General features: G+C 38.1%; 1 protein-coding gene across 1 annotated transcript; it reads right to left on the bottom strand.

Annotated features, from left to right (window-relative positions):
* Positions 1–31,600: 31,600 nt before the first annotated feature.
* Positions 31,601–62,164, bottom strand: LOC135968497 (uncharacterized). The gene is given in 6 exon segments (XM_074026609.1): positions 31,601–32,114; positions 32,117–33,580; positions 57,055–57,228; positions 58,716–58,811; positions 60,029–60,155; positions 62,026–62,164. Coding segments are annotated over 6 exon segments (2,214 nt in total). The 5' UTR covers positions 62,032–62,164; the 3' UTR covers positions 31,601–31,767.
* Positions 62,165–72,089: the final 9,925 nt, after the last annotated feature.

Here is a 72,089-nt window from a genome sequence, read left to right as displayed (position 1 = left end):
CCAGGTCAATCAGGAAAGAGAAAGAAATAAAGTGTATTCAGTTAAGAAAAGAGGAAGTCATATTGTCCCTGTTCACAGATGACACGATTGTATATTTAGAAAACCCCATCGTCCCAGCCCAAAATCTCCTTAAGCCGATAAGCAACTTCAGCAAAGTCTCAGGATACAAAATCAATGTGCAAAATCACAAGCATTCCTATACACCAATAACAAACAAACAGGAACCCAAATCATCAGTAAACTCCCATTCACAATTGCTACAAATAGAATAAAATACCCAGGAATACAACTGCCAAGGAATGTGAAGGACCTCTTCAAGGATAACTACAAACCACTGCTCAACAAAACAAAAGAGGACACAAACAAATGGAAGAACATTCCATGCTCATGGATAGGAAGAATCAATATTGTGAAAATGGCCATACTGCTCAAGGTAATTTATAGATTCAATGCCATCCCAATCAACCTACCATTGACTTTCTTCAGAGAATTGAAAAAAACTACTTTAAAGTTCATATGGAACCAAAAAAAGAGCCCATATTGCCAAGACAATCCTAACTATTGGGGTCCGTGCTGGGGGTGGTGGAGAATGAACAGACACAAAAGACAAAGACAAACAGAGAACATGGCGGCCGCACTCAGAGCCTCTGCCTCACTTTATTTATATTCCATAAACCTCACGTCAGCAGAAAGAACACAATGCAAAACAAACTTTCTTTACCCAGATGTAACCTTTTACTCAGTTCCTTGTCTTTATGCTCTTCTTTATCTGCCCGCCTTCTTGGCACCTACGGGAGTTCATTAAAAGTTCAATTGGAGAGACTGTCCTTGAGCCCTATCTATTCTTAGCATACTGTTTTCAAAGGCCCCTGCATTTCCCCCTTTTTGTTTTGCCTCAATCCTAAAAAGGTAGCCCATATTTGTTTCTGTGTTTTTTTTGTTTTTGGAGGCGACAGAGGGAGCATCGAATCACCAAGAGAAGTAGACCCAATCCGAGTGTCCAAAGCAATATACTTTCAGAGATTGTAGAAATCCATGTTTTAACTCATTTTATGAGGCCAGTATCATCCTGGTACTGGGTTCCATGGGTTAAAGGCAGCAAGGCGTTGACCCAGCTCCTGTAGGGTTGTGGTTCCGGACAACACATGTAATTGTTGTTGAAATGCTTCGGAAATGTTCTGAGTGAGCTCTTGGATGTCTAAACTAATATTTTTATGGCCTATTAATAATTTTCGGATTTTGGTCCAATTCTGAGAGATATTAAAAGGCACAGGCGTTATACAAAATTGAGTGGAGTTCCAATCACATTGTAATGTTATCCGAGTACTGAGGACAGTGAGCTGATCTCCAAGCCATGTCAGTGCTTGCTCCATGTTGTCTAATCTTTCAGCAAGTTGAGAATCAATGTTTCGTTGTTGAAGCCATAACCCGTGAGATTGTTCGTGCCATTGCTGCACAATTTCAGCATTTTGTATGTTTTGATGAAGAGCGAGCCCTGCTACGGCCGCAGTGGAGGCGATGGCGACAAGGCTCATCACCGAGGCAATTATAAGTCCAAGGGCATGGCGGGCTCGCTGGAGAGAAGTCCAAATATAAGTCTCAAGAGGTGATGCCCCCCACGGTCGCATAAGGTTAACAGGTAGCCAAATTTCTTTACGAGCCCTGAGGATATAAATATCTCTAGTAAAGTTGTGTCACCAGGAATGATTGAGGCAAGACAAAAATGTACACGTATCTGTATAATTAACAATCTCCATATTATTATCTCATGTCAAATTCTCCGCTAATAATAGGTAGGGCTTATGGACACAAGCAATAATATATCAGGAGGTATTCCAATATAACTGAATATGAAAGGAGTTATTTGGGTTAGAAAGATTAAGGGACATATTCCCCACACAAAAGTGCTAATGGCATCGCCTGCACCTAACAACTTCCAAAGATGACTCTGTACTTGTAAAGAGTGTCTAAGATGAGGCATAGGTGGTGACAGGCCTCCTTCACGCCATGCCAAGGTTTCATTACCATCAGCGGCAATACTTTTATTTACCTGGTGCCATTTCAAAGGTATGTGACTAAATTTTGTTTGAAAATCACTGTGCACACTCCAATCAGTTATTTGCATCCCATTGTATTCTAATAAAATCTGGGGTTTAGTTTCCCGACATTGTTGCCACTCCAGCACCTCAATATTAGGGGAAACCTCTGGGTTAGGACAAAAAGGTAAAGAACTAGGAATAGTCTCATTACTATATACAGTATGATTATACTGAAAGCTTCTAGTTACAATAATAACAGTATTAGCAGCCACATGACTATGATTATAGCAAACAGCCCAGGCTTCATGCGATTTTCGGAGACAATGAGGACTATTTTCCATGCATATTGCAAGTCCTTCCACTCCAAATTGGTATGTGTTGTTTATGATTCCCGTTTCCCATTCTGTGTTGTCCTTGTCTATATAGGGGGACGGCATCCAAGTAGTGTCATTGGTGAAAACCTTAATTTCCGCCTCTCCCCAGACGACTCCCTGATACAAGGGTGGAAAGGGAATATAAGTCCAATATTCATACAAAGCCTCACTAAGGGAAATAAGTCCCCTGCCGAGGCACATCCAACAAAGGAAGAAATGCATGCTGAATCCAGTTTTCTTTTCAACAGGGTTTCAATCGTCTTGTAGGAAACCACTCAGGCCCGCTCCCTGTAAGGACAAGAGCATAGCCCCATCCCTGTTTTAGAACTTGCCCTTGAACATACTTACCTTCTTCATTAGGATACCAAACCCTTAAATTGTCAGCGGGGACTATCACCGAGGGAGGTGAGGAAAGATGGGTTACGGCAGCGGAGTTTTGCAATTGTCTCCATTGATTCAAAAGATTTAAGGTAAAAAGAACCTTCAGAATCTGGTTTCTGGGGGACTCATTTCCCCCTTTTTGTTTTGCTGTTGAGTTTTTAAGGTTAAATTTGCACGCAATGATGGCTTGACCTTGACTGTTGCCCGGGATACCGGTGATATGTTGAATATTGTATTGCTGTAAGAAAACTTGCAATTTATGAGAGACATAGGCAGGGGCATTATCAGTTTTAAGTATAAGAGGAATACCCATGATGGCAAAACAAGCTAAGAGATGTGTAATAACAGAATCAGCTTTCTCAGATGGCAAAGGAGTGGCCCATTGAAAATGAGAAAAGGTATTAATGGTATGATGAACATACTTTAATTGTCTAAAAGAAGGGACATGTGTGACATCCATTTGCCAAATCTGATTAATTTGAGTATCTCGTGGATTAACCCCAGAATGGAAGGATGGAATGCTCAAAGGAGCACAGGAAGGACAAGCTCGAATAAGAGAACGAGCTTGTTTACGAGTTAAATGAAACCGTCATTGAAGGCCAGAACTATTAGTGTGATGTAGAGCATGTTCTTGTTCTGCAGCCTGCAGGTGGCCAATTAAAAGCGAATCAATTTGAGTATTACCATGAACTAATGGTCTAGGAAGTTGAGAATGAGAATGAAGATGAGTGATGAATAAAGGAGCTCGACGTTGGCTCAAAGTAGAGGATAACAAAGAAAAGAGTTTTTGAAGAGAAGAAGTAGCACAAAGAGGTAAAGTGGCCTGAGAAATATAAGAAGTAACATAAACGGCATGTTGAGAATCACTAACAATATTACAACTAGTAGTAGGGAAATCAAGTAAGACCATGAGAATAGCAAACAATTCTCCCTGTTGCACTAAGGGATAAGGATAAACTGTAACTCGAGATTGATGAACACTCCAATATCCAGCCTTACCATTGCTATTAGCATCAGTAAAAAAGGTAGGACCTTGAACAGGATATACAGAAATTGGTGAGAAAGGCAACACAGAATGTTGCCTAAAAAATGAAAAGATCGGAGACTTAGGATATTGGGTAGAAAATTGTCCAACAAAGGAAGTGCAAGCAACTTGCCAAGAATCAGAAGTTGCAAGAAGATAAGTGATCTGACTATGAGTGAATTGAGAAATAATTAAGGAAGGATCTCCTCCCCAAAGTTGTCGACAACGATGTCATCCTTTGATGATCAGTTCAGCTAAACAGTCGATATAAGTAGTCAAGCATTTAGATGTTTTATTGGACAAAAAGATCCATTCTAGTGGCCGATTGGTTTGATGAATCATTCCTGTAGGAGAATGTAAAGTATGAAATAAACAAAGGGAAAGGGGAACGTCGGGAAGGATATAATGTAAATGGGCCTTTTGAAGTTGCTCTTCTACAAGCTGGAATTCCTGTAAAGCCAAAGGAGTTAAATGACGTGAGCTGTCCAAGTGACTGTCTCCTTCTAGAATAGAAAAAAGATGCTGTAACTGATATGTTGGTATTCTTTAAACAGGACACATCCAATTAATGTCTCCCAAAAGCTTTTGAAAATCATTTAATGTTTTTAAATGATCACGTCGAATTTGAACTTTTGGGGGTCGAATATTTCATGCTTTCAAGGTATAACCTAAATATTGAATAGGAAAATCTACTTGAATTTTTTCTGGGGCAATATTAAGTGAGTAGAAAGAAAGCTGAGTTTGTAATGATGCAAAAGCATCTTGCTGCTTTTCTCTGGTGGGTGCAGCAAGAAGAATGTCACCTATATAATGATATAAAAGAACAGAAGGATGACACTTTCGAACAGGATCCAAGGCCCGTAGGACAAATTTTTGACACAAGGTAGGGCTGTTTAACATACCTTGAGGTAAAACTTTCCATTGGTATTGAGAAAGTGGCTGAGAATTATTAAAAACAGGGACAGAGAAGGCAAAACGCTCACAATCCTTTTGATCTAAAGGAATAGAAAAAAAACAATCCTTTAAATCAATAACCATGAGCCCCCAATCTTGAGGAATTATAGAAGGATTAGGAAGGCCAGGTTGTAAGGATCCCATGGGTTGAATACATGCATTAATAGCACGAAGATCTGTTAATAATCTCCATTTACCGTTCTTTTTCTTTATCACAAAAACAGGGGAGTTCCACGGAGAAGTACTAGGCTCTAGATGACCTAAGGATAATTGTTCCTGAACTAAGTTTTCCAAGGCCTCAAGCTTCTCACGTGTTAAAGGCCACTGTTCAACCCATACAGGAATATTAGTTTTCCACTTTAAGGGAAGGGCTTGAGGCTGCTGAACAGTGGCTACATGTTTAAAGACTTTTTAAGGGGATTGTAGCCCATGTGGAACATCATATTCTTGGCAGAATTAGAAACATGAGGAATAGAAACAAAAGCTCCAAATTGTTGCAATAAATCTCGCCCCCATAAATTTAGGGCAATAGGAACAATATAAAATTGAACTTGGGCCATTTGACCATCCGGCCCTCGACAACTCAAGGATTGAGAACTTTGATACACCTCTGAGGCGGCATTGTAAAGGCCATTGGTCGGAGGCAATAATGGAAACGTTAGCTCCTGTATCAACCAAGCCCTGAAAAATTTGTCCTCTACTTCCAGAGGAAACAAGGGTTTTTGTTGGGTTACTAAAGTTTCCCAAAAAATATGTTTACCCGTGCTTCCAAAACCTCCAGTTCTTTCTTGCCTCCGTGAAGGAAACTGAAAATAGGGTAGTAAAAGGAGTTGTGCAATCCGTTGCACCTCTTTAAGGGATATGGGTTTATGAGCCTGTGCCATAATTTGAATTTCCCCTTTATAATCAGAATCTATAACACCCAAATGAATTTGTAAACCGTTTAGAATACTACTACTATGTCGTATAACCAATCCAACAGTATGTGGAGGTAATGGCCCAAAAACACCTGTAGGCAATTTAACAACTCCCATTTCTGGGGTGAGTTCGACGGTCTGCAAAATTGACACATCAGCAGCAGTGCTACCAGAAGTAGCAGAGAAAAGTTGAGTTAGTGAAAATTGGGGGTTAACATTGACTGATTGGCCTGCTGATGCTGGACCCCCGAGCTGATTGGAAATTGCAAATGAAGAGGGCTTGTATTGTTGCTGGGGCCCCAAGCTGAAGGGCCCCTCTGCAAGTTTCCCGATCTGGAGGTTAGAGGGTTACCATATTTGTCCACTTTAGAGTGACATTGATTAGTCCAGTGTCGCCCTTTGCCGCAACAACGACAGGGCTCAGTGGGAAGCATTTTAGATCCTATTTTGGGGGAGTCATTCTTACTAGATAACTTACGACAATCCTTTTTAAAATGACCAGTCTTTCCACATTGAAAGCAAACCCCCTTTTTTCCCATGAGTGCCTTAGATAGAGCTCCAGCAAACAATTGTGTGTTATAGGCAGCCCCTCCCACTCCGGCACAGGCTCTAATAAAATCTTCTATTTGTAAGTTTCCAGCAGCCTTTAGAGGGCGCAACAACCTTTGACATTCTTGATTAGCATTCTCGAAAGCTAATGTGGTTATCAGGATTTTGCCTGCTGCCCCATTACCCACAGTCTTCATTACAGCATCTTGGAGCCGAGCAACAAAATCAGGATAAGGTTCATTAGCACCCTGCAAAATCTTAACGAAAGACAAAGCAGTTTTTCCCAATGGTTCTACTTTACACCAAGCTTTTAAAAAAATGTCCTTTAACTTGTGATAATGCTATGTCATCGAGCCCAGTTTGAGCCGCTACGGTAGCAAACTGACCAGTACCTGTTCATTGCTCCTCTGTTGGTCCTGGAGGATTTTTAGCGGCATTGCGGCGGGCCTGTTCTTTGGCATCTTCCAGCCACCAACTGCGTAACTGGAGCCACTGAGAGCGGTCCAAAACAGCCTTCCCCAAAGTCTCCCAATCAAGAGGCAAAAACAAATTCTCAGAGGAGAAAGAATCTAAAAGCCCCATGACAAAAGGAGATTGAGGGCCATAATTAGCAACAGCTGCCTCCATTTCTTTAAGGAACTTAAATTGAAGGACATTATACTGCACATTCACACCTCCTTGAGGAAATTGATCATTAAGGCCAAAAGGTTGCCTAGTAATGGGAAACAATTGTAGAGGATCCTCATCCTCTTGAGAATCCAATACCTCAATTACAGCTTTAGCAGTAGAAGCAGGGACAGTAAAAACCGTGCCTGAACAAGGCAGCATTTCCACCGGCGGTGGTGGTGGTGGAAAACTATCCTCCTCCTCTGCCTTGGGTGCTGATGGGGGTGGATGAGCCATGGGAAAAGTAAAAACAGGAGTGGGTGAAGGAGAAGGGTGAGGGGGAGATAACTGCAATTTTAAAATTTGTTGTAACAATTGAACAACGGGCTGAAGCTCCTTTTGAATTCCTGATTCCCTTTCCTGAGACACATCATTATACAAAGAACCTTCCCCATCAGTTACAGGATTATCTAAAGGAGAGGAAATGGCTATTGGAGACTTCAAAGATTCCTCATCTCCACCTTCCCCTTTTTCAGAGTCTGTCTCTAAGAGCTCCAAAGCCTGAGTAATAGAGGCACAGAGGGCCCACAAAGGTGCCGACATTACATCGCCGCGCTGATGCGCTTGACGAAGGGTCTTAACAACCTGTTGCCAATCTCGTTTATTTAATTGCACTTTAGTTTGATATTGAAACCAATAGCAATGTTGTTCCACATGAGCAAACAATTTCCGTAAAGTTCTCTCTTTGGTATCAACTCCAATTGAAAGGAAAAGCCCTTGTAATAATCTTAAATATTCTGAGGCCAAGGAACTGGAATTCCCCATAATGAAAGCTTAAGAAGGTTCCCCTTAACAATATCCGGGCTTTACCCGGTCCTAGGGGGTTCCCCTTCTTGTTCTCCCCTACTCACCCGTGCGAACCCTGCTCGCTGCGCCACTTATTGGGGTCCGTGCTGGGGGTGGTGGAGAATGAACAGACACAAAAGACAAAGACAAACAGAGAACATGGCGGCCGCACTCAGAGCCTCTGCCTCACTTTATTTATATTCCATAAACCTCACGTCAGCAGAAAGAACACAATGCAAAACAAACTTTCTTTACCCAGATGTAACCTTTTACTCAGTTCCTTGTCTTTATGCTCTTCTTTATCTGCCTGCCTTCTTGGCGCCTACAGGAGTTCATTAAAAGTTCAATTGGAGAGACTGTCCTTGAGCCCTATCTATTCTTAGCATACTGTTTTCAAAGGCCCCTGCACCTAACCAAAAAGAAGAAAGCTGGAGGTATCACGCTACTGACTTCAAACTATACTACAAGGCTACAATAACCGAAACAGCATGGCACTGGTACCAAACAGATATATAGACCAATGGAGCAGAACAGAGGCCTCAGAAATAACACCACACATCTACAATCATCTGATCTTTGACAAACCTGACAAAAACAAGAAATGGGGAAAGGATTCCTTCTTTAATAAATTGTGTTGGGAAAACTGGCTAGCCACATGTAGAAAGCTGAAAGCAGATCCCTTCCTTACACCTTACATAAAAATTAACTCAAGGTGAATTAAGGACTTAAATGTTAGACCTAAAACCATAAAAACCCTAGAAGAAAACCTTGGCAATACCATTCAGGACATAGGCATGGTCAAGGACTTCATGACTAAAACACCAAAAGCAATGGCAGCAAAAGCCAAAATGGACAAATGGGATCTAATAAACTAAAGAGCTTCTGCATGGCAAAAGAAACTATCATCAGAGTGAAAAGGCAACCTACAGAATGGGAGAAAATGTTGGCAATCTACCCATCTGACAAAGGGCTAATATCCAGAATCTTCAAAGAACTCTAACAAATTTACAAGAAAAAAAACAACCCCATCAAAAAGTGAGCAGAGGATATGAACAGACATTTCTCAAAAGAAGATATTTATGCAGCCAACAGACACATGAAAAAATGCTCATCATCACTTGTCATCAAAGAAATGCAAATCAAAACCACAATGAGATACCATCTCATGCCAACTAGAATGGTGATCATTAAAAAGTCAGGAAACAACAAATGCTGCAGAGGATGTGGAGAAATAGAAATACTTTTACACTGTTGGTGGGAGTGTAAATTAGTTCAACCATTGTGGAAGACATTGTGGTGATTCCCCAAGGATCTAGAACTAGAAATACCATTTGACCCAGCAATCCCATTACTGGGTTTGTACCCAAAGGATTATAAATCATGCTAATATAAAGACACACGCACACACATGTTTATTGTGGCATTATTCACAATAACAAAGACTGGGAACCAACCTAAATGTCCATCAATGATAGACTGGATTAATAAAATATGGCACATATATACCATGGAATACTATCCAGCCATAAAAAAGGATGAGTTCGTGTTCTTTGCAGGGACATGGATGAAGCTGGAAACTATCATTCTCAGCAAACTAGCACAAACACAGAAAACCAAACTCCACATGTTCTCACTCATAGGTGGGACCTGAACAATGAGAACACTTGGACACAGGGTGGGGAACATCACACACTAAGGCCTGTTGGGGGGTGGGGCCCTGGGGAAGAGAGAGCATTAGGAGAAATACCTAATGTAAATAACGAGTTGGTAGGTGCAGCAAACCAACATGTCACATGTACACCTATGTATCATACCTGCATGTTGTGCACATGTACCCTAAAGTATAATAATAATAATAATAATAATAATAAAGATGTGTAAAAATCTCACTTCGTGGTCAAACTGGTTAAGATTAATTATAATTGTCTATAATTTCATTAAAATTGGGGTTAACATTAATAGTAAACTAATACAAGGGTAAAATTTGGCTTTCTCTTTTTAACAGGATTTTTATGTAATAGTAAGGGCTAATAAAAGGTTTTTGCTTTTTCAAATTTTTAATTCTTCATGTTGGCAAAACAAATAACTTGTGGTAATCTGAAATTCTATTCCATAAGATTAACTGTTTTAGACCTCTGACATCTTTAACAAGCTCCCCAAAGTCAAACTTCAGTCTCAAGGTTGTCTTTTCTGATTACTGACTTTTTGCTGCTACAAAGAGTCCCTAAAGCATTAAAAAGAAAGGCAAACAGAATTACTTAATATGTTTAGGAACATGGGATTGTCAAAATGATGTCTTTTTTTTCAGTTTATATTTGAGTGTATAATATTAACATTTGTTCCAAAACCATACGGGGTGTCCAAGGTTCTAATGTCTAAATATGTGCTTCAATCAAAATTAACGTTGTTATGTTGGGTCATTGTAAACTGCAGATAACCAAATTTTTTTGTCAATCATGTTTCTCACTGTAACCCTGGACATTTTGTCGTTGGCAGACAATTTTCTTGTTTTAATCCTCTTTAAAAATGGCTTCTAATCAGCTGTGGAACTTTAACAGGTGCTCTCAAATGCGGGCTTCTGATAAGAGATAAAAGTACAGAACTCATAAAAAGTGAAAATATTTATGGATATCAAGCAGAACAAAGTTAATAGAATAGATTTAGTTAATAGAAAACTAAAGCAATGTTTTTAACTGTCGCTTAAAACATTGCTAATTCTTATTTTGTTTTTCAGAGTCAGAACTCTCTCAAAAGTTTTAAACAATTGAGCAAGGTGTACTGCTGTAAACATAATTTGGACCCTGTCTGTTTCTCTTTGCCTGGTTCTGCTAAAAATCAAAAACTAGTTCTAAGTATTCTTAACTTACAATATAGTTATTTGCAGCAGTGAAACAAAAATCAATTTTCTTTTCTTTCCTTTTTTTTTTTTTTTTTTTTTTGAGACATAGTCTCGCTCTGTCTGTGGCTGGCATGCAGTGGCAAAATCTCAGCTCACTGCAACCTTGTCTCCTGGGTTCAAGTGAGTCTCCTGTTTCAGTCTTCTGAGTAGCTGGGACTACAGGCGTGCAACACCACGGCCAGCTAATTGTTATATTTTTAGTATAGATGGTGTTTAGTATAGATGGTTGGCCAGGATGGTCTGAATCTCTTGACTTCCTGATTATCCCACCTCAGTCTCCGAGAGTGCTGGGATGACAGGCATGAGCCACCACGCCCAGCTAAAAAATCCATTTTCTTACACAATGAAACACAATAGAAAAATGCTAGTTGTTTTACCAAGGCTTTAACTGGAAGGGTGTGTTTTCCTTTAAGAAATCAAGTTTAAGTTGCAAAGCCAGTAACAGTCTCTTGGGAAAGCTGGTCTCATACCTTGTCTACACAGTCCTCATACAGAGTTCCTGGCCTGTGGTGAGTAAAACATGTCACTTTCTAACAGACTCAGAAACACTATGCTCTTGGAACCTCAAAAAATACAGAAGTTTACCCAACTCAGGTATTTATCCATGGCTTGGCCCAGGTTTAAAAAGTCCTGTCTAAGATTTCTTTTGGAACAGAGTTTCACCAAAGCCTATCAAAAAGTCCTATGTAGAGGTAGTTATTCTTGCTGTACTATGATCAAATAGTCAGGCCAAGTATAATGCTAAAGTCTATTTTGCAAACAATTCAGTCTATTCTGAGTTGTTTTTAACAAAACAAAATCTTAAAAAAAAAAAAATTATCTTTCAAAACTTACCATACATTTCTTATGAACTTCTAGTCTCATTCATTGTTTTAAAGTTTTTGATGATATTTTAAACTAACCCTGCTTATTCCTATAAGCCAACCAGTGATCTCTGCCTGCAACTCAGAAAAAATAGAAAGGGATGGGTAATGTGAAAATCTAAATCAATATTCTAGTTCTAATCAATTATTCTGCAAATCCTGCTGGGTGATGAAGATAAATAAGGTGCCAATAACCCAGAGGCTTCTTAATTTTTTTATTATTTTTTATTTTTTTTGAGACGGAGTCTCGCTCTGTAGTCCGGGCTGGAGTGCAGTGGCCGGATCTCAGCTCACTGCAAGCTCCGCCTCCCAGGTTTAGGCCATTCTCCTGCCTCAGCCTCCGGAGTAGCTGGGACTACAGGAGCCCGCTACCTCGCCTGGCTAGTTTTTTGTATTTTTTAGTAGAGACGGGGTTTCACGGTGTTCGCCAGGATAGTCTCGATCTCCTGACCTCGTGATCCGCCTGTCTCGGCCTCCCAAAGTGCTGGGATTACAGGCTTGAGCCACCGCGCCCGGCCTCCAGAGGCTTCTTTTATCAGAAAGTAAGATAAAAGGAGCTAACCAAAGCCAAGCCTTATGCACCCAAATCTTAGCAAACATAAGTATAGCTACCAGTTATCGGGGTGTGTCAGCAGTCTCAACATTTTTAGGCTTTTCCTACCCTCCTTGTTTCATTTCAATGTATGTCCTCTGGTAAATCAGATTGTTTCTTTTTCCCTAAAAACTACCAAGCTCCAAGTGGTAATGCAAATGGAATGACGCATAAACACATGTTTCTTCTGAGACACTTAAACCAGCCCTAGAAGAAATTCTAACTGTTGTTTTCTACACAGCACTACTCTCCACCGAGGCATAGCCAAAGATATCAATGCCTAATCTCCCTAACAGCAGTTAGGGTCTCCACTCCTGACAGGGGACTGAGAGGGATTAGCTAGCTAGCCTAAGGTAGACAGCAAGGGAAGGGTCCCTGGAGAACCCCTAACCCATGAGTCAGTGCCTCATAATCACATACCCACCAAGTCAGGCATAATGGCACACACCTGCAATCCCAGTGACTCAGGAAGCATGAGAATTGCTTGACCCTCGGAGGTGGAGGTTGCAGTGAACTGGGATCACACCATTGCACTCCACCCTGGGTAACAGAGTGAAAGTCAGTCTCAAGAAAAAAAAAATCACGTTTTATCAATATTTCAATTGTTTTATGTCTGAATACTTAAGCATCAAGGACAGGACATTGAATGATGATAAGGGATATTTAAATTTATAAAGTAAAAAATGATCATCGGAGTCTAATAATTGATAAATACAACAAATAATTCTTCATAGAATTATTCTGGGTATGTTTGACAAACAAGAAGGTGGCATAGGACCTTCTTGTCCTACTCATGTGAAGAGTTCTTCTCTCTCACTTTAGTCTCAATTCCCTACCTTAGAGCTAGCACATACTCACATACAAAGAATAAGAAAAGTTAACTTATTTTCTTAGAAGGTTGTGATTCACATTTTATTCTATTACATCTTTTCTGCATTGCTGTTATAATACTGTTGAAATGCACCCTCTTTCACCAGAATACTTTTCTGAATCTGAATAGACTGACACTGGAGAAGATTAGCTCAGCACACTCACTTGAACGATCCCTTTGCTTTTCAGGAAGTAAAAATACCTTTGAGGAGTGAAAATAAAGTGACTGCGGATTAAGCAGAGAGTCATAAACGGAAAAACATTTGTCAATTGTTTGAAGATTACATTGCATGGTCTACAACTTAAAATATAAAATGGGGTTCCAAGATGGCCGAATAGGAACAGCTCTAGCCTCCAGCTCCTAGCGTGAGTGACACAGAAGACAGGTGATTTCTGCATTTCCAACTGAGGTACTGGGTTCATCTCACTGGGGCGTGTTGGACAGTGGGTGCAGGACAGTGGGTGCAGCCCACCAAGCGAGAGCCAAAGCAGGGTGAGGCATCGTCTCACCCAGGAAGTGCAAGGGGGAAGGGAATTTCCTTCCTGGCCAAAGGAAACTGTGACACACAACACCTGGAAAATCAGGTCACTCCCACCCTAATACTACACTTTACCAAGAGTCTTAGCAAATGGCACACCAGGAGATTATATCCTGTGCTTGGTTCAGAGGGTCCCATGCCCACAGAACCTCCCTCATTGCTAGCACAGCAGTCTGAGATCTAACTGCAAAGTGGCAGCGAGGCTGGGGGAGGGGTACCTGCCATTGCTGAGGCTTGCGTAGGTAAACAAAGCAGCCTGGGAGCTCGAACTGGGTGGAGCCCACTGCATCTCAAGGAGGCCTGCCTGCCTCTGTAGACTCTACCTCTGGGGACAGGTCATAGCCAAACAAAAGGCAGCAGAAACATCTGAAGATTTAAATGTCCCTGTCTGACAGCTTTGAAGAGAGTAGTGGTTCTCCCAGCATGGAGTATGAGATCTGAGAACAGACAGACTGCCTCCTCAAGTGGGTCCCTGACCCCCAAGTAGCCTAACTGGGAGACAACCCCCACCACAGGCAGACAGACACCTGACACCTCACATGGCCAGGTACCCCTCTAAGATGAAGCTTCCAGAGGAACAATCAGGCAGCAACATTTGCTGCTCAGCAATATTCACTCTTCTGCAGTCTCCGCTGCTGATACCCAGGCAAACAGGGTCTGGAGTGGAGCTCCACCAAACTCCAAGAGACCTGCAGCTGAGGGTCCTGAATGTTAGAAGGAAAACTAACAAACAGAAAGGACATCCACACCAAAACCCCATCTGCACATCACCATCATCAAAGACCAAAGGTAGATAAAACCACAAAGATGGGGAAAAAACAGAGCAGAAAAGCTGGAAACTCTGAAAATCATGAGTGCCTCTCCCCCTCCAAAGGAATGCAGCTCCTCGCCAGCAACAGAACAAAGCTGGATGGAGAATGACTTTGACGAGTTGAGAGAAGAAGGCTTCAGACAATCAAACTTCTCCGAGCTACAGGACGAAGTTTCAACCCATCTCAAAGAAGCTAAAAAGCTGGAAAAAAGATTTGATGAATGGCTAACTAGAATAACCAATGTAGAGAACTCCTTAAATGATCAGATAGAGCTGAAAGCCATGTCACAAATGCACAAGCTTCAGTATGTGACAAATGCACAAGCTTCAGTAACCGATTTTATTGACTGGAAGAAATGGTATCCGTGATTGAGGATCAAATGAATGAAATGAAACGAGAAGTGTAGAGAAAAAAGAGTAAAAGGAAATGAGCAAAGCCTCCAAGAAATATGAGACTATGTGAAAAGACCAAATCTACGTCTGATTGGTGTACCTGAAAGTGACGGGGAGAATGGAACCAAGTTGGAAAACACTGCAGGATATTATCCACGAGACCTTCCCCAACCTAGTAAAGCAGGCCAACATTCAAATTCAGGAAATACAGAGAACACCACAAAGATACTCCTCGAGAAGAGCAACTCCAGACACATAATTGTCAGATTCACCAAAGTCTAAATGAAGGAAAAAATGTTAAGAGCAGCCAGAGAGAAAGGTCGGGTTACCCACAAAGGGAAGCCCATCAGACTAACAGCAGATCTCTCAGCAGAAACTCTCCAAGCCAGAAGAGAGTGGGGGCCAATATTCAACATTCTTAAAGAAAAGAATTTTCAACCCAGAATTTCATAACCAGCCAAACTAAGTTTCACAAGTGAAGGAGAAATAAAATCCTTTACAGACAAGCTACTGCTGAGAGATTTTGTCACCACCAGGCCTGCCCTACAAGAGATCCTGAAGGAAGCACTAAACATGGAAAAGAACAACAGGTACCAACCACTGCAAAAACATGCCAAAATGTAAAGACCATTGATGCTAGGAAGAAACTGCATCACCTAATGAGCAAAATAACCAGCTAATATCATAATGACAGGATCAAGTTAACACATAACAATATTAACATTAAATGTAAATGGGCTAAATGTTTCAATTAAAATACACAGACTGGCAAATTAGATAAAGACTCAAGACCCTCAGTTTGCTGTACTCAGGACAGAGTACACCTGCAGAGACACACATAGGTTCAAAATAAAGGGATGGAGGAAGATCTACCAAGCAAATGGAAAACAAAAAAAAGGCAGGGGTTGCAATCCTAGTCTCTGATAAAACAGACTTTAAACCAACAAAGATCAAAAGAGACAAAGAAGGCCATTACATAATGGTAAAGGGATCAATTCAACAAGAAGAGCGAATTATCCTAAATATATATGCACCCAATACAGGAGCAACCAGATTCATAAAGCAAATCCTTAGAGACTTACAAAGAGACTGAGACTCCCACACAATAATAATGGGAGAATTTAACATCCCACTGTCAACATAAGACAGATCAATGAGACAGAAAGTTAACAAGGATATCCAAGAATTGAACTCAGCTCTGCACCAAGTGGACCTAATAGACATCTACAGAACTCTCCACCCCAAATCAACAGAATATACACTCTTCTCAGCACCATATCACACTTATTCCAAAATTGACCACATAGTTGGAAGTAAAGCACTCCTCAGCAAATGTACAAGAACAGAAATTGTAACAAACTGTCTCTCAGACCACAGTGCAATCAAACTAGAACTCAGGATTAAGAAATTCAAAAAAAACCACTCAACTACATGGAAACTGAACAACCTGCTCCTGAATGACTACTGGGTACATAACGAAATGAAGGCAGAAATAAAGATGTTCTTTGAAACCAATGAGAACAAAGATACAACATACCAGAATCTCTGGGACACATTTAAAGCAGTGTGTAGAGGGAAATTTATAGCACAAATTCCCATAAGAGAAAGCTGGAAAGATCTAAAATTGACACACTAACACCACAATTAAAAGAATTAGAGAAGCAAGAGCAAACACATTCCAAAGCTAGCAGAAGGCAAGAAATAACTAAGATCAGAGCAGAACTGAAGGAGATAGAGACATAAAAATCCTTCAAAAAAAATCAATGAATCCAGGAGCTGGTTTTTTGAAAAGATCAACAAAATTGATAGACCACTAGCAAGACTAATAAGAAAGAAAAGAGAAAAGAATCAAATAGATGCAATAAAAAATGATAAAGGGGATATCACCACCAATCCCATGGAAATACAAACTACCATCAGACAATACTATAAACACGCCTAAGCAAACAAACTAGAAAACCTAGAAGAAATGGATAAATTCCTGGACACATACACTCTCCAAAGACTAAACCAGGAAGAAGTTGAATCCCTGAAAAGACCAATAACAGGCTCTGAAATTGAGGCAGTAATTAATAGCCTACCAATCAAAAAAAGTCCAGGACCAGACGGATTCACAGCCAAATTCTACCAGAGGTACAAAATGGTACCATTCCTTCTGAAACTATTCCAATCAATAGAAAAAGAGGGAATCCTCCCTAACTCATTTTATGAGGCCAACATCATCCTGATACCAAAGCCTGGCAGAGGCACAACAAAAAAAAGAGAATTTTAGACCAATATCCCTGATGAACATCGATACAAAAATCCTCAATAAAATACTGGCAAACCGAACCCAGCAGCACATCAGAAGTCTTATCCACCATGATCAAGTGGGCTTCATCCATCCCTGAAATGTAAGGCTAGTTCAATATACGCAAATCAGTAAACGTAATCCAGCATATAAACAGAACCAAAGACAAAAACCACATGATTATCTCAATAGATGCAGAAAAGGCCTTTGACAAAATTCAACAGCCCTTCATGCTAAAAACTCTCAATAAATTTGACATTGATGTAACGTATTTCAAAATAATAAGAGCTATTTATGACAAACCTACAGCCAATATCATACTCAATGGGCAAAAACTGGAAGCATTCCCTTTGAAAACTGGCACAAGACAGGGATGCCCTCTCAGCACTCCTATTCAACATAGTGTTGGAAGTTCTGGCCAGGGCAATCAGCCAGGAGAAAGAAAAAAGGAGTATTCAGTTAGGAAAAGAGGAAGTCAAATTGTCCCTGTTTGCAGATGACATGATTGTATATTTAGAAAACCCCATCGTCTCAGCCCAAAATCTCCTTAAGCTGATAAGCAACGTCAGCAGAGTATCAGGATACAAAATCAATGTGCAAAAATTGCAAGCTTTCTTACAGACTAGTATCAGAGAAACAGAGCCAAGTCATGAGTGAACTCCCATTCACAATTGCTTCAAATAGAATAAAATACCTAGGAATCCAATTTACAAGGGATGTGAAGGACCTCTTCAAGGAGAACTACAAACCACTGCTCAATGAAATAAAAGAAGACACAAACAAATGGAAGAATATTCCATGCTCATGTATCAATATCATGAAAATGGCCATACTGCCCACGGTAATTTATAGATTCAATGCCATCCCCATTAAGCTACAAATGATTTTCTTCACAGAATTGGAAAAAACTACTTTAAAGTTCATATGGAACCAAAAAAGAGCCCGTATTGCCAAGACAATCCTAAGCCAAAAGAACAAAGCTGGAAGCATCACAATACCTGACTTCAAACTATACTACAAGGCTACAGTAACCAAAACAGCATGGTGCTGCTACCAAAACAGAGACATAGAACAGTTGAACAGAACAGAACCCTCAGAAATAATACCACACATCTACAACCATCTGATCTTTGACAAACCTGACAAAAACAAGAAATGGGGAAAGGATTCCCTATTTAATAAATGGTGCTGGGAAAACTGGCTAGCCATAAGTAGAAAGCTGATACTGGATCCCTTCCTTATGCCTTATACAAAAATTAATTCAAGATGGACTGGAGACTTCAATGTTAGACCTAAAACCATAAAAAGCCTAGAAGAAAACCTAGGTAATACCATTCAGGACATAGGCATGGGCAAGGACTTCATGTCTAAAACACCAAAAGCAATGGCAACAAAAGCCACAATTGACAAATGGGATCTAATTAAAGAGCTTCTGCACAGCAAAAAAAAAAAAAAAAAAAAAAAAAAAAAAAAAAAAAAAAAAAAAAAAACTACCATCAGAGTGAACAGGCAACCTACAGAATAGGAGAAAAATTTTGCAATCTACTCATCTGACAAAGGGATAATATCCAGAACCTACAAAGAATTCAAACAAATTTACAAGAAAAAAACAAACAACCCCATAAAAAAGTGGGCAAAGGATATGAGCAGACACTTCTCAAAAGAAGACATTTATGCAGCCAACAGACACATGAAAAAATGCTCATCATCCCTAGCCATCAGAGAAAAGGAAATCAAAATCACAAAGAGATACCATCTCACACCAGTTAGAATGACAATCATTAAAAAGTCAGGAAACAACAGGTGCTGGAGAGGATGTGGAGAAATAGGAACACTTTTTCACTGTCGGTGGGACTGTAAACTAGTTCAACCATTGGGGAAGACAGTGTGGTGATTCCTCAAGGATCTAGAACTAGAAATACCATTTGACCCAGCCATCCCATTACTGGGTATATACACAAAGGATTATAAATCATGCTGCTATAAAGACACATGCACACGTATGTTTATTGCAGCACTATTCACAATGGCAAGACTTGGAACCAACACAAATGTCCATCAATGACAGACTGGATTAAGAAAATGTGGCACATATACACTATGGAATACTATGTAGCCATAAAAAAGAATGAGTTCATTCCTTTGTAGAGACATGGATGCAGTTGGAAACCATCATTCTCAGCAAACTATCACAAGAACAGAAAACCAAACACTGCATGTTCTCACTCATAGATGGGAATTGAACAATGAGAACACTTGGACACAGGAAGGGGAACATCACACACCAGGGCCTGTCGTGGGGTGGGGACAGGGGGGAGGGATAGCATTAGGAGACATACCTAATGTAAATGATGAGTTAATGGGTGCAGCACACCAACATGGCACATGTATACATATATAACAAATCTGCACGTTGTGCACATGTACCCTAGAACATAAAGTATAATTAAAAAAGAAAAAATAATAAAATATAAAATGCATAACATAAATACTGCGCAATAGAATAAAAATGATGGAGTTGACCACAAAGGACAGCCAATGCTGTATTATAGCAATACAGAAAAATATATATCTACTGTCAGAAGAAGGTAACTTGAAGGATTTGAGAGATGTTCTCTAAGAATGTAAAAATATTTTCAGTTTTAGATTCTGTAATAAATGTTTCTTAAGCATTTTTAATTTTCAAAAAAATTTGAGTGCATTCCTTGTCAGCTTAGTTTTCCTGAAGAATTTAAATATAATAGAGTAAAATAATACCTATTAAAAATAACTTTTCTGGTAATAGAGAAGTTTAATTTTTAGATTAAAAAAGTAAACTTTTACAAAATTATATGCAGACCAATTTAATCAGAAGCTACTTTGTTACAACTGTGAGAAATGACATAAAGATTCAACTTTTATGTCAGCTGGGAGAGAAAATGATTACTAAGGGCTAGAAAATTGGTTTCACTAATCAATGTTGATTTTTATTGTTATTTTGTCTCAAATTATGTTAATAACAAAGTAATGGCCTTGATCCAAAACAATTTTTAAAAACTTATATAGTATAAAATTAAAATGTTTCTAGAAATAAAAAAAGAGATATATAAATAAATAAGAAAAGAAAAAAAGTGGATTACTCACAATAGCTAAGGTATGAAATCAACCTAAGTGTCCATCAACAGGTGAATGAATTTTAAAAAGTGATATATTTACACAAGGGAATGCTATTTATTTCTTAAAAAGAAAGAAGTCTTGGAGGTGGGCTCAGCAGTCTGTGCCTTAGCAAGCCTTGCAGATATTCTGATGCAACCAAAGTTTGAGGGACACTGCAAAGGATAGTGTCCATATGATTGCTGGGTCACCCCACCTATCCTGAAAGTGAGGAACATCCCGAGTGAGACCAGTTAGCATATTGTAGCTCTTTCTCCAGCCACAACCAGAAAGTCTTTGCTTCCCCTTTGCCTTCCACCACGATGGGAAGTTTCCTGAAGCCTCTGTAGCTGTGCAAAACTAGAAAAAGATGCACACCCAAAAGCCTCATTTGAAACTTCCAGACAGAAACCAAGCATTTGGAAAGTCTCTTTGGACAGTTTTAAACACAATTGCAGAAAAGAAAGCAACCTTACTCAGTGAGATGATGATGAGAATGAAGACTTTTATGATGATCTACTTCCACTTAATAGTGACTTTACAATCCTTAACACTGCACTCAGCTACCAAGCCAATGAATAAGATTGTGCATCACAGTTGAAATCTGTTCTCCACTCCTTTTGTAGTTGTTCTGAATTGGGTACCAGAAGTCAATTGTCTCATTATTAACATAGCTTCTAAACTGATTCATTTTTGTGACACATAATGACTGTTAGTTGAGTTCTAGTTGTATGTTAAAAAATGCTGATAAAAAATATTTCTACAGAGACGACAGTCAATTAAAATTAACTGTGAGTTATGCTAGGAGCTATACTTAATTCATTTAGACTTTATTTGGTCATTTTAAAAATATATTTCAAAGAAGAAAAATTTTTTTAAAAAGTCTTTTTATTTTCAACAACATTGATGAACCTGGAAGACATTAGGTTAAGTGAAATAAGCCAGCACACACACAAAATAATAAAAAATTATCTCATTTCTATGTAGAGTATTAAAAATTCAAACTCACTCCAGGTGTGAAGTGGCGGCCTTGTGTGTGATCTTTCTGCCCTCCCCAAGTTTGTATTTTCGACATTAAAGTCTACTTCTTAACTAAAAGTTTTAAATTGGAAAATAAAAAAAACTCAAACTCATAAAAGCAAAGAGTAGAATGATGATTGCCTGAAGCTGGAGGTGGAGGAGATGGTGGTCAAAAGTAAAGAGTCTTTGCTACATCTCTTACCTTAACAAATAAGTTATTCTTCTCTTTTTTTAAATCACCAGGGAATTGAATTATTTCCTGAAGAATTACAACTGAAAGAATAACATATTTATTAAAGCACTGAAGGTTGTATACTGAAATTTCAGAGGCTTGGCAAAATAATATATATTCTGCTCAAATCACCATTTCCTTTTTTTTTTCTGATTAAGAGGACTTTTTCATGGTCTTTCAGGGATTATATTTTCGTTCACCTTCTATCTGCATTCTCTTTCTTCAGCCAATTGATTAAAAAAGAGATGCAGAAGCCGGGCGCGGTGGCTCAAGCCTGTAATCCCAGCACTTTGGGAGGCCGAGATGGGCGGATCACGAGGTCAGGAGATCGAGACCATCCTGGCTAATATGGTGAAACCCCGTCTCTACTAAAAATACAAAAAACTAGCCGGGCGAGGTGGTGGGCGCCTGTAGTCCCAGCTACTCGGGAGGCTGAGGCAGGAGAATGGCGTAAACCCGGGAGGCGGAGCTCGCAGTGAGCTGAGATCCGGCCACTGCACTCCAGCCTGGGCGACAAAGCGAGACTCCGTCTCAAAAAAAAAAAAAAAAAAAAGAGATGCAGAGAAGACACATTTTCTTCTCATCCACACATCACTTTCACTTGCTATTAGTCAAGGTGATTTGAGCTGAGAATAGCAGTTTTCTATCATGAAAGCAACTTCTCAGAAATAACACTCGGAAACAAAACTATAAATCTTTCAACAAAAGCTAACGTATTTTAAGCAAAATAAGCATATGCAGCAATAATAAAATGCTTGTGGTAGAATGGATTTATTTTATTTCTATTGAGTTCAGATAAGATTTTACCAAAAGCTAGCAAATATAGAGCAGAAAAAAGAATACTTCTGAAACAAGAATATTGTAAATGAAGGTAATTTGTCAATAGAAATAAGAATATGACCTCAGGTTAATAATCTCATCTACAGTTGTACAACACCAAATGCTATTTTTTATTATAAACTGTATTTCATATAAGTATTCAATTTATATCATCCTCTTTCACTATTTCAATGCCTTCTCCACTTTGTATCAGTAGAAAACAGGTCAGCTGCTTCCAAGAAAGCAGGCAATGCTCTTCTTACTTTGATGATGACGAAGAGCACTTGTTTTGGTGATAAACCTGGTTGATTTTTTGTATTTAGTAGACAATGGTTTCACCTTGTTGGCCAGGTTGGTCTCAAACTCCTGACCTCAGGTGATCCATCCTCTTCAGCCTCCCAAAAGACTGAGATGACAGGCGTGAGCCACCACACTTGGCCCAGATTTATTCTTTTAGTCTGAAGTTGTCTTGGCTATTTGAACTCTTTAATTCTTTTGTATATATATTTAGAATCGTTTTTCTAATTCTATAAAAAAGCGTCATGGATAGTCTTGATAAAAACAGCACTTAATCTGTAGGTTGCTTTAGGCAGAATGACCATTTTAACTATATTATTTGAATCCATGAGCATCCAGTATTTTTCTATTTATTTGCATTCTCTCTCATTTCTTTCAGCATTGCAGTTCTTTGTAGAGATATTTTACCCCCTTGACTTAATGTATTTCTAGGTAATTTTTTTGTGTGTGGCTATTGTAAATAGAGCTCTTTTTTAAATTTTGTTCTGTTTATTATTGGCGTATAAAATTCTATGTATTTGTGTTGATTTTGTATTCTGAGATTTTTTTGAAGTCTTTAGGCTTAGGAGTCTTTTGGTGAAATCCTTAAAGTATTCTAGGTAGAGAAATATATCATCAATAAAGATAATTTGACTTCCTTTGCTATTTGGATTCCTTTTATTTTTCTGGCTAGGACTCCATTACTATGTTCAGTAGGACTGTTTAGGATGGATATTCTCATCTTATTTTTATTCTTATGGAGAATGCATCTACTTTTTGCTTTTTTAGTATGTTTGTTAAGGATTTGTCATAGATGACTCTCATTCTTTTGAGGTATGTCTCATCAATCTCTAGTGTGTTGAGAATATTTTTGAGTCAATATTGGATTTTCTTGAATGCTTTCTCTGCCCCTACTGTGTTAATTAAATATTTTTTCTTTTAATTATCTTTACATGGTGAATCACACTTACTGACTTGCATATGATGAAACATCTTTGTATTTATGGAATAAAGCTCACATGATAGTAGCAAAATAACTTTGATTTGCTTTTGAATTCAGTTTGCTAGTATTTCATGGAGGATTATTGTTCCAATGTTCACCCAGAATATTGACCTGTAGTTTCCTTCGTTATGTTTTCACTAGATTTTAGTTTCACATAATTCACTGATTTCATGCAATTAGGTTGAAATGCCACCTTGATTTTTTGGAATACTCAGTAGGATTAGGACCAGCTTATCTTTGTATATGTAGTAAAATATGGCTGTGGTTTCATATGATCCAGGGCTTTTTATGGTTAGTAGTTTTATTATTACTTATTCAATGTCATTACACATTTTACATTTTTGCTCTGTTAAAGACTTCTGTTATTTTCTGTCAATATTGGGAAGTTTTGTATATCCAGGAGTTTATCTATTTTCTCTAAATTTTCTACTTTGCATGCATGTTCACAGAAGTCTCTGAAGATATTTTTAAATCTATGTATAATCAGATGTGATTTCTCATCTCTAACATTTAAATAAATGCCGAATAAGAGTTTAACAAAATTCGACATTTCTTCATAAATTTCTGAAAAAAGGAGGTATAGGACAAATGAACCTCAAGCCAATAATTGCCACATATAACACACACATACACACAAAAAGCACAGCTAATAACATACTAAACAGGGAAATCTTGTAAGCTTTTACTCTAAGAGCAGACAAAAATGCCCACTTTCTTCAGTCTTATTAAACATAGTACTAACTATGCAAGAAAGAAAAATTAGAAAATAAAAATCAAAGCACTGAGATTAGAAAAAATGTTAAATTATTCCGGTGTAATTTTTATTTCTATACATAATTTTAAGTAAATGAAAGCCTAAGACATTACTAAAAATTAGTAGGACTAATAAATGTATTAAACTTGCAGAATACAAAAGCAACATACAAGTGTCAGTAGAATTTCTATACATTGACAACTATCATTAAATGAAATTAAAGAAATTAAACACAATTGGAAAAATATTAATCATAAAATGGCGTTACTAATATTGTTAAACATCTGTATTATACAAAATGATGTACGGCTATAATGCAACCTCTACCGAAATACCAGTGACATAATTAACAAATTTTTAAAAATACATCTAAAATTTATAGGGTACCACAAAAGGCCCTGAATAGCCAAAGTAATCAAGCAATAGAAAAAGTGAAGGTATCTGACTTTGAGATATACTAAAAAGCTATAGTAAAAAAAAAAAAAAAAAAAGTGTGTGGTACCTGAATTAAAACACACAAGCGACTAGAGAAGAAAGAGGAAACCAGAAATATATTGATGTATTTACAGCCATCTGATTTGTAAATAATGGTGGCAATTTCTTAGGGAAAAGGCAGCATCTTCAATAAATGGTGTTGAGAAACTTTATATCCACATATACAAGAATATAATAAGACCCTCAACTAATACCATATATAAATAAATTCGATACTTAAATAAAATAAAAACACAAAATAAATTAGATACTTAAAATAAAAACACAAAATAAATTAGATACTTAAATATAAGATCTAAAACTCTGAAACTACTATAAACAACATAGATTGAAAGCCCTGTAACACTGGTTGGGCAGTGACTTTTAAAATTTGACTTCAAATCCCAAGGAGCAAATTGAAAACACACATAAATCAGATTATTTTAAATTTAAAAACTGCTGCACGGAATATAATACAATCAACAGGATGAGGAAACCAAAAAATGGAAGAAAATATTTGCAAATCATAAATGTGATAAGGGATTAATATCAAAACTACATAACAAAATCAAATGACTATACAACAAAAAACAAATAACTATTAAAAATGAGAAAAAGGCTTAAATATTTTTCAGAAAAAGATATACATACGGCCAACAGATATATTAAAAACATGCTCAACGTCAATTATTATCAAGGAAAGGCAAGCAAAAAAAAGAACTATGAGATACCAACTCACTTCTGTTAGAAGGACTCTAAGAAGAAAAAGTGTTGGTAGAATTCTGAAGAAAAGAAAATGCTTGCACACTATTTGTTTGAATGTAAGTGAGGACAGCCATTATGAAAAACAAAATAGTTTTCTTAAAAAACTTAAAAATCAAACTACCATATAACAATTGCACCACTGTATATCCAAAACAAATGAAATTAGAATGAAGAAACATTTGCACTTCTAGGTTGTTTGCAGCACTCTTCACGTGTAAAATATATAAAATCAACAGTTCAACATCCAATGAGTAAATAAAGGCAATGTGGTAGATATACACAATGGAATAATATTCATCTTTAAACAACAAAAATTCTATTATTTTCAATCACATGGATTACCCTGGAGGACATTATATTAGTTGAAATAAGGGAAGCACAGAAAGATTAATGTCTCATCATTTCACTTACACATGGATTCTAAAAAAGTTAATCTCATCGATGTAGAGTAAACTGGTGACCACCAAATGCCAAGGTATTTAGAAGAAATGGGGGGATTGAAAGATGCCTGTCAAATAATACATAATTATACTTGGATAAAAGAAATAATTTCAAGAGACTTATTGTACAGCATGATGACTATAGTTCATAATGTATTTGTATTTTTGAAAAATGTTTAAAATTTCATGTTGTCTAACCATAAAAATGTTAACAATATAAGATAAAGTATTAATTACCTAGTTCTAAGCATTTGACAATGTATATATATACTTCAAAATGTTGTTTAATGAAATACACATTTTATTTGTCAAGTTAAGAATAACAATGTTTCAAATACTGTCTGTCTCTTTGCTGTTTTCTCATTTGTCAGTCATAACCACAGGAACTTTGATGTTTAACAGTATGTTCTGAACCCAGCACAGTACATGGGAGAAGTCAAAGACTTTAGGACTTTTATTTTAAGCTTGGGGCACCTGAAGTTATTGGTGCTTATGGGAATAGTATGAAAGACACGAAAAGGGCAGGCTTGCTTATGCTCACATGATTGGCCACTGTGTGATCACAGTAAACTGGTTTGCATGCAAACTAACAGGAAATGTTTTAATCCAAAAGCTGCCATTATCTCCAAACGTTTTCAGAGAAAATCATCTAGGAGATCACTACAGTTAGGTGACTAAGAATATAAACTGTAGATTAAACTTCAACCACTAAAACATTTCTTTAAAAAATGAGTGATAAATTTCTCCAAATTGTAGTATCAATATAGAAAATAAGTATTATTCCAAATTTACAGCAGTTATTTTATTGTTTTGCAGTCTTTAACATTCACACTTTAAATAGAGGATTTTGCATGGAAATGTAAGTTGTTCTGTAAGTACATCCTAAATAACTAAATTTAAAATTGCTATTAATTCTCTTAAAAATTTAATTTTTATATGTATGTTCTAGCAAATTACATATTTGCCACACTTTGTATAAAAGCCTAACATTTTTCTTTTACAAAGAAACACCATGATGATTTAATCCTCTCTTCGGTAGACAATGTATGTCTTTTATGTTAATTAGCCAATCTTAAAGTTATATTTATAAGCAAACTTTCCAGTCAAAACCAATTTTTCAGTGCATTAAAAAATACCAATGTCCTCCTTAAAACCTACAACATACCGTGTGAAACCACATGGCAGGAAAACAACAGTGAGAAAACTGTAGTCGTAACACAGAAAAAGAAGGTCTGTGATGCATATATGGTTTGAATGCACATAAAAGGATAAAACTTAGATAATTAGGACATGAATGAAGCATTTCTCTTTAAATTCAGCAAGATTCAGCTTTGCAGCCTGGAAAAAATGTTCTCACATGAAGAATAAATGTTATTTCTTTGCAATTGGTATTTTCCATCTCTGACTTGAAGTTACAAACTAACTTTAGCAGGAATATTTATGACTAATTATGGAGCATCTGTTATACACTGAACACCATCATGTTTGTTTGCTACATTTATATATAAAAGCATCCACATGACTTATGAAGCTTCCCTAGTACTTACTGAAACAAATTGACTCAATAAATAAAATTTACTTATGTCACTTATAAAAAGTTAAGGGAATAATTAAAGAAAAGTAAGCTTATATAGGGTTCTAGAAGCTAATGGAATGTTTTAACTAAATAAAATGTAATAATACACAAATTGTGGAATTACTTCTAAAAATAATTTTGTGTGCATGATGAAATTTTATAAAAATTATTCTTATAACTACAAATGAGCTCGGATAATAAATACTTCATAAACTATAAAAAAAAAAAAAACAGGAAACAAAAAGATTATGGGTCTAGGCCGGGCATGGTGGCTTACACCTGTAATCCCAGCACTTTGGGAGGCTGAGATGGCTGGATCACCTGAGGTCAGGAGTTCGAGAAAAACCTGGCCAACATGGTGAAACCCCATCTCTACGCAAAATGCAAAAATTAGCCAGGTGTGGTGGCACATGCCTGTAATCCAAGTTACTCGGGAGGCTGAGGCAGGAGAATCATTTGAGCCCAGGAGGCGGAGGTTGCAGTGACCCAAGACCATGCTATCGCACTCGTGCCTGGGCAACAAGAAGGAAACCTGGTCTCAGGAAAAAAAAAAAAAAAAAATATTATGGGTCTAGAATGAGTATCATGCAAGTAAAAACAGAAAATTTGCATGGAAAGATTCTAAATCATAAGCTATAAGATAGTGTAATAAACTGAATACAAAGCAGAGTATACATTTGCTTTTAGCATTTTTGAGGATTTTTGTTTTCTAGTAAATTAGACATCTTGTTAAAATGCTTTGCTTTGTTTCAATATTGCCCTTTTCTTCTGAAAACAGTTACAAACTTATACTCAAACACCCTTGCTCCTTAAACCTAAGTTATATCTTTAGACTAATACATGTGTATATTTAACTGTATGTAAGTCAAAACTAAAACTCCATTATGTGCTCTCAGGCAGAGGCCACATGTTCAAAAAATACATAATAAAGTTTTGAAAATTATTCAGGACTCAGAAATATATTGATTTTATTTATGTTTATATATAATTTTTATGATACCATAAAAACAACCATGTAGTCAATAACAATTTAACTGTACAATTTAGAGTAACTAAGACTGTAGAATTGAATTGTTTGTAATACAAAACATAAAAGCCAGAGGTTATAGGTACCTTATCACAACGTGATTGTTATATATTGTATGACTGTACCAAAATATACCATATATGACATAAATATATATACATATTATGTACACACAAAAACTAAGGGCCGGGCGCGGTGGCTCAAGCCTGTAATCCCAGCACTTTGGGAGGCCGAGACGGGCGGATCACGAGGTCAGGAGATCGAGACCATCCTGGCTGACACGGTGAAACCCCATCTCTACTAAAAAATAAGAAAACTTAGCCGGGCGAGGTGGTGGGCGCCTGTAGTCCCAGCTACTCGGGAGGCTGAGGCAGGAGAATGGCGTAAACCCGGGAGGTGGAGCTTGCAGTGAGCTGAGATCCGGCCACTGCACTCCAGCCTGGGCGACAGAGCGAGACTCTGTCTCAAAAAAAAAAAAAAAAAAAAAAAAAAAACTAAGAAAAATAAATTTAAATATAAAAAAAATTAACCCACAGGAACCATATTCTTTCACTTATTTGCAGTTTAAAGCCACTGAAAAAGAAGAATACTAGAAATGTTAGTCTATTATGTTACCAAATAGTGTATTGTTACCATCTTTTAAATACACCCTTGAGTAAGGTGGAATAGGTTACAATTAGTGGCATAATAACACTTTGCTGAATGTATAACAGTGTTTAACATGTCATCAATGTTCAATTAAAAAATTAACACACAATTTAAAACTTTAAAACTGTAGTTTTATCACATAAAAGTACATTTAGTAAAATGACATACTAATTATTTTGATTTAATTTTAACTATAAGTAATGGCCGGGTGCGGTGGCTCAAGCCTGTAATCCCAGCACTTTGGGAGGCCGAGACGGGCGGATCACGAGGTCAGGAGATCGAGACCATCCTGGCCAACCCGGTGAAACCCCGTCTCTACTAAAAAATACAAAAAACTAGCCAGGCGAGGTGGCGGGCGCCTGTAGTCTCAGCTACTCGGGAGGCTGAGGCAGGAGAATGGCGTAAACCCGGGAGGCGGAGCTTGCAGTGAGCTGAGATCTGGCCACTGCACTCCAGCCTGGGCCACAGAGCGAGACTCCGTCTCAAAAAAAAAAAAAAAAAAACTATAAGAACAATTTTCTCTCATAATAATGTATTAGAATATTACTTAGGGCTGGGTGCAGTGGCTAACACCTATAATCACAGCACTTTGGGAAGCCAAAGCAGGCAGATCACTTGAGGTCAAAAGTTCAAGACCAGCCTGGTCAACATGGTGAAACCGTCCTTTACTAAAACACAAAAATTAGTTGGATGTGGTCATGGGTACCTGTAATCTCAGCTACTTGGGAGGCAGAGACAGGAGCATAGCTTGAACCTGGGAGGAGGTGCTTATAATGAGCCGAGATTATGCCACTGCACTCCAGCCTGGGCAACAGAACGAGATTCCCTCTCAAACAAAAAAAAAAAAAAAAAAAGAATATTACTCTGAACGCCTACCTCATACATCACTCAATTCTATAAGTTAACCACAAATAGCTTTTCTACTTAGATTTTCATCATGCATCTTACATTTTAATGTCCTCAGTCATCCATAAGAAAGGTAATAAATAATGACCACCTAATAAAAGTCTCCCAAATCTTTGATGCAGAAAGAATTGATCACAGGCTTTTACATGTGGAAACAACAGAAACGATGAAATAGCATGAAGTAATTAAAGAGTTGAATTCCATCAGTATTCAGTTTCCAAATAAGCTGTTTTTGTTTTTTGTTTTTTGTGTTTTTTTGTCTTTTGAGACAGAGTCTCGCTCTGTCACCCAGGCTGCAATGCAGTGGCAACATCTCAGCTCACTGCAACTTCTGACTCCCAGGTTCAAGTGATTCTCATGCCTCAGCCTCCCAAGTAGCTGGGACTACAGGTGTGCACTACCATGCTTTGCTAATATTTGTATTTCTTTTTAGTAGACATGGGATTTCACCATGTTGGCCAGGCTGGTCTTCAACTCAGGTGATCTGCCCACCTCAGCATCCCAAAGTGTTGGCCTTACAGGTGTAAGCCACTGTGTCTGGCAAAAAAAAAAATCTATATTTTCAGGACAAAAGTATACTTTAAATGAAATTATAACTCTTCAAAGATCTACTTCTTTTAAAGTTACTTACAAATAATTTTTCTTTTTATCAACTTTAGTTTTGAATTTTTTCCTATACTCAGCAATCTGAGTAAGTGTAATGTCTGAAGTTTGAGAGACAGGTATTTCTAGTGTGGATTCTCTTTACTTAATTTTGGATTAAATTTTTAAAATATTTACTGTATCTGCAAAAATATATTTTAGTATAGACTTTTGTGTTTTATAATCTGTAGTTTTTTTAAAAATGTTTTTCCAAATTCATTAAATTTGCAGGGTTATTCTTCAATATAAATTCCCTGATGTTGAGCAAAGTTGGAACAACTACCTCAGGGTTTTCCTGTAGTACAAAATGTGTACAATAAAACCTGTGATACAAGTAAAGGTACTACAATCCTCTTTATATTTGTAATGTGTTTCCTCAAAATAAATATTCTTCTGTAATTTAAGGGCTTATATTTTCTGAAAGATCTATTGACACCAATTGCACTTTTAACGCTTTTATTTAGTATGAACTCTCTGATATTGACTAAGATGTGAGAAGATATTAATGATTTTTTTTTCCAGACAGAGTTTCCCTCTGTTGCCCAGGCTAGTATAAATGCTTTCCTTTGCAAAAAGGCATGAGCATTGGTTAAATGTTTTGCCACATTGTTCACACTAGTTTTCTCCAATATGAGTTATCTTACCTACAATCAAGTGTGACAGCCATTTGAAGGCTTTGTCACATTCTTCACATTTCTAGGATTTCTCACCAGTATGATTTCTTTTATACTCAGAAAAGTTTCAGGTGTTGCCAGAAGCACTGTCACATCTTTCAGGTTTGTAGTTTCTCTCTAGTATGAATTAGCCTGTGTCTGTTAAGAATTGAGGATCTGTTAGAGGCTTTCCCACATTCTTCACATGTGTATGCTTTCTGTCCAGTATGAGTTGTCTTATATGAGGTAAGCCTTAAGGACTGGTTAAAGGCTTTGCCACATTCCACACAATTGTAGGAATTCCCTCCAGTATGAATTACCTTATGTTTAGTAAGGATTGAGGAAGAGTTAAAAAATCTGCCACGTTCTTCACATTTGTAGGGTTTCCCTTCTGTATAAATTCCCTTATGTTCAGTAAGGGTTGAGAACTAATTGAAAGCTTTGCCACATTTTTCACATTTGTAGGGTTTTTCCTCCCGTATGAATTCTCTTATGAGTAGTAAGGTGTGAGGATTGGTTGAACTCTTTGCCACATTCTTCACATTTATAGAATTTCTTTCCAGTATGAATTTTGTTATGTTTATTGAAGACTGAGACCCAGCTAAAGGCTTTGCCACATTCTTCACATTTGTAGGGTTTCTCTACAGCATGAATTCTCTTGTGTTCACTAAGGCTTGAGGGCCAGCTGAAGGCTTTTCCACATTCTTCACATTTGTAGGGTTTCTCTCCAGTATGAATTACCTTATGTTTAGTAAGGGTTGAGAAGTTACCATAGGCTTTGCCACATTCTTCACATTTGTGGGTTTCTCTCCAGTATGAATTCTCTTATGTTCTGTAAGGTTTGAGGACTGGTAGAAAGCTTTGCCACATTCTTCACATTTATAGGGTTTCTCTCCAGTATGAATTGTCTTGTGTGCAGTAAGGGTTGAGGCCTTACTAAAGGCTTTGCCACATTCTTCCCATTTGTAGGGTTTCTCTCCAGTATGAATTATCTTATGTTTAGTAAGGGCTGAGAAGTTAACATAGGCTGTGCCACATTCTTCACATTTGTAGGGTTTCTCTCCAGTATGAATTCTCTTATGTTCACTAAGTCTTCAGGACCAGATGAAGGCTTTGCCACATTCTTCACATTTGTAGGGTTTCTCTCCAGTATGAATTACCTTATGTTTAGTAAGGGTTGAGAAGTTACCATAGGCTTTGCCACATTCTTCACATTTGTAGGGTTTCTCTCTAGTATGAATTCTCTTATGTTCCGTAAGGTTTGAGGACCGGTTGAAAGCTTTGCCACATTCTTCACATTTGTAGGGTTTCTCTCCAGTATGAATTCTCTTATGTTCACTAAGTCTTGAGGACCGGTTGAAAGCTTTGCCACATTCTTCACATTTGTAGGGTTTCTCTCCAGCATGACTTCTCTTATGTTCAGTAAGGCTTGAGGGCCAGCTGAAGGCTTTTCCACATTCTTCACATTTGTAGGGTTTCTCTCTAGTATGAATTACCTTATGTTTAGTAAGGGTTGAGAAGTTACCATAGGCTTTGCCACATTCTTCACATTTGTAGGGTTTCTCTCCAGTATGAATTCTCTTATGTACCGTAAGACTTGAGGACCAGTTGAAAGCTTTGCCACATTCTTCACATTTGTAGGGTTTCTCTCCAGTATGAATTCTCTTATGTTCCGTAAGACTTGAGAACCGATTGAAAGCTTTGCCACATTCTTCACAGTTGTAGGGTTTCTCTCCAGCATGAATTACCTTATGCCTGGTAAGGGTTGAGGCCTTACTAAAGGCTTTGCCACATTCTTCACATTTGTAAGGTTTCTCTCCAGTATGAATTCTCTTATAATAAGTAAGGGTTGAGGACCAGTTAAAGGCTTTGCCATCTTCTTCACATTTGTAGGAATTTTCTCTGGTATAAATTCTTTTATGTTGACATAGGTGTGAACGCATGCAAAATGATCTGACATATTCCTTACATTTCAAAAGCTTCTTTCTAGTATGCCTTATCTTATGTCTTTTTGAATTTGAACATTTACGAAAGACGTTTACATATTTGCCACATTGAAATACTTTGCTCTGTGTAGTTGTCAAACTCTGGTTAAGCTTATTATAACCTTTTTTGTGCACCTTACACTCATCCACATTGGTACAACCAATTTTTAACTGTAAATTCTCAGGTCCACATTTTTCACATCTTCTCAATATCACTTTTCGGAGAGAATCTTCTATGCCCTGCTCTGGACAAAGGTGTTGAGCAAAATGAGAACATATAACTGAAAAGAAATAAAAATAACAAATTAGTCCACTTATTAGATAAATACAGTTTCCAAATCTAACCTATAAAATTATTCAAACTACATAAGTAAGATTACATTGCAATATGACACAGGCCCTAATTCTTCACAGACATATAAATGTAATGAAAACATACAGACCAAAATACATATGTGGATAATTTATACATGAGTTAGGTGTGTACAGTGTCTGAATTAAACCCAATGCAAAGAACCACATAGAAAAAAAGAAAAGTTTGTTACATTTACCCATTACAACTCTTTCTGCTCCTCAGTATTACCTAGTCCCTTCAGAAGTAAATTGTAACTTCTGCCTTTTTTTTAAAGGAAAGTAAAATATTGGCATGTACAATTTAATTTCTGTCTTCTACTGGCCTTTCCACACACTGGTTTCTGTCTCCCATGACATAAATTGCTGAAATCAATGATGGTATACTTTCATTTTGAGTCTGCTGAGACCAAAGGTAAATACACTGCAGCAGAGCACTGCAGTGCTGCAGAGACAGAACACGTGTACCAGGTAATTACTTTTCAGGAGAAACATAATCTCTTTAAACTAAAAGCAAGCACAAAATTTCAGACAACACAAATCTGAAGAACATGTTTGACAGACCCACACAATCTCTAGTCAAGACCATTGCTTTCTGACTATGCCAGGACAAAGCTACATTAATAAATTTTGTGACAGGTAACCTTTTTAAATGAGCAAATCTCAAAGATTACATACAATCTATACAAAATAGGGCAACATAATCCCACCAAAAATATTATTAAAATTTCAGAAAGAAACCACTAAAAATTTATATACTAATTTTAAAAATGGAATAATAATGCATGAAACAGGAACACAAAAGAGTATAAAAAGTTAGAAAAATGAGGATAAGAACAAAAATATCTAAATTGTGGTGATAAAAATACAAAAATAAATAATTGAAAGATTCCAAAATTAAGAAAAACTATGTAAAAATAAAAAAGCTCAAAAAGCAAATTACGATACACACAAATACATTTATAACAAAAACACATTTATAATCACAATTTCAATAGTTACAGACAAAAAGAGAATTTTGGGAGCTGCAAGATAAAAGTGATTTGCAAACAGTCTTATGACATGGTTAGACGAATTGCTAACAGGAGGAACCAGTTTAGAGAAGAACATAAATGACCTGATGGAGATGAAAAACACAGCATGAGAACTTCGTGAAGCATGCACAAGTATCAATAGCTGAATCGATAAAGCAGAAGAAAGGAGATCAGAGATTGAAGATCAACTGAATGAAATAAAGCAAGAAGACAAGATTAGAGAAAAAAGAATAAAAAGAAATGAACAAAGCCTCCAAGAAATATGGGACTATGTGAAAAGACCAAATCTACGATTGATTAGGGTACCTGAAAGTGACAGGGAGAATGGAATCAAGTTGGAAAACACTCTTCAAAATATCATCCAGGAGAATGTCCCCAACCTAGCAAGACAGGCCAACATTCAAATTCAGGAAATACAGAGAACACCACAAAGATACTCCTTGAGAAGAGCAACCCCAAGGCACATAATTGCCAGATTCACCAAGGTTGAAATGAAAAAAATGTTGAGGGCAGCCAGAGAGAAAGGTCGGGTTATCCACAAATGGAAGCCCATCAGACTAACAGTGGATCTCTCTGTAGAAACCCTACAAGCCAGAAGAGAGTGGGGAGCCAATATTCAGCATTCTTAAAGAAAGGAATTTTCAACTCAGAATTTCATATCCAGTCAAACTAAGTTTCATAAGTGAAGGAGAAATAAAATCCTTTACAGACAAGCAAATGCTGAGAGACTTTGTCACCACCAGGCCTGCCTTACAACAACTCCTGAAGGAAGCACTAAACACACAAAGGAACAACTGGTACCAGCCCCTGCAAAAACATACCAAATTGTAAAGACCATCGACACTATGAAGAAACTGCATCAACTAATGGGCAAAATAACCAGCTAGCATCATAATGACATAACAATATTAACCTTAAATACAAGGGCTAAATGCTCCAATTAAAAGACACAGACTGGCAAATTGAATAAAGAGTCAAGATCCATCTAAGTGCTGTATTTCAGTCTATATGTGCAAAGACACATATAGACTCAAAAGAAATGGATGGAGGAATATTTACCAAGCAAATGGAAAGAAAAAAAAAAAATCCGGGGTTGCAATCCCAGTCTCTGATAAAACAGACGTTAAACCAATAAAGATCAAAAGAGACAAAGATGGGCATTACATAATGGTAAAGGGGTCAATGCAACAACAAGAGATAACTATCCTAAATATATATGCACCCAATACAGGAGCACCTAGAATCATAAAGCAAGTTCTTAGGGACCTACAAAGAGACATAGATTCCCACACTATAACAGTGGGAGACTTTAACATCCCACTGTCAATATTAGCCTTATCAATGAGACAGAATGCTAATAAGGATATTCAGGATGTGAACTCAACTCTGGACCAAGCAGACCTAATAGACATCTACAGAACTCTTTGGCACAAATCAACAGAATACACATTCTTCTCAGCACCACATCGCACTTATTGTAAAACTGACCACATAATTGGAAGCAAAACACTCCTCAACAAATGTAAAAGAATGGAAATCATAACAGTCTCTCAGACCACTGCAATCAAATTAGAACTCAGGATTAAGAAACTCACTAAAAATCGCACAACTACATGGAAACTGAACAACCTGCTCCTGAATGACTACAGGGTCAATAATTAAATGAAAGTAGAACTTAAAAAGTTCTTTGAAACCAATGAGAACAAAGACACAAAATACCAGAATCTCTGGGACTATGACAAAGCAATGTCTAGAGGAAAATTTACAGCACTAAATGCCCACAAGAGAAAGCAAGAAAGATCTAAAATAGACATGCTAAAATCACAATTAAAAGAACTAGAGAAGCAAGAACAAACAAATTCAAACCCAGCAGAACATAACAAATAACTAAGAGCAGAACAGAAGGAGAGAGCGACAAAAAAAAAAAAAAAAAAAAAAAAAAAAACCCTCAAAAAATAAAAATAAAATAAATCCTGAAGAGGCCAATAACAAGTTCTGAAACTGAGGCAGTAATTATTAGCCTACCAATAGAAAATGTCCAGAACCTGATGGATTCACAGCTGAACTCTGCCAGAGGTACAAAGACGAGCTGACCTATTCTTTCTGAAACTATTCCAAACAATAGAAAAAGAGGGAAGCCTCCCTAACTCATTTTATGAGGCCAGCATCATCCTGATACAAAAACCTGGCAGAGACACAACAACAGCAAAAAAATTTCAAGCCAATATCCCTGATGAACATGGATGTAAAAATCCTCAATAAAATACTGGCAAACTGAATACAGCAGCACATCAAAAAGCTTATCTACCATGATCAAGTTGGCTTCATCCCTGGGATGCAAGGGTGGTTCAACATAGGCAAATCAATAAACATAATCCATCACATAAACAGAACCAATGACAAAAACCACATGATTATCTCAATAGATGCAGAAAAGGCCTTCGACAAATTTCAACACCCCATTCGTTCTAAAAACTCAATAAACTAGGTATTGATGGAACGTATCTCAAAATAATAAGGGCTATTTATGACAAACCCACAGACAATATCATACTGAATGGGCAAAAACCAGAAGCATTCCCTTTGAAAACCTGCACAAGACAAGGAGGTGAGGAGGATTAATTTAACTTGGAAGTGCTATGTCCGGTGAACGATTTAATGTACTATGTACTGTAAATGAACAATAGGTTAGTTGATATTCGGGTTGTGATGCTTGAGCTTTGAGTCTTGTTGTTATGTGTTACAGTTGATTGATCTATTAGAGTGCTTGCTTGTAAGCATGTTGTGGGACTGTGTTTAGTAAGTATGTAAGAATATGTGCTATGTACAGTTAAACATATAGAGTACTATATAGTATTCATGTCGGCTAACAGTAATGCACGATTTACATAAAAGTTTATTGAAATGTTTAATACTTAAGTTGCATTTAAAGCTTGCATACCATAAAAGACAGAAAGTAGTTCAAGTTAGAATGCCAGTTTTGGGTGTTGGTGGTGAAGTTAAGTACTTTCTTTCTGAGTTGCCCTAGGGAAAAGTTTTCCATTTTCAGTTTACAAGACTGGTGTATTTATTTATACTACGGGGGCAGGTTCATTTGAGCAGGTTGTTTTCAATTAGGGAGGCAAGTGGTATTAAAACTAGAATTGTGGTGAAATGTATTACGGATGCTACTTGTCCAATAGTCATAAAGGGTTGGCTTATTGGTTGACTTCCGATTCAGGTAAGAGTTAGTAGAATTGTGATTAGGAGTCAAAATAGGAACTGGCTGAGTGGGCGGAATGCCATACTTTGTTGTTTGGATTTGTGGAGAGTGGGTATGAATAATAAGATAAGGATTGATAGGAGGAGTGCTAACACCCCTCCTAGTTTATTAGGAATGGATCGTAGAATTGCATATGCGAATAAGAAGTATCATTCTGGTTTAATGTGTGGAGGCGTGCTTAGGGGGTTGGCTGGGATGTAGTTGTTTGGATCGCTTAGAAGGTCAGGCGTGAATAATACTAATGTTATTAAGGTTGTGAAAAAGAGGGCTAGGCCTAGGATGTCCTTAATTGTGTAGTAGGGGTGGAAGTCGATTTTATCGGAGTGAGAGGAAATTCCGCAGGGATTATTTGATCCTGTTTCGTGTAGAAATAATACGTGTAGAGTAGTAAAGGCTGTGATAATGAAAGGTAGGATAAAGTGAAGGGTAAAGAATCGTGTGAGGGTGGGGCTTTCAATAGAATATCCACCTCAAACTCATTGGACGAGATTGGTTCCGATGTATGGGATTGCTGATAGTAGGTTTGTAATTACGGTGGTGTCTCAGAATGATATTTGGCCTCATGGGAGTACATAGCCCATGAAGGCTGTTGCTATGGTTATGAGTAGAAGTGTGATGCCAGTGTTTCAAGTTTCTGTGAGAAGAAAGGAGCCGTAGTAGAGGCCTCGGCCTACATGTAGAAAAAGGCAGATGAAGAGTATGGAGGCACAGTTGGCATGGAGGTAGCGAAGGATTCAGCCGTTATTTACCTCTCGGACGATGTGTGCGACTGAGGAGAAGGCGGAGGAAGTGTCTGGTGAGTAGTGTATTGCTAGGAATAGTCCTGTAATAATTTGTAGAATTAGGCAGGTTGCAAGAAGTGAGCCGAAGTTTCATCATATAGAAATGTTAGGTGGGGTGGGTAGGTCAATGAAGGTCTGGTTAATTATTTTTAGGATTGGGTGGGATTTGCGTATTGGGGTCATTAATGTTTTTGTAGTTGAAGTACAATGATGGTTTTTCATATCATTGGTCATGGTTGGAGTCCACGTGAGAACAATGACATATATTTTATTTTTGTTAAACGTATTATTAGTTATGGGGTTTGTGGGGTTTTCTTCTAAACCCTCTCCTATTTATGGAGGGTTGGCATTGTTAGTGGTATAGTTGGTTGTGTGATTATTTTGAATTGTGGGGGAGCGTATATGGGTTTAATGATGTTTTTAGTTTATTTGGGGGGTATGATAGTTGTTTTTGGGTATACTATGGCAATGGCTATTAAGGAGTATCCTGAAACATGGGGATCGGGGCTTGAGGTTTTTGTGAGTTTTCTGGTAGGATTAGCGATGGAGGTGGGTTTAATTTTATGAGTTACAGATTTTGATGATTTAGTGGTGGTGGTGAACTTTAATAGTATGGGGGATTGGGTGATTTTTGAGGGTGAGGGGTCGGGGTTAGTTCGAGGGGATTCTATTGGTGCAGGTGCTTTGTATGACTATGGACGTTGATTGGTAGTGGTTACTGGTTGAACGTTGTTTGTTGGTGTATACATTATTATTGAGATTACTCGGGGTAATAGATTATGTTATTAGGAATAAAGTTAGAATGAGGGGAATAAGAAAGGAGAGGGAGTAAAGTTTGATTATGCCTTTTTGGGTGGTTGTGATGGTGGAGATGGTAGTGTGGATATGTGAAATTGTTTTGGTTATAGATTTTTCCAGTCAGGTTAAGTCTAGTAAGAGGAAGGATAGGTTTTGGCTTATAAGCAGATTTTGGTAGGAGGTTATATGGTGAATTGTGATAGGGTAATATCCTAATATGTTGGAGAATTTAAATGTGTGTGATGGCATGTTTATTTTAAGTTTGTTGGTTATAAGGGCAAGGTCTAGGGCTACTAGAAAGCCCAGGGTGGTTAGATATAGGGCTGAGAGTTTTAGATGGTGAGGTATTGTTGGTTGGGGGAGTGAAGTAGGGGAGATATTGTTGGTGATAAGAAATCCTGCTAGTATATTGCCGATAGTGAGGCGTTTGATTGGTTTTAATAAGGTGGGGTCGTTGTCGTTAATATAGATTGAGGTTGGGAAGCGGGGTTGTCCTGTTAGGGTTATAAAGATAGTTCGGGTGCTGTAAGCGCTAGTTAGGGATGTGGCAATGAGAGTGACAGATAGGGCTCAGGCGTTGGTATACGACATGTTTGCGGTTTTGATGATGAGGTCTTTGGAGTAGAAGCCTGTGAGGTAGGGTATGCCTGCAAGTGCTAAGTTGCCAATAAATAGGGAGGTTGAAGTAAGGGGTATTGTTTTAAATAACCCTCCTATTTTTCGAATGTCTTGTTCGTTGTTTAGGTTATGAATAATGGATCCAGAGCAGATGAATAATATAGCTTTGAAGAAGGCATGGGTGCAGATATGTAGAAACGCTAGGTATGGTTGGTTGATGCCGATAGCAACTATTATGAGGCCCAGTTGGCTTGAGGTGGAAAAGGCTACGATTTTTTAAATATCGTTTTGTGTTAGGGCGCAAACTGCTATGAATATGGTGGTAATGGCTCCTAGGCACAATGTAAGGCTTTGGATTAATGTATTATTTTCTATTAGAGGGTGGAACGGATGAGCAGGAATACTCCGGCGACAACTATCGTGCTGGAGTGGAGTAGAGCTGAGACTGGTGTTGGGCCTTCTATGGTGGAAGGTAGTCAAGAGTGAAGACCAAACTGGGCTGATTTTCCTGTTCCTGCCAGAAGAATACCTATTAGTGGGAGAAGACTTGGGTTGGGGTTTAGGATAAACATTTGTTGAAAGTCTCATGAGTTGTAATGTAGGATGAACCATGTTATGCTTAGGATAAAGCCGATATCGCCAATACGGTTGTATAACATTGCCTGAGTGGCTGCTGTGTTGGCTTCTATTCGAGCGTACCATCAGCTAATTAATAAGAAGGATATAATTCCTATGCCTTCTCAGCCAATGAAAAGTTGAAAGAGGTTGTTGGCAGTGATTAAAATTAGTATGGTGATGAGAAATGTGAGAAGGTACTTAAAGAATTGATTAATGTTTGGGTCCGAACTTATATATCATAGTGAGAATTCTATAATAGATCAAGTAATGAATAGTGCAATTGGGATAAATATTATGGAGAAGTAATCAAATTTGAAGCTTAGTGTTAATTCTAATGTTTGGATTGTTATTCAATGTCAGTTTGAGATAATTGCTTCTTGGTCCAGGAGAATATACAAGATTATGGGGAGATGGCTAATGGTGAAAGAATATATCATAGTTGTTTTTACGTAGTATGGGTATAGGTGCTTTTTGTTGGGATTAATAAAGGTAATAGCAATTGGTAGAATTAGAGTGGTTAGGATTGTTATGGTAATGGAGGTGTACATGGTTGTTACTTTTATTTGGAGTTGCACCGATGTTTTTGGTTCCTAAGGCCAATGGATAACTGTAATCCTTCAAAAGTTGGGAAAGCCGTATTTATTAAAAACGGAGACATGGGTTAGCAGCCCTTGCTAGCTTTCTCGGTAAATAAGAAGTGGCAGACCTCTATGGTTAGATCCACAATCTAATGTTTTGGCTAAACTATATTTACAGGAGGTGAAAACTAGAATAACATTAGGGTTAAGGGACAGGAGTATAATAGGGGAAAGGTGTATGAATATTAGTATGTTTTCTCGTGTAAAGGAAGGTTTTATATTAGTAGTGTGATATGTAAGTATTCCTCGTTGTGTTGTGGTAAATATATAGAGGGAGTAGAGGGCTGTAATTAGCATATTAAGTCCTGTAAGCGTAATGGTGATGTATGATCAGGAGAATGAGGTTATTATTACAAGGAGTTCTCCTACTAGGTTAATAGTAGGGGGTAGGGCGATGTTGGTAAGGTTTGCTGCAAATCATCAAAAGGTTATTAATGGAAATAGTATTTGGAGTCCTCGGGAAAGTAGTATAATGCGGCTGTGGGTTCGTTCATAGTTTGAGTTTGCTAGGCAAAATAATATGGATGAGGTGAGTCCGTGGGTGATTATAAGAACAGTTGCACCAATGAAGCTTCAGGGGGTTTGAATGAGGGAGGCTATGATTACTAGGGCTATGTGGCTTATGGAGGAGTATGCGATGAGTGATTTTAGGTCTGTCTGTCGAAGACAGGTAGAGCTTGTTATGATTATGCCCCATAGGGATAGTATAAGGAAGGGGTAGGTTATATGTTCTGTTGTAGGGTTAAGGATAGAGGTGAGTCGTATCATGCCGTAGCCACCTAGTTTTAGGAGTACTGCGGCAAGGACTATTGATCCAGCAATGGGGGCTTCAACATGGGCTTTGGGGAGTCATAAGTGTAAGCCGTACAGGGATATTTTTACTATGAAGGCTATTATGCATGCTAGTCAGGTAAGATTGTGGGATCAAGTGGTTGTTACTTTTTGAGCCATGAGCGTGAGTAGCATGATGTTTAGTGAACCCAAACTATTATACGTATAGATTAACATAATGAGTAGAGGGAGAGAGCCAGTTAGTGTATAGAATAGGAAATATGTGCCTGCGTTAAGGCGTTCTGCTTGGCTGCCTCATCGGATGATGATGATTAGGGTAGGAATGAGACTGGTTTCGAATGGAATATAAAATATGAATAGTTCTGTGGCTATGAATGTTAGAATTAGAGAGATTTGTAGGAAAATTAACATGGAGAGAGAGAATTTTTTCGTGAGGGGGATTCATTATGTAAGTGATATTGGCTTGCTGTAATCATAAGGGGCAGGAGTCAGGCAGTTAATATTAGGAGAGGTGTCGTTAGAGGGTCGGAAGATAAATGGATTGAGTAGTTGAGGAGATTGTTGCTGGTTTGGTTGAAAAATAATAAGGGGATAATACTGATGGTTAGGCTATGTACGGTAAGGTTAATTCAGATTATGCTATTTTTGGAAAATCACGTTGTTGGTAGTAGTATAATTGTAACAATGAAGTAAATTTAGGTTGTGGATATAGTCTAGACCATATGTGTTAGAGATTGAGATTAGTAGGGCAAGACCGACTGCTGCTTCGCAAGCAGCAAATACTAGTAGGGCGATGGGTATAATGTTAGCTAGTGAGGAGTGCATGTTTAAAGCTATAAGAGTACTTATAATAAACAGTGATGATAATATTCCTTCTAGGCATAATAGGGAGGATATTAGATGTGAGCGATAGGTTAACATACCTAGGAGTGAGATTATAAATGCTAGTGTAACACTTATATAGATGAAAGGCATTTGGTTAGTATGGTTATCATAATCTAACGAGTCGAAATCATTTGTTTTGTTTAAACTACTTACCAATTCAGTTCAATCCAGTCCTTTTTGAGTTCATTCGTAGGCTAGGCTTAGGGTTAGGACAATAATTAGTGTAATTGATGATTTAGGCATGGTTGGAAGATCTGTTGTTTGGAGAGCGCATGGTAGGGGTAGTAGTAGGGCAATTTCTAGGTCAAATAGTAGGAAGGTAATGGCAACTAAGAAAAATTTTATGGAGAAGGGAATGCGGGCAGGGTTTAGTGGGTCAAAGCCACATTCGTAAGGATCGGTTTTTTCTGCATAAGAGTTCAGCTGGGGTAGTCAGAATATGATAATTATTAGTAGGAGGGTCAGAAGGGTATTAATTGTCAGTGCTAATGCTAGGTTAATTACTCTTTTTCGAATAGTATCGAAACTAGTTGATTGGAAGTCAGCTGTACTAATTATACTAAAAGAGTAGGATCCTCATCAGTAGATAGAGATATAAAGGAATAATCAGACCACATCTACAAAGTGTCAATATCAAGCAGCGGCTTCGAATCCAAAATGGTGGTTTGATGTGAAGTGGTATAACAGTTGACAGATAAGGCAGGTAATAAGGAATGTAGATCCGATGATGACGTGAAGTCCGTGGAAGCCTGTGGTGATAAAGAATGCTGAGCCATAGATACCATCGGAAATAGTGAAGGGCGCTTCACAGTACTCTGAAATTTGTAGTAGGGTGAAGTAGATGCCTAGTAGGATTGTAATGAGTAAAGCTTGGATTGTTTGTTTTCGATTACTTTCTATTAGGCTGTGGTGGGCCCAGGTGATTGTAACTCCTGATGCAAGTAGTATGGAGGTGTTTAAAAGCGGCATTTCTAGGGGATTTAGGGGAGTAATTCCTGTTGGTGGTCAGTGTCCTCCTAGGTGTGGGGTGGGAGCAAGGCTCGAGTGGTAGAATGCTCAGAAGAAACCGGTGAAGAAGAGCATTTCTGAGATGATAAAAAGGACTATTCCATAACGAAGGCTTTTTTGGACAGGTATTGTATGGTGGCCTTGGTAGGTGCTTTCTCGAATAATGTCACGCCATCATTGGTATATGGTTAACACGTTGGTTAGTAGGCCTAGCATTAGTAGAGTGGTGGAGTAAAAGTGAAATCATATAATTAAGCCTGATGTTGTTAACAGGGCTGAGAGAGCCCCTGTTAGTGGTCAGGGGCTAGGTTTAACTATGTGATAGGCATGAGATTGGTGGGTCATTAAGTGTTATCACGTAGATAAAGGATGATTAATAGTGTGAAGACATAGGCTTGGATTAGGGCCACTGCGATTTCTAGAATGGTCAATAGTACTAGAAGTGCATAGATTAGTGAGGTGATAGGGAGGTTGATGGTTGATAATGTTAGTGCAGCACTTCCTATTAGGTGCATTAGTAGATGGCCAGCTGTGATACTGGCGGTTAAGCGTACGGCTAGGGCAACTGGTTGCATAAATAGACTGATTGTTTCAATAATTACTAGTATAGGAATAAGGGGAGTGGGTGTGCCTTGTGGTAGGAAGTGGGCCAGAGAGCTTTTAGTTTTGAAGTGAAGGCCTATGATTACTGTCCCTGCTCATAGGGGAATTGCTATGGCTAGGTTTATAGATAGTTGGGTGGTGAGTGTAAATGAGTAGGGTAGAAGTCCGAGAAGATTGGTTATTGAGATAAAAATAATTAAAGATGTTAGTATTAGGGACCAGGTTTGTCCTTTGGTATTATGGGATATTATTATTTGTTTTAGGGTTAGTTGGATTAGGTTTTGTTGGATGGTAATTAGTCGATTATTAATAAGGTGTTTGGAGGTTGGAAATAGTAGCACGGGGAGTAAAATGATGATTACTGCAGCAGGTTGGCCTAGGATTGTTGGAGAGGTAAATGGGGCAAATAGATTTTCCTTCATTTCAATTGTCAGGGGTTATTGTAGGTTTGTGTATTGGGATTCTTTTGTAGGGGAGGTGGGTAGTAGTTTGTGTTTAGTAGTTTTAATTGTATAATAAGAAATAGTGTGGGGAGTATAGTTATGATGATAGTAAACCATACGATGTATCTAGTTGAGGCATTTCACTGCAGAGAGGGTATTTCTCTCGATCTTTAACTTAAAAGGTTAATGCTAGGATAGCTGTACAGTGTATTATAAGAATATTTTGCAGAGAGTTATGGAGTGAGATGTGGGGGGGGGGGGTCTATAGGGTAAATACAGGCCCTATCTCAAAAATTTTTAGTGGAATCAATTCTGTGACAATGGGTATGAAGCTGTGGTTAGCACCGCAGATTTCTGAGCATTGTCCATAGTATACACCTGGTCGTGTAGCGGTGAATGTGGTTTGATTCAGGCGTCCAGGAACTGCATCTGTTTTTAGGCCTAGAGTAGGAATTGTTCATGAGTGTAGGACGTCTTGAGATGTAATTATTATTCGGACAGGGGCTTCAATTGGGAGAACTACTCGGTTGTCAACTTCTAGAAGTCGAAGGTCTCTTGGGTTTAAGAACAATGGGGGGAGTATATAAGAGTTAAAGATTAATCCTCCGTAATCTGTGTATTCGTAGGTTCAGTATCATTGGTGTCCAATTGATTTAATAGTAAAAGAGGGGTTGTTGATCTCGTCTGTTAGATATAGGATGTGTAGGGATGGAAGAGCAATTAAGATTAAAATGATTGCGGGTAAGATGGTTCAAATGGTTTCTATTTCTTGGGCGTCCGTGATATTGGTGTTGTTAGTTTTGTTGTGAGAGCTGAAGACAGGGCATATAGGACTAGAAAGCTAATTAAGGATACAATTATAAAAGTGTGGTCATGAAAAGCAATTAATTCTTCTATGATAGGGGATATAGTATCTTGTAGGCCTAGTTGAACTGAGTGAGCCATATAAGATATATAGGGTTTAACCTATGATTTAGCTTTGACAAAGCTATGAAATAGTTTTTCTAATATCTTATTGAAAAAGTTGTGGAGGTCACAGGGCTGGCTTGAAACCAGTTTTAGGAGGTTCAATTCTTTCCTTTTTCGTTTAGTTTAATGTAGGTTGGTTCTTCAAATGTATGGTAGGGTGGAGGGCAACCATGCAGTCACTCTAGGTTGGTAGAGGGCTGTTCAATTAATGAGACTTTACGTTTTGAGGCGAAGGCTTCTCAGGTTATGTAGATTATTAGTATTACTGCTACTAGGGAAATGAAGGAGCCTATGGATGAGATATTTCATCTGGTATAGGCATCGGGGTAGTCAGAGTAGCGTCGGGGTATTCCGGATAAGGCGAGGAAATGTTGTGGGAAGGTGGTTAAATTTACACCTACAAATATGATGGTGAAGTGGGCTTTGGCATAAGTTTGGTCTAGAGTATAGCCTGAAAATAAGGGGAATCAATGAATGAAGCCTCCTATGATAGCAAATACAGCTCCTATGGATAGTACATAGTGAAAGTGTGCAACAACATAGTACGTATCGTGTAGTACAATGTCTAATGATGAGTTTGCTAACACGATACCGGTTAAGCCCCCTATGGTAAAGAGAAAAATAAAGCCTAGAGCTCAAAGTATTGCGGGAGATCATTTGATATTGCCTCCGTGACGCGTGGCAAGTCAGCTGAAGACTTTAATGCCAGTGGGAATTGCAATAATTATAGTGGCGGAAGTGAAGTAGGCTTGTGTGTCTATCTATTCCTACTGCAAATATATGATGGGCTCATACAATAAAGCCTAAAAACCCGATTGACATTATAGCTCAAACTATACCTATGTAGCCAAATGGCTCTTTTTTTCTGGAGTAATATGTCACAATATGAGAGATTATCCCAAATCCAGGTAGAATGAGGATATAGACTTCGGGGTGGCCGAAAAATCAGAATAGATGTTGATACAAGATAGGATCCCCCCCCTCTGGCAGGATCAAAGAAAGTGGTATTTAGATTACGGTCTGTTACTAATATAGTAATGCCGGCAGCTAGTACTGGTAGAGAGAGGAGTAAAAGGATGGCTGTGATTAACACTGACCAGATGAATAAGGGGGTTTGATATTGAGATATTGCAGGGGGTTTTATGTTGATAATAGTGGTAATGAAGTTTATAGCCCCTAGGATGGAGGAGATGCCTGCTAGGTGAAGTGAGAAGATAGTTAGATCTACGGAAGCTCCTGGGTGGGAGAAATTTCCTGCTAAAGGAGGATAAACTCTTCAACCTGTCCCAGCACTGGCTTCTACTGCCGCAGATGCCAGTAACAGTAGAAAGGAAGGGGGGAGAAGTCAAAAACTCATATTGTTTAGGTGGGGGAAAGCCATGTCGAGGGCACCAATTATTAGTGGTACTAATCAGTTTCCGAAACCTCCGATTATGATGGGTATAACTATAAAGAAAATTATGACAAACGCATGGGCTATAACGATAACATTGTAGATATGGTCGTTGCCTAATAGGCTGCCTGGTTGACCCAGTTCAGCTCGAACAAGAAGGCTTCGAGCTGTGCCTATGATCCCAGCCCATGTGCCGAACAGTAGGTAAAGGGTTCCAATATCTTTGTGGTTTGTTGAGAACAGCCAACGGTAGGCGAACATAGGTGGGGGAGGGGGGTAGAATGGCTGAGTAAGCATTAGGCTGTAAACCTAAAGACAGAGATTAAAGTTCTCTTTTTACCAGCTCCGAGGTGATTTTCATGTTGAATTGCAAATTCAAGGGAGCAGTTAATTTCTGCCGGGGCTTCTCCCGCCTTTTTTCCCTGCGGCGGGAGAAGTAGATTAAAGCCAGTGGTTAGAGTATTTAGCTGTTAACTAAAATTTTATGGGTTTGAGTCCCATTAATCTAGTAAGGGCTTAGCTTAATTAAAGTAATTGATTTGCATTCATTTGATGTGGAATAGAATCTGCAGTCCTTATATATTACAGAAATTAAGCGTGGTTTAACTTACTGAGGGCTTTGAAGGTCCTTGGTCTTACTTCACCTAAATTTCTAGAGGATGACTAGGGTTAGTGGAGAAATTGTTAAGAGGAGGGTGGTGAGGATAATGAGTGGGGGGATGAGGAGTATGGGTTTTGTATTTTCAAATTGTCATTTTATTTTTGTATTGTTGGATGTAGGGAGTATTGTTATGGAGGTGGTATAAATTAGGCGTATATAAAAGTATAAGTTGAGTAGGGTTATGGTAATTATAATGGAGGGGATGATGAAGTTATTGCTTTTTGTAAGTTCTTGAATGGTAATTCATTTGGGTAGGAAACAGATTAGTGGGGGTAAGCCTCCCATGGATAGGAGGGTGGTTGATATTAATGGTATTAGTCAGGTTAGTTTGTTTCAAGTGCAGGATAGTATAAAAGTTGTGGTATTTGAGTTTAGGTTGAGAGTTAGGAATGCGGTAGTTGTCATAATAGTGTATATGGTTAGGTAATAGATTGTGATATTTGGGTTGTAGGTTAGTGTTATTATTCAGCCTGTGTGAGTAATTGAAGAATATGCCATGATTTTGCGTAGTTGTGTTTGGTTAAGGCCTCCTCAGCTGCCTATTATAACAGATAGAGTAGAGAGGGTCAGGAGAATATCTGTATTGGTTGAAGAATGTATTTGGTATATAATTGAGATGAGAGCTAGTTTTTGTCATGTGAGGAGGAGCAGGCCAGAAATTAAAGATGTCCCTTGGGTGACTTCTGGGATTCAAAAGTGGAAGGGGGCTATTCCTAATTTTATGGCTAGGGCTGTTGTCATGGCTAGAGATGAAAGTTGGTTGATGTTGTCTGTTGTGGTTCAGCATCTGGAGAGTAGGTTGTTGGAGATAATTGCTATTATGAGGATTATAGATGCGGTGGATTGTATTAGGAAATATTTAATAGCGGCTTCTGTAGAACGGGGGTTTGTTTTTTTGATTAGAATTGGGATGAAATCTAGTATATTTATTTCTAGGCCTGCTCAGGCGAGGAATCAGTGTGAGCTTAGCGTTGTAATGAGAGTGCCTGTGATTATGTTGAGGTAGACAATAAGTTGGGCTAGTGGGTTAATTAGTACGGGAAGGGTATAACCAACATTTTCGGGGTATGGGCCCAATAGCTTATTTAGCTGACCTTACTTAGGATGGAGTGTGGTAGGTAGCATGGAGAAATTTGGGTTCTCAGGGGTAAGTTCGATACCTATAATCCTAGAAATAAGAGGATGAGGGCCTCTATCATTTACTCTATCAAAGTAACTCTTTTGTCAGACATATTTCTAGGTTTGCGGAGGAATACTGGAGATTGCAACAGGTGTTGAGATATATCATATGAGAAGAGCTAGTGTAAGTGGGAGGAAATTTTTTCATAGTAAGTGTATAAGTTGATCATGGCGGAATCGAGGATATGCTGTTCGGATTCATAAAAATAATGAGGTTAGAAGAAGTGTTTTGGTGGTAAAGCACGTTGTAAATAGTTCTGGGGAATGAATAGAGTATAATGTGCCTAGGAAGATTGTGGTTATTAGGGCATTTATTATAATGATATTTATGTACTCAGCCATGAAGAACAGGGTGAATGGGCCTGCGGCATATTCAATGTTAAAGCCTGAGACTAGTTCCGATTTGCCTTCTATGAGGTCGAAAGGAGCTCGGTTTGTTTCAGCTAATGTGGAGGTGAATCATATTATGGCTAGGGGTCATGATGGTAGGAGGAGTCAGAGGTGTTCTTGTGTTGTGATAAGTATGAGAAGATTAAATGAGCCACTTATTAGTAAGACTGATAAGAGAATAATAGCAAGAGTGACTTCATATGAGATTGTTTGGGCGACAGCTCATAGTGCTCCGATTAGTGCATAGTTTGAGTTTGATGCCCATCCTGATCATAAAATGGAGTAAACAGTTAGACTAGATGTGGCTAGAATAAATAAAAGTCCTAGATTGAAGTTAATTCGTGGATGGGGTATGGGAAGGGGAGTTCATAGGAGAAGAGCAATGGAAAAGGCCAAGGCTGGTGCGGTAATGTAGAGAATGGTGGTAGATGTTGAAGGTTTTAAGGGTTCTTCCGTGAATAGTTTTATGGCGTCAGCAAAAGGTTGTAGCAACCCGTAGGGGCCAATGGTGTTTGGTCCTTTGCGTAGTTGTATGTGGCCCAGTAATTTTCGTTCAATGAGTGTGAGGAATGCTATGGCGGCCATTACGGATATAATAAGGAGTAGGAGATTTGTTGTTGACATGGTGTTAAGAAGAGGAGTTGAACCTCTGATTGTAAAGTTTTAAGTTTTATGCAATTGCTGGGCTCTGCCATCTTAACAAACCCTGTTTTTGGGTTGGGTTGGTGTTATTTTGTTAGATTGAGATTAGGTCATCTATGGAATGAGGGCACTTTATGAAGTGGGCCTTATTTCTCTTGTCCTTTCGTACAGGGAGAAATATAGAATAGATAGAAACCAACCTGGATTACTCCGGTCTGAACTCAGATCACGTAGGACTTTAATCGTTGAACAAACGAACCCTTGATAGCTGCTGCACCATTAGGATGTCCTGATCCAATATCGAGGTCGTAAACCCTATTGTCGATATGGACTCTGGAATAGGATTGCGCTGTTATCCCTAGGGTAACTTGTTCCGTTGGTCAAGTCATTGGGTCAATTACAGGTGCTGGTTCGCTTTGGCTTGTGTAGTCTTAGCGTAGGCTGTTCGGAGGTTTAGTTATGCTCCGAGGTCACCCCAACCAAAATTTTTAATGCAGGTGTGGTGGTGTAAGGGTCCATGGATTTGTATAGTTTTGATTGCATTAATAAATTAAAGCTCCATAGGGTCTTCTCGTCTTATTGTTTCATGTCCGCCTCTTCACGGACAGGTCAATTTCACTGGTTGAAAGTAAGAGACAGTTGAACCCTCGTGATGCCATTCATGCGAGTCCCCATTTAAGGAACAAGTGATTATGCTACCTTTGCACGGTCAGGGTACCACGGCCGTTGAGTATGTGTCACCGGGCAGGCAGTGCCTCTAATACTGGTAATGCTAGAGGTGATGTTTTTGGTAAACAGGCGGGGTTAAGTTTGCTGAGTTCCTTTTACTTTTTTTAAACTTTCCTTAAAGCATGCCTGTGTCGGGTTAACAGTGTGAGTAATACTGACTTGTTTCTGTTTGTTAGTGTTAGGCTGTTAAGCATCGGTGAAGTTTTTCAGTCTGATTTAGGCTTATGCGGCGGAGAAAATGTTCATGTTACTTATATTAGCATTGTTGCTTCTATGAAATGATAGATTAATCCAATGTGGAATAAGGAGTTTAGTGGTGTGTTTGGAATCTTTATATAATTGATGTTGAGCTTGAACGCTTTCTTAATTGATGGCTGCTTTTGGGCCAACTATGGAGGTCAGATTTTTTACTCTCTATACAAGGTTTTTTCCTGATGTCTGAAGAGCTGTCCCTCTTTAGACTAACAATTAAGTTTACAGGGGGATGGGATAGTTCTACAGGTAAACTTAAGGTTGAACTAAAATTCTATCTTGGATAACCAGCTATCACCAGGCTTGGTAGGCTTGTCACCTCTACCCATAAATCTTTTGTTGTTCTAACTATTGAAGTTTAGGGCTAAGCATAGTGGGGTCTCTAATCCCAGTTTGAGTCTTAGCTATTGTGTGTTCAGAAATTTTAAAGCCACTTTCGTAGTTTATTTTACATCAGCTAAGGTTTTACAATTTAGATCGAGTTTAGATTTATTTGACTAGATCTAAAACACCCTTTACGCCGGTTTTTATTAGCTTGGGTTAATCGTATGGCCACGGTGGCTGGCACGAAATTGACCAACCCTAGATTGTAGCATAGCTTAGTTAAACTTTCATTTATTGCTAAAGGTTTGTCACTGCTGTCTCCCGTGGGGGTGTGGCTGAGCAAAGTGTCTTGAGCTGCATTGTGCATGTTTGATACTTACTCCATATGATCGTAGTGATTTATCGGGTGTCTTCACTGGGGCAGGGATGCTTGCATGTGTAATATTGCTAAGAGCTAATAGAAAGGCCAGGACCAAACCTATTTGCTCATGGGGTGTGCAAGTCCGTCTAGACATTTTCAGTGTCTTGCTTTAGGTGAATTAAGCTACATAAGCACGGAGAGAAGTATAGTTGTGAGGTGCTGTCTTTCGGGTTGTGACAATGAGGGCCCATATTTAGTAGTGAACAAGTGCATGAGAGCAAGGAAGTAGGAAAGAGAAGGAGTGGGATGAAGTTAAGAGGGGTAAAGTGAAGTAATTTTGTGTTAGTTGAGGAAATGGCAGTTGAAGTTGTGCACACCTAAAGGATGAAAACGCGATCTCTGGCTAGGTGTGTGAAAGCTTTTGTTTTTGGGGTTTGGCAAGAGTAAATTTTTGGAGAAGAAGTCAGAGATGGGGGTGGGGGGCTTTGTTGATAGTTTCCTGCGTTATTTGCAGTGTGATTGAAAATGGATTACATGGTAATTATTGGTATGTCCTACAAGCATGAATTAAATAACACCTTGTAAAACTTATGTGGGGCTAGGATATTGAACGTAGGTGCGATTAATAATGGCATGGAGTAGGAATCAAAGACAGGTTCTGCGGGACGTGTTGTGGTGGGACCAGCTTTCTGCAATGGGGTCGCGTGCAGACCAGAGATAAAAGATACCAAATGCATGGAGAGCTCCCGAGACTGGTTAATAGGGTGATAGACCCGTGATCCATCGAGATGTCTTATTTAAGGGGAATGTGTGGGCGATCTTAGTTATATGGCCCTGAGGTAAACAACCAGATGCCGGATACAGTTCATTATAGCTACCCCCACGATTTATGGGCCCGGAGCGAGGAGAGTAGCACTCTTGTGCGGGATACTGATTTCATGGAGGATGGTGAACAAGGGACACCTACGTGAGGGGGGTATCCGTGGTGAGGAGGATTAATTTAACTTGGATGTTAAATTAAATCTCACCACTCCCATTCAGCATAGTATTAGAAGTTCTCATGAGGGCAATCAGGCAAGAAAAAGAAATAATGGGTATTCAAATAGGAAAAGAGGAAGCCAAATTCTCTCTGTTTGCAAATGACATGATTGTATATTTAGAAAACCCCATTGTCTCAGCCCAAAATCTCTTTAAGCTGGTAAGCAACTTCAGCAAACTCTCAGGATATAAAATCAATGCGCAAAAATCACAAGCATTCCTATACACCAATAATAGAGAGAGAGCCTGAGTCAAATAGAGAGTCAAATCATGACTGAGCTCCCATTCACAATTGCTACAAAGAGAATAAAATACCTAGAAATACAACCACCAAGGGATGTGAAGGACCTCTTCAGGGACAACTACAAACCACTGCTCAAGAAAGTAAGGGAGGACACAAACAAATGGAAGACCATTCCATGCTCATGGATAGGAAGAACTGATTACGTGAAAATGGCCATACTGCCCAAAGTGATTTCTAGATTCAATGCTATCCCCATCAAGCTACCACTAACTTTCTTCACAGATTTTGAAAAAACTGAATTTAATATGGAACCAGAAAAAAAGCTCATATAGCCAAGACAATCCTAAGCAAAAACAACAAAGCTGGAGGCATCATGCTACCTGACTTCAAACTATATTACAAGGCTACAGTAACCAAAACAGTATGGTACTGGTATCAAAACAGATATACAGATCAATGGAACAGAACAGAGGCCTCAGAAATAACATCACACATCTACAACCATCTGATCTTTGACAAACCTGAAAAAAACAAGCAATGGGGAAAGAATTCCCTATTTAATAAATCGTGTTGAAAAAACTGGCTAGCCATATTCAGAAACCTGAAACTGGACCCCTTCCTTATACCTTATAGAAAAATTAACTCAAGATGGATTACAGACTTAAATGTAACACCTCAAACCATAAAAACCCTAAAAGAAAACCTAGACAACGCCATTCAGGACACAGGCATGGGCAAAGACTTCATAACTAAAACACCAAAAGCAATGGCAACAAAAGCCAAATTGACAAATGGGACCTAATTAAACTAAAGAGCTTCTGCACAGCAAAAGAAACTATCAGAGTGAACAGGCAACCTACAGAATGGGAGAAAAATTTTCCAATATATCCATCTGACAAAGGGCTAATATCCAGGATCTATAAAGAACTTAAACAAATTTACAAGAAAAAAAAAAAAATCAAAAAGTGGGCAAAGGATATGAACAGATACTTCTCAAAAAAAGATATTTATGTGGCCAACAAACATATGAAAAAAAGCTCATCATCACGGGTCATTAGAGAAATGCAAATGAAAACCACAATGAGATACCATTTCATCCGTTAGAATGGTGATCATTAAAAAGTCAGGAAATAACAGATGCTCGAGAAGATGTGGAGAAGTACGAATGCTTTTACACTGTTGGTTGGAGTGTAAATTAGTTCAGCGATTGTGGAAGACAATGTGGCAATTCCCCAAGGATCCAGAACTAGAAATACCATTTGACTCAGCAATTCTATTACTGGGTACCCAAAAAATTATAAATCATTCTACTATAAAGACACATGCACACATACGTTTATTGCAGCACTATTCACAATAGCAAAGATTTGGAACCCACCCAAATGCCCATTAGTAATAGACTGGATAAAGAAAATGTGGCACATACACACCACGTAACAGTATGCAGCCATAAAAAAGGATGAGTTCATGTCCTTTGCAGAGACATGGATAAAGCTGGAAACCATCATTCTCAGCAAACTAACACAAGAACAGAAAACCAAACACAGCATGTTCTCACTCATAAGTGGGAGTTGAACAACGACAACACAGGGACACAGGAAGGGGAACATCACACACCGGGGCCTGTGGTGGGGTGGGAGGCTAGTGGATGAATAACATTAGGAAAAATACCTAATGTAGATAACAGGTTGATAGGTACAGCAAACCACCAGAGCACATGCATACCTATGTAACAAACCTGTACGCTCTGCACATGTACCCCAGAATTTAAAGTATAATTAAAAAAAAAATCAAAACAGAATATTAATAAGGAAACAGACTACTTAAAGGTGGTATAAAACAAATATTTCTGACAGAGGTATAGAGAGCACTCCTCAACATCAGGATACACACCCTTCTCAATAGCTCATACAACATATTTCTTGATAGACCACCTCTTAGGCCAAAAAAGAAGTCTTACCAAATTTTTTAAAACTGAAATTTTATGAATTATTTTCTATGACTAAACTCAAATGCAAGTATACAACAATAATAGACAGAAACTGGAAAAAAAAAAATGTGAGGCATGGTGGCTCACGTCTGTTATCCCAGCACTTTGGGAGGCCGAGGCAGGTGGATCACGAGGTCAGGAGATCAAGACCATTCTGACTAACATAGTGAAACCCTGTCTCTACTAAAATGTGAAAAACTAGCCAGGCTTGGTGGCACACATCTGTAGTCCCAGCTACTCAGGAGGCTGAGGCAAAGGAATCGCTTGAACCCAGGAGGCAGAGGTTGCAGTGAGCCGAGATCGTGCCACTGCACTCCAGCCTGGAGATAGAGCAAGACTCCGTCTTAAAAAAAAAAAAAAAACCATATATATGTATATACACACACATAGGAATTTAACAAAACACTCGAGCACGCTCTTATGTAAAGGTTGTAATAGTTAATATTGTAAAGATGTTCATCCTGGTCAATCCTGGTCAATGTAATCTACAAATTTAATGAAATGTTTTTCAAATTTCTCATTGTATTTTTGAAGAAACAGAAACAGCAACCCCAAAAGTATATCGAACCCCAAAGGCAATAAAGTTCCCATCAATCTTAAAATAATAATAATAATAGGCCGGGCGCGGTGGCTCAAGCCTGTAATCCCAGCACTTTGGGAGGCCGAGACGGGCGGATCAGGAGGTCAGGAGATCGAGACCATCCTGGCTAACACGGTGAAACCCCGTCTCTACTAAAAAAAAAAAATACAAAAAACTAGCCGGGCGAGGTGGCGGGCGCCTGTAGTCCCAGCTACTCAGGAGGCTGAGGCAGGAGAATGGCGGGAACCCGGGAGGCGGAGCTTGCAGTGAGCTGAGATCCGGCCACAGCACTCCAGCCTGGGCGACAGAGCGAGACTCTGTCTCAAAAAAAAAAATAAAATAAAAATAATAATAATAATAATAATAATAAAGGAATGCTGCAGGCATTAAAGTTCCTGATTTCAAAAGACATTACAAAGCTACAGAATTAAAACAATCTGGTATAAGGATGAAAATTAAACTAATGAAATAGAATGCAACCCATATATATATACTTTAACATGTATGGTCATATGAGGAGTCATTTACATAGCAATAATTATTACTGTAAGCTAACAGGTAAAGGCAATGCAAATTTCTGTCACCAAATCATTCAGTAAATACAATTTGAAATATAAAAATACTGGAATATCACTCAGTTTTCAAAAAGCAGAAAACAGTCTACCAATTATAAAGATAAATCTTGATAACGTTATGCAAAATGAAATGTCAGCCACAAAAAGACAAAGATTGTAAGAGATAGATAGATAGAAAGCATTTACACTCTTAGAAGCAGATAAAAAGAAAAAGGTGCCCTATTTGCTTAACCCCCAACAGCAAGAAAGTTTGTCAGTCATCCATGACAAAAATGTCTTAATGAGAGAAACAGGCATCATGGTTAGTATCTGTAATGACAGCTACATGGTACAGTAAGGTTGGAGAATTGCTTCAGGCCAAAATATTACGACCAACCTGGGTTATGCAGTGAGACCCCATCTCGGAAATAAGTGCCTTTAAGAGAGCTTTGAGATCCAGGGAGGGAATTGTGAAACTTTGCTGAGCCCAAGATTGAGGAGCACCCTTTTCAGAAGGCAAGCTTTCATTTAGGTGGCAAACTACAGGACCCCTGCTCTTGACTACAGACCAGAAAATGTCCCACCCAACTCCATCCCACTGAGAATTTTGAACTTACTCTGTAAGCATCCCAAACTTCTCCCAGCCACAGTCTGTGAGAGGTCTTGGTCTTCCAGAAGCCTGGAGAGATACCCATTTAGAGCCAAGCTGGCAGGCCTGCAGACCTTGGTCCCAATAACAGTTCCATGACTCAGTTCCAGCTTCCTAAGCCACAGTTCATCGCCAGTTCTGCCTATGTAGAAACCCACAGTGACCTCAGAAATCCTCTCTGGTACTCAGTACAAGCCATACTAATCCACATCCTAATATAAAGCCCACCATATGCAGACCTGACTGCAGAAACCTGCCCTAGCATCTATCCTACTGAGCAAAGTCCTAAAGGATATTTACTGTGTCCAAAAGTAAAATGCGAATTACAACTACCCAAGTCCTTTATGATAAGCTGACCCTAGTGCAGAGCCAGCAGCCTTGTGACCAAGCTACAACCCCGCTCTACTACAAACCCAGAGGGCATTCTATCACCCTGGGGGCCCAAGAAAGGAAGATTTTTACCCTCTGAAACCAGTTTATCAAAACTTTGAGGTGTTTGCTCCTTCAAATTGAGACACCAACGCAAAAGTATATTGTGCCCATCGTCAAAGCTTCTATTTTAACACAGCACTGGATGTATGTGGAAGAAAAATTAGTCAAAAAATTTTTAAAGTCATTGAAATTGAAGACAAGTAAAACATTGCTGCTTGTAGATCATGCAATGTTCTCTATAAAAAAAACCATAAACAGTACATTAAAACCTTTTAAAACAAATAAATACACTCAGCAAATTAGCAAAATATAAAATTAACACACAAGTTATGATTCCATACACTTAAACTATCTGATAAAATAGAGGAAGAAAACAATCTTATTTAAAATAGCACTAAAATAATAAATATCTGAGGACAAATTTAACCGAGGAACTGAAAAACTTTTCAAGTGAAAGATTTATCAATGAAAAAATAAGAAAACACAAATAAATTTAAATACATTTTCTCTATCGATTCAAAGAATAAACGCTAAAACACCATATTATCCAAAGTGATCTCTAGATTCAATAAACTTTCTATCAATATTCCAGTGGTTTTTTTTCATAGTAATGAAAAATACAATCATAAAATTTACATGAAACTACAAAAAACTGTGAATAGCCAAAGCAATCTTGAAGAAAAAGAAAAAAGCCGAAGGACATCATACTTTATAATTTCAAACTATATTTCAAGAGTATAATAAAAACAGGATGAAATGTGCAGAAAAATGAACAAAAAACACCCAATAATACAGAAATCACTACTCTCACACATTTCAGAGATGATGGAAAAAGAGAACTTAAAAGATAGTCTAACGTGGAGTGTCTTGAAATTATGCAAACATCTGTGTGTCCACAAAAACAAAAATGAAAAAACTCAGATTGCACACTCTCTTGTATGCCATGAACAGTACTTTGGCTGTCACTGTAAACTTGAAGGAAGATTACTGAAGGGAAAGAAGAATTCTTAGATATTTTAAAAGCAAAAGAGAGAAGATGCCCCTGTGTGAGAGAAAATTTAAAAATAAAAATAAAAATTAGGCTTTCCAGAAACTATTTCTTTTGGAACACTGCTTCCAATATCACTTTAGGGACTTGCTTTCTTCTTGACTTTGGACCTGTCATCCACGTTGTCTGTTGTATTCACTCTCACCTACCTGGGGGTTCTTCCGCCATCTCATGTCTCTTCATATTCCAGGGCTCTTTTCCTTGCTCCAGAAAAATGATCAGGTCTGGCTTAGGGACAGCAATACCTGTTTTATTAAAAATAAGTAACATGCCTCTTGCTCATATTCTCCAATTAAAAACTTAATAATGTGCTCAGTAAAGAGGATTTAACACAATGTTCTAATACATTTATCCCAAAATACTAAATTACAACAGAAATTTCTAAATATTTAGAAAATACTCTAATTTTGTGGGTTCTTACTTTTATCACCTGGTACTACTGAATTAAAAATTGGTGGTGGTAATTAGATTTTAAAGTGTGAGCAATAATATTTTATGCCAGTAAAATTTTGAAATTACCGTTAATCTAAAGTGAAGGACAGAGAGGAGCTCAAGAATGTGGTAAGTTCAGGTCAAGATGAAACATCTTGAAATTTTTTTCTCTATGGAAAACTCCCTGTGATTTTCTTGAAAACAGAAATCTGAAGCATAAATTACCAAAAAGAAATTATACAAAAGAGCAATGCTGGACGGGCGCGGTGGCTCAAGCCTGTAATCTCAGCACTTTGGGAGGTCGAGACGGGCGGATCACGAGGTCAGGAGATCGAGACCATCCTGGCTAACACGGTGAAACCCCGTCTCTACTAAAAAAATACAAAAAATTAGCCAGGCGAGGTGGCGGCGCCTGTAGTCCCAGCTACTCGGGAGGCTGAGGCAGGAGAATGGCGTGAACCCAGGAGGCGGAGCTTGCAGTGAGCTGAGATCCGTCCACTGCACTCCAGGCTGGGCGACAGAGTCAGACTACGTCTCAAAAAAAAAAAAAAAAAAAAAAGAGCAATGCTGTTGGGAGCCGAAAGCCTGAGGGCTGTGACCAACTCAGCATTCCACTGGACTTGAATGAATCAAACGGCAAATTGTTTATCATGAATGCAGAATGTGGGCAAACTTGCTTCTGCTCATGCCGCCAGAAGGTACACTGAGGACAGTCACTCCCTGGGTTAACTACTGGGTTAACTACCTCCTTGAGGTTAACTACTGGAACATCTGGAGAGTACTGTTCAAAGAATACAGTCACTAAGTCAAGCAGCTGACCACAACCTCCCCCTTCTCCCTATCTCCTTTACTCAATAAATATGAAGAGCTATAGAAGTTCATGGCCCTTGTTCACTAGAAGCAAGGAGTCCCCTGGTGCCGTCTTTGTCTTTATTCCTGCATTCAACCTCCTTTGTTCAGGCCAATAAAGTCCGCAGCAAAATGAAACCTATAGCGTATACTAGGAATTGCATATTAAAGTTATTCTCACCCAGGAAGACCAGGTTTCTGTAGTTCTCTAACATCACATTCCTATATAAATTCTGCTGTGCAGTGTCCAGGCATTGCCACTCCTCCACAGAGAATTCTATGGCCACATCCCGAAATGTCAATGATCCCTGGAAAACACACACAAACACACTTATTTACCAAGTGGTCATGGGCATAATTTTTAATTTGACTCAACGTAAAATGGAGAGAGTAAACAGAGCTGGTTCTGACTTCTAAGAGTGACTGAAATAATTCAATAAAATAGTTTTCAACTAGAAATATTCTCTAATGTATTCTCTAACTCTGAGAAAACAAAGTGTTATAAGATCCATAACACCAGTGTATATAGTGTATTTTTCTGGACAATAAAGTATAAAATTGAGGGCATAAACACTAACATGTACAATTTTGAGTGCTACATTTACATCATACAGAATTAATCGTGTGCCGGGCATGGTAGCTCATGCCTGTAATCCCAGCACTTTGGGAGGCAGAGGCGGGCAGATCACCTGACGTCGGGAGTTTGAGACCAGTCTGACCAACATGGAGAAACCCCGTCCCTACTAAAAACACAAAATTAGCTGGGCATGGTGCTTTGTGCTTGTAATTCTAGCTACTTGGGAGGCTGAGGCAGGAAAATCGTTTGAATCCAGGAGGCGGAGGTTGCGGTGAGCTGAGATCGCACCATTGCCCTCCAGCCTGGACAACAAGAGTGAAACTCTATCTCAAAAAAAAAAAAAAAAAAAAAAAAAGAATTAATTGTGTGTATTTTTCAGATGGACATACTTTTGTATATTATTCAGATGGAATAGACATGTTGAGTTAGAAGCTATCACTCAAATTTTTATGTGTACAATAAGCTGGAGATCCTGTTAATGCAGATTTTTTTTTTTTTTTCAGAAGATCAGGGATAAAGTCTGAGTTGCTGAATTTTTAACAAGCTCATCAGTATGCCAATGTTTTTGGCCCAAAAAGACTATTTTGTCAAATATCCAGTAATTGAATGACCCTGTGTTTTTCTGGTTTGTAAATAAAGATGAGAGCCTTCATTTTCAAAAAACAGACAAATGCAAAGGAAACCTAAGAAAGAAGGGCAGCTGCCAGATTAAATGTGGTGGTTTGTTCACATCAGCTGCGTAAAGATACTTAACAATGAAGAGAAAAATAATTAATTCTATAGTAAAACATGTATCAGAGAGCTTATCAACTAAGTGATTTATTAACATCAACTACATTAGAACAAACTTTTATAATGTCCTGATGCACCCAGAAGGACACAGCATTACTGCTGAGATACTGCCCCCTGAAAGGTAAATTATAGTCTGAATTTAACCATAAGGAAACATTAGTTTTATGGAAAGTTCAAGATACAGGTATCTCCCATGTTCTGTAATTTTTAATAGTGATTTTAAATAGTCTTTCTTTAGTACTGTAAAGAGCAGTTATCGCCTATCAAATTTTTTATAATTTTCTGGGTAATAAATACCATACTGCTTCAATGGGTATTTTCTTAATCCTATACTGCATAGACATAATAAAGAACACAGATGAAACCTCAACATTACATGTTCTCTGTCTTCACTAAAAACCCCAGGTTTTCCCCAACAGGAATTTGGAGTATCTACACCTTCCCATGTTCAACAGCCACAAAGGGACATTTTTAATATTGCAGATTATAAATTCATAGTGAGATTTCTGCATGGCATATAAGAAGCCATAATGTAGAGAAGGCTCTGGTATATAGAAAAATATATTTTTCAGAGACTTTGATTATTGTAAGAATTTTTTAAAGTAAAGACAAACTCATTAGGGCGGAAAAACACAAGTAGAGAAGTACAGGTTTGCAAGTACCAAACTTGTTTCCTGGAGGAAGCAGAGTGGACACAGATCTTGATCTGAGACATATTTAGCTGAAAAAAAAAAAAAAGGCAATTTTTTCCCCTTTCTCCTCCTTCTCTAGGATTATTTCTCAGATAAAATTCTCTGGGCAAATTATACCTGCATCTTGAGAACATGCCTTTAAAAGTGTCAGCACCACAGGTCTACCTGCTGTCACCACATCCACAGGCAGAAGAACCAAGACAGAGAAACTCCACCCATTTCTGTCCTTTATAGGAGAAGAGATTGAGAAACAATGAGTAGCTCCATAGAGATAAAAATACACTTTTATTTTGTCCTCAGGAGCCATCCCCTGACACAGGCACCAGCAATTTCCACTACAGTACTGGAAATATGGGCCACGCTGTCCTGTCCCTACCAAATCCAAACAGAACGGGTTCTTGAACCACTCTTTAATGCAAAGATGGAACTTAACTCTCATGAATGTATTTTGAATTCCTCATACTTGATTCTGACCTCACCTTAGAGTCACATGAACCACTTAATTAAAATAACATGGTGGCTTCCACCAGAACAATAAACAGAATCCATGGACAGGGCACAAGTAAAGAGAGTTCTGCAAAATGGCCAGGTGACACTCATTAGAAGCCTGGGCTGATAACCCAGCACCCTTGTCACAACACAAATATTTCTGGTACAAATGAAGACAATCATTCTTCATTCTAAAGTACTATACTCTTTGCTGACTCTAAAGTTTACAGAGAAAACAGAAGGTAGCAATTTCTGAGTAAGTCTGCATTTGGAAAACAACATGTGCACATGTACTAATGCAATGTTTATTAAGCAGGTACTATGTGCTCAATAGGATGTTACAGAGCACTGTGATAGCACATTATGTGGTTTAATCCTAATAACACCCTGTGAGTCGATACTACGTGTTCAATAATTCCAAGGCTTTAAAGGACCCAGCATTTTTATTTCTATTTCTGTTGATCTGTCATTGATTTTTTCAAAAAATGCAAAGAATAAAAGGTAAATATAGACAGATGAAAGAGATACAGATGGAAAGAGTTTAATGCAATTTAGATAAATTTTTATTGTGTTTATACTTACTTTCTTGGGACTTGTGAATCAACTACTAGATCTGCAGGAACAGAAAACAAGTTGCTAAATAATGTTTCTGCAAGCACTGGTTTTAATAAAAAATTTGAAAAGTAAGATCCTATAATACATACTTTATATTTCCCATTTATCTGTTGGGTTGCAGAAAATGTTGAGCAGCAGCTCTAAAAAGGCAACAGGATTCATGACCCAAAACTCTGATCTCTTCTAATCAGTTCTGTGAGGCAAGATGCCAGGGTAGAGCCAAACATAAATAAGGACTCTAAAAAGGGTGAATATGAACAGGGCTGGGGCAGAGTGTACAGCCGATGTACAATTAAGTTCTCTGTGCCACTGGGGGGTATTGTCAGTTCATTTTTTTAAAGCTTACTTAAGTAAACCTAAGTCTGAGTTTGTATAATTTTAGTATTTTTTGCCACTGCCCTGCAAATTTTATATTATATGCTAATAAGCAATTTTTAAAAATCCCTTAAGGTTATCTAGAATAATTTTTTTAGAAGAAAAGTAAGTATTCTGGCCAGGTGCGGTGGCTCACGCCTAGAATCCCAGCACTTTGGGAGGCTGAGGTGGGTAGATCACAAGGTCAGGAAATCGAGACCATCCTGACTAACACGGTGAAACCTGTCTCTACTAAAAATACAAAAAAAAAAAAAAAAAAAAAAAATTAGCTGGGCGTGGTGGCAGGCGCCTGTGGTCCCGGCGACTCAGAAACCTGAGGCAGGAGAATAGCATGAACCCGGGAGGAGGAGCTTGCCGTGAGCCGAGATCGCGCCACTGGACTCCAGCCTGGGTGACAGAGCGAGACTCTGTCTCAAATAAAAAAAAAGAAAAGTATTCTTAGCAGGCTAAAATAAATACAAATAATAATGACGACTCTTCTAAGTTCAGGTGTAGACATCAGAAGCCACAGTATAAAGAAAGTGGCCCAAATAAAGCCCCAATTTTTTGCACACGTCTATTTACTGTACCCACCATCTGATGTATATTTCAACCATATTTCCAGTTGCTAGTCTAGGCTAAAACTGCCAGGATGGTAGGAACCATGACTGCTTCATCTATTTTTCTTTTCTTTTTCTGTTTTTTGAGATGAAGTCTCACTTTGTTGCCCAGGCTGGAGTGCAAAGATGGGATCTCGGCTTACTGCAGCCTCCACTTCCCAGGTTCAAGAGATTCTCCTGCCTCAGCCTTGCAAGTAGCCAAGCCTACAGGCATGAGCCACCACACCCAGCTACTTTTGGTATTTTTAGTAGAGATAGGATTTCACCATGTTGGCCAGGCTGGTCTCAAACTCCTGATCTCAGATGATCCACCCATCTTGGCTTCCCAAAGTGCTGGGGTTACAGGTATGAGCCACTGCACCTGGCCTGCTTCATCTATTTTTTTTAATGACTATATGAAATGAAAGCAATTAGTTTATCTGTTTGAGCCTCCAGACCTCCTGATTTTTTACCCAAGTACCAGGGAACTGGAAAAACTCTCATCTGGGTACCAATCAAAGATACTTCTTGTGTAAGGGGCAAAACAAACACAGGATGACTCATTTCTCTCACACTGGGACAGAAGCAGAATTAATCACTCTTGTCAGCCTGACACAATTCTGTTCTGGACATTCTCAAATGTCTCAAAGATTCACAGGTGATTGTGAGAGGGTTCCCAGTGACCTGGGGCTGATGGTCCACTGATAAGCCAGGCAGAGAAGACTCAGGATGATTCTAAATAAAAAATGGAACTGCCTTGGTTGAACTCCACAACCTGGGTCATCCATCCTGATTTGCTAGCTGTCCTGATTTGCTAGCTGTTGGGTAAGTAGAAGGACAAGAATACTTTACTCCAGTATCACATTTTACAGGTAGGTATAGTTGTGGTCGTGGCTCTGGATACTTTGTGGCCTTAAGATGCTTGTTTACACTTACAGATTCTGCCATCAGATTCTATTTACCCCTGGAGCCTCTCACGTAACTATGGCAAGTTAATGAAAAAGATGTGAAAAGGTCAAAAAGCCACACTCTCAAAAGAGGAATTCAAAATGTCTATGTTGATATCTCACAATGCAGAAAATGCCTCCTGTTGGTTTTCTATAAATTCTAAATCCAAAGTCCGGCCCTGCCTTGTAAATCCCAAGCAGAGGTCAGCCAGACCTTATTTGCAAATTCTAGGTGAAATCAACCTCACTCTGCATTTTTGGGTGTTACAGCAAGTAAAGTGAAATCAAAGGAGAGATTCCCTCATAGAGGCTGCTCTAGAACATTCTAAATAATAGTTAACCTTAAAAAAGCTGACACGACATGAACAAAAGCAGACAGTTTATTTGGGTCAAGCTGAAGGATTTTAACTTGAGACGAAATATTCAAGTTGCCTGGAACCTACACTTTGATTAGCAGCACTTACAAGTGGATTTGTAAAGGCAAAAAAAAAAAAAAAAAAAAGGAACAGTGAGTGCTCACTGATACAAAATTGGTTGTGAGAAATTCTTATTTATGTAAAGAAATAACTTTAATAATTGATTGGATATACATCAAGGTTAAGGATATGGAATGTAGTGTCCAGAGTGGAATTAGTTTAATTTATAGCTACTTGTGGCAACAGTGAACAGTTTCAAGAGATATATAGCTGAAAAAAAAGGGAGAGAAACATGACTGTGCTCTCATTTTAATGTCTCTCTGAGTTTGATGCCTAAAAGGACTTGCATTCCTCAGATAAAAACTTGTTTTTTCCGTCTCAATTCTCAAGACCTAGATTTAGAATTTGGAGCTGCAAATTCAGGCCCTGCATGGGTAAAGTAGCAGCAATATTCAAGGTAAATGTTACCTGAACATTTGTGGGCATTTTAGCATGAGGAAGGAGGGAGAAATGGAGATTCTCATGTCTACAGGTCTACTCAATGCACATATTTTACTGATTGGGTTTTGGTGACAGATGGTCACTCAATCAGTTTCAAGTCTGAAGACACAAGTCATCAGAAGAGGTAAAATGGTTAATATCTGACCTACGAAGTTTGTAGACATCCGGTCTAGCCTCTCTAAAAGTGACTGTAGAGGATGATAGATACCAAGTAGGCAGAGACACAATTCCACGTGCATATTTAGGGGACAGCATGCACTTCACTGCACAATTGTGCATTGACTGGAAGCCAAAAAGGCCCATCTAGAGTAAAGCTTAGTTGGTACCTTATGTGTTTACATTATGTCTGGTAATTCTAGACTGGGTTTGGAAAATATAATTAAAAGCAAAATTTTCTTTAGCCCCAAAGGAACTCCACAATAACAGAACAGAAAGAAAACTGTTTTATGATACAATTACATGTGAATGTGACATGCATTACAGTCAATTTGCTCAAGAGATTGCAAAGACAGAAAGACAATCACCATAATTCGTCTACAAGTAGAATTTACAGCACCATGTCACACATAGTTCATCCTAAATTCACCTGGTAGTTGGGAAGGCCATCCATGTATGCTAAATGGTTATAATCAATGAAAAAATAAACTTTTCACATCTTCATGACTGGAGGTAGTTGTGCAACTTGAACCCCAGTGTCTGGTGAAGGTAGGCTTTGACTCTTCTACAAAAATTGTTGATTCGGGTGCTATCTTTTTGGCTATTTAAATTTTAAAGTAATAGCTCTCTACTTCCCGAGCATTGGGCTTGAGTACTCCTGTTTCCCTCTCCTGGTGGCTAGTGTATTCTCTTGACCCCTACCATCTGCCACTGAGGCACGGCCCACAGCACAGGGCTCACAGTTGGAAACTCACATCTTAGTTGAATCCCAATTGCCACAGCAGCACTCCGGTGCCACATCAGAGAGTGAAGCCTGAGCAGCAGGAGGAGAGTCTGCAGACCTCCTGGGTAGAATTGCACCTTCACAATAATAGAAAAAGGAGCAGTGTTTCAGCCTTAGTTTTTATTTATAATGGTGACATGAAAAAATACTGCTGGGTTTTAGCATGACTCCAGATAGAGATAGCTCTCAAAGTTCTCACTGTGACAGCCCACATCTTTCACAGATACCATTGGATACTAATAGGGTTTCTGAAACAGACACGCAATGCATTCAAGAGAAAAACAGCTCTTGTTCTGAGAAAAATTATATTGAGAGAAAAAAGTTAAAATGTCTTAAGAAAAAACTGAGATTGGATATAAAATTGATCAAGTCAGCCAGAAAACACCTCCCTAACAAGAATTTCTCTCCAAACACCCGAAATGCATAGCTACTCTCAGCAAGAGAAACATGAGCATTATTGAATAAAGGGGGCATATTCTCAGCAGAATTTTTTTTTTTTTTTGAGATGGAGTTTCATTCTTTTTGCCCAGGTTGGACTGCAATGGTGTGATCTTGGCTCACTGCAACCTTTGCCTCCTGGGTTCAAGTGATTCTCCTGTCTGAGCCTCACAAATAGCTGGGACTACAGGCATGTGCCACCACACCCGGCTAATTTTGTATTTTTGGTAGAGACAAGTTTTCACTATGTTGTCCAGGCTGGTCTCAAACTCCTGACCTCAGGTGATTCACCCACCTTGGCCTCCCAAAGTCCTGGGATTAGAGGCATGAGCCACCATGCCCAGTTCTCAGCAGAATTTTAAAAGATTTATCTCCCATCTCTGCTGCTCTCTTATTTCCTAACCATTGAATGTGAGATCTACATTGGAATATATCTGACAGCTTCCACCAGCACTTTTTTATAAAACATTGAAATCTGTGTTAATATAGTAGAATATATTAGAGCTTGCAACATAGCTAACTGGAGAGCTATTATGGTTTTTGGGTAGCCATATCACCTGTGTTTATTTGTTCCGTAATAGCAGCATACTAATTTGGTAAAATATGACGCTAAAATTATGCTTACCTATAATTATTACTATTGGATAAATTAATAAGCATGTCAGACTAATATCTACGGTAACAATTTAATGGTAAATTTCTTTGGATATCAGATATACATATATGACTAATTTTATGTACTTGTCATAAGGTATGTAAGATTTTAAAAAATTATCTGAACTATAATTCAGTTAAAACACTGTATTTCAAAAGTATGAATAACAATATTAAAATAACTAAGGAATTCAAAGTAAACATTGTGGCCTTATATTCATACTATTGTAGAAAATACTGTTTAATTTATATGAATGCAAGTTGTCTACAAACACTACACATAACTGCACTAACTGTACTGAAGTAACCCAAGTACAACAGACTCCGCTGTTCAGTTTATACACTGAACTCTTCTGGCTTTTGCAGTGTAAGTATGTCAGCCTGCAAATAATCATCTTGGATAATCAGGTTTCTGCCAAAGAACTTACTCAGTATCTTTTAGTCTATATTATTCTGTATTGCTAAATTTATTCTGATCTTCGTGCTCAACTTTTTAATGCTCTTGAAATGAAGTTTACTCTGAACAAATCTGTGTCTAGTTTAAAGACTAAAGATAAAAAAATAATAATCTTTTGCCAAGACAAAAAGAAAGCAATGAATCTCAGGTCCCAAATAAAGACAATTCTGAGTCAAAAAGAATGACAAAAGGTTTGTTTCATTGTTAATATGATTTACATATATTTCAAAAAGCAGAAGAAATATATACACATAATCTAAACCTTTTTTTAACAATCAGCAAGTTATCCTCCCTTATTTTCACATATGAGAATAAAGCCTCTTGTTGCAAATTTATATTTTCTCTTAAAACAGCCAGGTCTCTGGACAAGTTCTTGAACTCTTGGACATCTGAATTTTGCACACTGTGTGCACTTGAAAGGACGTTTATGGGGGGGAAAGCAGAAGAGAGAAAGGTGTTATAAAAAAATCCATGGGTTCACATGAATAAAGCAAGTTCTTAGAGACCTATGAAGAGACTTAGAATCTGACACAGTAATAATCAGAGACTACATCTCACAGGCACTAACGGACAGATCACTGAAGAAAAAAATTAACAACAATATTAGGACCTGAACTCAACACTTGACCAAATAGTCCTAATAGACATCTACAGAACTCTTCATCTAAAAATACCATAATACACATTCTTCTCATTACCACGTGGCACATACTCTAAAATTGACCACACAATCAGAAATAAAACCATTCTCAGCAAATTCAAAAATCCCAAAATGATGCAAACCACACACACAGACTATAGCTTAAGAAAAATATAATTCAATACCAATAAAACAACTGGAAACCATACAATTAAATAAAAATTAAATGGCCTACACTTGAATAACCTTTTGGTAAATAATGAAATTAAAGCAGAAACCAAGAAGTCTTTTGAAACAAATAAGAACAAAAATACAACATACCAGAATCCCTGCAATACAGCTAAGGCAGTATTACAAGAAAAATTTATAGCATTAAATCTTCACATCAAAAAGTTAGATCTCAGTTTAACAACCTGACAACATAAACAAAAGACTGAGAGCAGCAAAAGCAAATCAGCCGCTAAGCTAGCAAAAGACAAGAAATAACCAAAATCAGATCTGAACTGAAGGAGATTTAGACATGAAAAACTACAAAAGATCAAGAAATCCAGGCATTCAATCTATTTTTTTAAAAAAAGGTAAATAAACTACTAGCTAGATTAATGAAGAAGATACAAATAAACACAATTAGAAATGAGAAAAAGATACATTACCACTGACCCCACAAAAATATACTGAAGTCTATGAATATACTATGCACGTAAGCAAATATAAAATAAAAAATATATATATATACTGAAGTCTGTATGAACATACTATGCACATAAAAAAACAAAACAAAACTCTAGAAGAAACGAAAAAATTCTGGAACAAATACATCCTCCCAAGACTGAATACACACAAAAACATCAAAGCCCTAAATAGATAGATAAGCTCAAAAAACTGAAAGAGTAGTAAATAACCTACCGATCAAATGAAGCTCAGGACCAGACATATTCACAACTGAATTCTACCAGATGTACAAATAGAAGCTGATATTATTTCTACTAAAACAATTTCAAAAGATTAAATTATTTCTACTAAAACAAAATCAAAAAATTAAAAAGAAGAAACTCCTCTCCAACTCATTGTGTAAGAACAGCATCATTCTGATACCAAAACCTAACAGATAAAAAACAAAACAAAAAAAAGGCAACTTCAGGCCAATATCCTTGATGAACATTGATGCCAAAATCTTCAACAAACGGCTGGGCCTGGTGGCTCACACCTGTAATCCCAGCACTTTGGGAGGCCAAGATGGGCTGATTACCTGAGGTCAGGAGTTCAAGACCAGCCTGGCCAACACGATTAAACCCCATCACTTCTAAAAACACAAAAAAATTAGCTGGGTATGGTACCACACAACTGTAAGCCCAGCTACTCAAGAGGCTGAGACAGGGGAATCACTTGAACCTGGGAGGCAGAAGTTGCAGTGAGCCAAGATCACACCACTGCACTCCGGCCTGGGTGACACAGCAAGACTCCATCTCAAAAAAAGAAAAAAAAAAAGAAATCGTCAACAAACTACTGGCAAACCAAATCCAGCAGCTTATCAAAAAGCTAACCCGCTGTGATAAACTACGGTTTATTTTGGGGATTCAAGGTTTGTTCAACATACACAAATCAATAAATGTGATTCATCACATAAACAGAATTAAAGAGAGAAACCACAAGACTATCTCAATAGATGCACAAAAGGCTTTCAATAAAATTTAACATTTTTCACGTTAAAAACCCTCAACAAACTAGGCATTGAAGGTACATACGTCAAAATAGTAAGTTATCTATGACAAACTCACAGCCAACATACTGAATGGACAAAACCTGGAAGCATTCCTTCTTGATAACTGGCACAAGACAAGGACGTCTTCTCTCAACACTCCTATTCAACATAAAATTGGAAGTCTTAGCCACAGCAATCAGGCAAAAGATAAAAATAAAAGGCATCCAAACAAAAAGAGAGAAAGTCAAACTATCCCTATTTGCAAACAACATGATTCTACATCTGGAAACCCATATACTCTAAGCAGAAAAGCTCTTTAAACTCACAACTTGAGTAAAGTCTCAGGATACAAAAGAAATGTACAAAAATTAGTAGCAACCCTATATATCAAAAACATCTAGGCCAAATCTGAATGGAAAACACAACCCCATTCACAACTGCCACAGAAAAGAATAACATATCTAGAAATACAGATAACCAGAAAGGGAAAAGATCTCTATGACAAGAATTACAAAACAATGCTTAAAGAAGCCAGAGATGATACAAACAAATGGAAAACCACTTTATGCTCATGAATAAAAAAGATCACTATCATAAAACGGTCATACTGCTGAAATACATTTACAGATGTAATGCTAATTTAATCAAACCACCAAAATATTTTTTAACAGAACTAAAAAAACAATTTTAAAATTCACACGGAACCAAAAAAGAGCCTGAATAGCCAAGGCAATCGTAAGCAAAAACAACAAAGTTGGAGGCATTACATTACCTGACTTCAAACTATACAACAGGGCTACAGTAAACCAAGCAACATGGTACTGGTACAAAAACAAACTCATAGACCAATGCAACAGAATAGGGAGCCCAGAAATAATGACACACACCTAAAACCATCTGATCTTCAACAAAGGTGACAACAGGAATGTGGGAAGAACTTCCTATTTAATAAATGGTACTGGAACAACTAGCTACCACTATGTAGCAGATTGAAATTGGATCCTTTTATAACACCATATAAAAAAATCAACTCAAGGTAAATGAAAGACTTAAATGTTAATCTGAAAAATTATGTATATAAAAAAAGAAACCCTGGAAGGTAAGAAGTGCCATTCTAGACATAGAAACTGGCAAAGATAATGAAGATATCAAAAGTAATTGCAACAAAAGCAAAAATTGACAAATGGGACCTAATTAAACTAATGATCTTTTTCACAGCGAAGGAAAGTATCAACACAGTAAAGTGACAACCTACAGAATAATAGAAAATACTTGCAAACTATGCTTCTGACAAAGGTCTGCTATCCAGAATTCATTAGGAACTAAAACAAGTTTACAAGGAAAAAAAAAAACCTCACTTAAAAGATAAAAACATTAAGAAGATGCTTGTCTTCAAAAGAAGACAAACATGTGGCTAACAAGCATATAA

This window comes from Macaca fascicularis, chromosome 19 (genome assembly GCF_037993035.2).
Source record: "Macaca fascicularis isolate 582-1 chromosome 19, T2T-MFA8v1.1".
NCBI classification, from domain to species: Eukaryota; Metazoa; Chordata; class Mammalia; order Primates; family Cercopithecidae; genus Macaca; species Macaca fascicularis.
Note: the sequence above shows the minus strand (reverse complement) of the source record. Positions and strands in the feature narration are given on the sequence as shown.